This window comes from Lemur catta, chromosome 18 (genome assembly GCF_020740605.2).
Source record: "Lemur catta isolate mLemCat1 chromosome 18, mLemCat1.pri, whole genome shotgun sequence".
Classification (NCBI taxonomy): domain Eukaryota; kingdom Metazoa; phylum Chordata; class Mammalia; order Primates; family Lemuridae; genus Lemur; species Lemur catta.
Genome location: NC_059145.1, coordinates 9650661 through 9721184, shown reverse-complemented (window position 1 = coordinate 9721184; position 70524 = coordinate 9650661). Strand labels below are relative to the sequence as shown.

The 70524-nt window shown below is 52.4% G+C and overlaps 2 protein-coding genes across 2 annotated transcripts; one reads left to right on the top strand and one right to left on the bottom strand.

Annotated features, from left to right (window-relative positions):
• The first annotated feature begins 35467 nt into the window (after positions 1-35467).
• On the top strand, positions 35468-47015 carry CAV3 (caveolin 3). Its single transcript, XM_045530681.1, has 2 exons — positions 35468-35769; positions 46292-47015. The coding sequence occupies exons 1-2, from the start codon at positions 35656-35658 to the stop codon at positions 46631-46633; spliced, it is 456 nt and encodes a 151-aa protein (XP_045386637.1). The 5' UTR covers positions 35468-35655; the 3' UTR covers positions 46634-47015.
• Positions 47016-53219: 6204 nt separating this feature from the next.
• Positions 53220-70090, bottom strand: OXTR (oxytocin receptor). Its single transcript, XM_045530679.1, has 2 exons — positions 69035-70090; positions 53220-53875 (listed from the first exon to the last, which is right to left on the bottom strand). The coding sequence occupies exons 1-2, from the start codon at positions 69951-69953 to the stop codon at positions 53628-53630; spliced, it is 1167 nt and encodes a 388-aa protein (XP_045386635.1). The 5' UTR covers positions 69954-70090; the 3' UTR covers positions 53220-53627.
• Positions 70091-70524: the final 434 nt, after the last annotated feature.

Here is a 70524-nt window from a genome sequence, read left to right as displayed (position 1 = left end):
ACCCAGCCAGAGCACGGGACCCAGGCCAGGCTGCCAGGGTAATGAGCAGGGTGGGAAGGATCAAGGGGGACTCTGAAGGGGCAGAGGAAGTGGTCCAGCCCAGCCGGCCATCTATCCCTGGCTCCCATGCTCTTGGACTCATCGCTGTCCCCTGAATCTACCCTTGGCCTTCACACCTCTGTGCCTTTGCTCATTCTGTTCCCTCCGCTTGGAACTACCTTGCCCAGCTTCCTAGTCCATCAAAGTCCTATCCCTCTTGCAAGCCACACCCAAAGAGTACCTTTTCCTTGTCTATTCTGGAAGTCTTCATCTTTTTAGCCTGTAGGTCATTCTCTCATGTATCTTTTTCCATCCACTCCCAATAGTCTTTGGGCAATTTAGGAGTGGGAGCTATGGCTGATTCATCCTTAAAACCCTGAACTTCTGTCTCCTATAAGTCCTGAGCCTGGAATCTGTCAGGAACTGTGAAGGGCTGAGGTATCAGCCTACTTGCAAGGTAACATGTCAGCTTGCCCATCTCACGGTGCTGGCAGAAGAAGCAAGACTCCTGGATCAGAGACAAAGGACGTTATTACTCAACGCAATGGCAGTAGCCAATCAGCGTTTGTGCACCACTGCCCTGAGCCCCAGTCCCCACAGCACCACATGCAGAGGGCCAGGTAATACCTGCATAAGCAGTGGTTGCATTATAGGAGAGCAACGCTGAGCTTAGGGAACCTGAGTATTTTATCACTGGAAGTCTGCATGCCTGCCCTTTGTTCCAGTGGGAGACACCATCTCTACCTCCCAGAGACGTCTGCTATACAACGACAGCACAGCACAAAGAGCCGGCAGCGCCTTGCTTGCAAGACATGCAGAAATGTGAGAGGCCCACGGGGAACTGTCCCCTAACTGAATGTGTTGGGTGCCCCCTGAATGTGAAATGCATGTCTTTGTTCTCACTCTGCCCTCCGGATACCAAACATCAGCATTGAGTATCCGGTCACAGCCCTGACCTGGCCCCTTCTGGAGTCTCCCTTCCAGTGGGTGACAGGACCCAGAGTGGCACTACTGTCCCCGTCTGTGGAAGGGGAAGAACAACAGTAACTAGCCCACAGGGCTGCTGGGAAGTACTACAACAGGCGTACACTAAAAGCTGTAGCGGGAGGGGGAGAAGGGCAGACAGACAGATGGAGAGGAAGGCTGAGCACACGGACCGGAACAGCCAGGCCCTGCTCAGCAAGAGAGAGCAGAATTACAGCTGCAGAAAGTCAGAGAACATCATGACCCGCCCAGCCCTGCTTGCCCCAGGCTCTCACTGGGCCACTTGGGCAGATGTGATTTCCTACACCACTGACCCTGCCCGCCACCCCCGATCTGCATCCGCAGTCAGGGACGTGATGGCTCCAGTGGCACTGACTTGGGACAAATTATCACCCACTAAAAATCTCGGATGAATGAATCACTTTGGAATTTTTCCAAATGCAAAGTAAGTACCAGGGCATCATCCATGTGACTATTCCTACTATCATTTAGAAGTTGATTTGCTCTCTTTAGCAGCCACCTCATGAATCAAATCGTTGGAAGATCAGAGTGGCATTAATAAAAACAGCCACTGCCACAGACTGAGCAGGATGGTTAACACGCCAGGCCTCGAGCTGAGCTTTGCACACAGGTTCCCATTTGATCCTCACCCGACCCCAGAGACGGCTGTTACCGTTACTATCCCCATTTTACAGACCAGAAAGTTAACGTTCATGGCGGCGGAGACAAGTTGCCTCAAGTTCTAAGCCCAGATGTAAACGCAGGCCTGCCCGACCCCGAAGCCCACACTTCGCCACGCTGCGTTACTCTGCCACGATGAGCCCGGAAATCGCCCTCACGTGGGATCTGCGGAGAGCAGCCCCGCCGGTGCCGAGTGCGAGGAAGTGCCCGGGCCTAACGCTCCTCCCTCCGCATTCAGACCTGTCCTCGTCCCCTGTCCTGATTCTTCCTTCACCAGGACGTCGTGAGAAACAAACGCAGAACGACATGAAAACACAAAGAAGAGTAAGAAGCTGTGGTTGGGAGTGAGGGTCGGGTGGGCACCACGGCAGCGGGGGGAGGACGGTGCTGTCTGGCTGGGAAAGTTGTTTCCAGCTCAGCCAAGGCCAAGAACTCCGTGGGCCACGAGAGCAGCGGTGTCCACCAGGGGGTGCTAGGAATTCGGTTCCCGATCAAGCCTCAGGCCAAAGCCATCACGATGCCCCGGCCGAAGATGCCTTTACCTGAGCGAGGGTGTACCAGTCAGTGGTCCCCAAGGCTGCCACGAGGGAAACACAAAGTAACTGTAGAAGGCACACGGATAAACTTATTTTAAAATGTTTAATAATTATGCATGTTCTAAGAAAATTTTGTTTTCTTCTAGCTGCACTTGACAAAAAGGGGATTTGCTTTCTGACTGGAGTATAAATATGTTCCTTGGTTAGAAAGGGAGGAATTCTTTGGCTTTCTTTTTTTTTTTTGAGACAGAGTCTCGCTCTGTTGCCCGGGCTAGAGTGAGTGCCGTGCCATCAGCCTAGCTCACAGCAACCTCAAAATCCTGGGCTCAAGCGATCCTCCTGCCTCAGCCTCCCGAGTAGCTGGGACTACAGGCATGCGCCACCATGCCCGGCTAATTTTTTCTATATATATTTTTTAGTTGACCAGATAATTTCTTTCTATTTTTAGTAGAGACGGGGGTCTCGCTCAGGCTGGTCTCGAACTCCTGACCTGGAGTGATCCGCCCGCCTTGGCCTCCCAGAGGGCTAGGACTACAGGCGTGAGCCACCGCGCCCGGCCTGGCTTTTTAATTTACAAAATACAGCTTGTAAGGGAAGGGCTGGAAGACCCAGTTACGTCTCCCGGCCCCTGTCAACACAAGACATCCGCTGTGCAGGCGCTGCCCGGCTCCTGGCAGGTCCGGACGCCGGGGCTGCTGCAGACCCGGAAGCCCGCATAGACCTGTGCCTCCGCGGGGAGAGGGCACGCGGAGCCTAAGAGGATTGTTCCGAAGCTCCTAGAAAAGGCAACTAGATTGAGGGGTATAAGGGGTGTCACATCTTTCAGGAGCCTCATGTTCTTCTTGGCTTGTCCACCGGGAGCAGGCTGCCATGTCACACAGCTCCAGGGGACAGGATTCCCATCCCAGCCTGCGTGAACGTGTCCCCTTGCCCTTGGAGCTGGGTGTAGCACAGCCTGCACGGCGCACTTGGGGCCCTGACTGGGGCATTCATTCATCCATTCATTTAGCAAAATTCTGAGCAAGGGATTTTTGCTAGATCTTATGCTTTAAAAAAAAAAAATTATCCAAAATTGCAGGGGAGAAAAGAAGCCTACTTTGAACCAGGAAAGTGTATCCCATTTTGAGAAGCCCACTGTCTCGTTTCACAGTTAAGGAAACAGACCTTCAGAAGCTATGGACACGCTGAAGATGGTAAACCTGGAAAACAGCAGAGTGGGGTCTAAGGCCCAGATCTGGCCCCTGGCGCGGTGCCCTGGCCTCACCCCGCTGCTTTCCCACGGGCCCCTGACACTCACAGTATCTCTAAACCTGTAGAAAGGAGCCACGATCCTCGCTCCCATTTCACAGAAAAGCAACTTAAGGCATCTAGAAGACAATCTAGCCAGGTTATTGAGATCATCAACTCAACTGGAACATTTCTCAAGAAAGGCATCTTCCGATTCCTGTAAGTCATTTCTGGGTGTGAATCACCGTGCCAGGCACAGAGCTGTGACTCTCTGTGGTGTCGGTGCCTACAGATCCCGCCCAGACAAACGCTTTCTTAAGAAGAACCGTCACACAAGAGTGGTCCCTGCCCTCGACGTCCACTCCTTTTCCGTCGGATTTTCTGCGTCACATTTAATTGCCGCAGTCCTTTATTGTCAAAAAGGTAAGACGTTGACTGCTATTATTATGGGATGGGTGCATTTCAGCCGCCAAGACAGAAAGAGGAAAAAGAGAGGGGGAAGAAAGAAAGGAAAATGGATGAGAAAAATGAATTGGAAGAGTGGGAGGAGAAAGATGGAAAGGGGATGAAGGAAGAGGGAGGAGAGAGGAGCACAAGCAAGGGGCAAACAGGGAGGACGTCGGGCTGAAGGGGACCCTGGGTCATCTGTCCATGTTCCCAGATCAGCCACAGACAGCCGTGTTACTCAGCACTCTCTGCAGTCTCTGTCCCTCAGTGTCTGGGCCTGAAACCGAAGTTTAGTGCAACTTCCTCAACCTCCCCTAACTTGGGGAAAGGCCAGTCTGACTCACACTCAAGTCTTCACTAAGAAAAAAAATAAATAAATCTCAGCAAAGAACGTCAGAGCAGGGAAAGACCACAAGGATCACAGAGGGAGCCCTCGAAACCTTCTGGAACCCACGGCCCTGTCCTTTAACCCAGAAGCCAAACAAACAAAAAACACCCACTTCCTTTCATGTCATTTGAAATCTCTGAACAAATTAAATATCATTACTCAGAACAAAGCAAAGCGGTGGCAATTTTAAATATTTTCCCTGTGAGAGAAATAGAATATTCTACTCACTTGATCTCACTCAGCTCATCTGCCCCGGTTCCTCTCCATTGGTCCAAAGTGGCCGATAAAACATAACCAAGATCATTTTCAATATCAAGGCTGTTGCCTGCTTTTGTGTGTGTGTGTTGACAAAAGTGGGAAATGACGTACAATGCCTGCTTACTTGGGTTCAGGAGGTCAAGGAGATCATTTACCTGAAAAAAAATCTTTAAAGCCAACCTCACTACGTTGTCCTGGCCGTGGAGTCAAGCTTGAGTTTCCCAAAACACCTCTGGGAGGTCTGGCATGGACTGAACACTGGAGAGAAAGGGTTTCCTTACAAGGTCCCTATGTGCTTTTCAGCCACAATATCAGGGAAAAAATGTATCTTCCGAAACCTCCCTGCAGACACACTAGACAAAACAGTGTTCTTTTCCTTGAAAGCAAGATCACCAAATCTAAATGCCAAAAAGAAATGTTTAACACCAATATAATGTATCTATAAACAAATGTGGGCTCTGACTTCATGGCATGTGCAGGGTTGAGAAATGAGATGGATGTTTATTTCTCAAAGTTTCATGATCAATATATTCAAAACTTTAGACACACCTGCCAGCGCATCGCGCATCTCAGGCCAGGCTCCCCAGAAGCAGCCGCAGGGGAAGATGGAGCTGCGGGGGCTTATGCAGGAGACACCTGCAAGGAGCAAGGGGAGGGAGAAGAGCCAATCAAGGGACCACTTCCAGAAGGTGCGTCACACCTGAGAATCCCTCACCACCCTCCCAAGGAGGGAGCTGGGCTTTCATATGCAGCCCCCACTCATTGGCTGAGACCACCCCAGGGGATATCTACCTGGCCCCCAGGAGGTTCTCTCTGCCCCTGTGGGTAAGGGCCCCAGCGGCCCAAGGGCGGTCCTGGAAAAACCCAGCAGGGGAGAGCCCTGGAAGCAAAGCACACCAACGCTGCTGGTGAAAACATGCAGGGCTGCACTCCAGCTTGGGCAACATCTTTTAAGAGATGCCCATTTCTCAAAAACAAAAATTCTTTTTTAAATTTTTTAAATAAATAAAAAGACCTAGGGGCTCCAGGCAAAGCACTGAAAGTATCTGCTACACCCAGCTATGTGAAAAGTGAACATTTTTGCAAATTTGAAAAGGCCTTTCCTTGGATATTCCAAAAATAGAGCAACGGTGGTCTTCATTCATTCCAGCCAGGCTGATTTCCCTGCGACAATAAAGGAACCCGGGTGTTCTGGGATCTGCATTCGAATCTTCACGCACAAAAAGGCCAACAGGCTGATGTTGTAACACATTCCCAGCGAATTTTTCACTCTAATTCTTGGCTGTGATAAGACATCCTAAAAAGATTAATCTTTTCTTGGATTATTGTTTGAAATGTTGATTGTGAACCTACCATTGGTGAAATAGCATCAGTAGAAACCCAGTGTTTCTTTTTTGCTCATTAAGCTCATTGCTTCAAAGAATTTTGACTGTGCTTCAAAGATATCATCAACTTAAGGGGTGGTCTCTGGGGCTTAGGAACACAGTTTCTTTTCCAGTGCAGCATGTAGAAACAAGCAGTGAGCAGTTTTCCTTTATTGGGGATGAATTAACCTTGAAATTTAATTTCTCAGCTAAGTCATCAGCCTTTGACTATAAAATCAGACAAAACAATACTCTGGAAATTATTTGTAATTTTCTCCCCAAGTGAAGTTTTGGCAACACTCAGGTTCAGGGATTTCATGAATCTCTTCAACAAGAAGTTCTGGTTATTTTTTGTGATTTAGAAAAAAAAAACCCAACCATTTCAGACATTTTCATAACCCAGGTAGATCCCTGATTCTATATTCCAGTACTATTCAGCATCACATGCTAAAGAAAATTGTGCTTTAGAGAGAGAGAGAGGGAGGGAGAAAGAGGGCAGAGAGGAAAGAAGGAAGGAAGGAAATCTTGTAAAGGTTTGTTTGTGTAACCCAAATAAATCTGAGCTGCTTCATGGCTGGTCTCAGCATCCTCTCCTGTTCAACCAAAACACCATGAAACAACAAAATATTAATAAAAAGCAATGAACATCAATATTAATTATTTGTACTCTGTTGCATTTTTTAAACTATAAGAGTAATACATCATGTCAAAAAGATACAGGAGCCAACCTGAAAGAGCTCCTTGTGGCCAAAGCTGGAACAATCAGAGCAATGAAATAAGTAAAAATAATATTTGATTATAACCCAAAGAATAAAATAAATAACCATGAGCCTATACCGATACTTTAAAACTGATTGAGTAAATAACAAGTGAGGGAGAATAGAAGAATCCCATTTAACAAATGGAGAAGGAATGAGGAAACAGAAAACCCAAACAATATTAAAATTAGTAGGTGAAAGTGTAAAGATATAGGATATTAAGAAGAAATAGGATGAAAAGAAAGAATTTCCCCCCAAATGTTTATTACTCAGAAAAGGGAAAGTATCAGATTTAGAGTGGGGAAACCTTGACTGCATGATGAAGGTCAACAACCCCGGTAAGAGACGCCCGGGGACGGCGTGCCGCAGTACTGCGTGCAGAGAGGGCACGTCGCATCTGTGCATTCGTCCCCAAATCCACAACCTCACTCCACCGGATCACGAGAAAACCTCAGACAAGCCCCAGTGAAGGGACGTTCTACAGAATACCTGACCCATGCTCTTCAGAACTGCCAAAGTCGTAAAAGACAAGTAAAGACTGTCACAGATGGGAGGAGAACGAGAAGACAGAGGACCCAATGTCACGTGGGATCCTGGAACAGAATAAGGACATGAGCGGGAAAAACTGGTGAAATCTGAACAAAGTCTGCAGTTTACTTAGTAGCGTTGCCCTGGCGCTGATTGCTCGGTTTTGGCAAGTCTGTCCTCTCAGCATCCGGGGAAGCTGAGCGCAGGGTGTATGAGAAGTCTCTCTTTGCAACTCTCCTGGAAGCCTACAATTACTTCAAATTTTAGAAAGTGACACGCTTATTGCAACAAGTCAAACCAAATAGGAGGCATCAAGAAAAACTCCACCCTCCCTTCCCCATCCCAGGCCCACCCTTTGAAGGGACCAGTTGTTGTTAACTGTAGGGTTTTCTTTGCTCATAAAACACACAACATACACACACACACATTCTTTGAGTTTTTCTCTTTGTTGTTTTTATTTGATTGCTTTTTTAAATGGGTCATTGTGAAAAGCAAGGTAAATATTTACTGATTAAGTTCTTTCAAAAGCTTCTACTATTATAGGATTCTATGTTACAGGATGCCCATCAAAACATACTGGGACCCCTCTTCACCCCGATTTCTGAGACTTCTGCAGTCCTTATTTAAGAACCTCTCCTCTCCCTCCACTGTATTTCTCACCTCAGAGATGGTAGCCCACAGTGACTTCCTTCCTTGTTTATTCATCTATGCCCGCCCCACCCCAGCCCTCTAAGTACTCCGCTGGTTCCCTTCCTCTGGGTCCACAGTGGAAGCGAACTTGACCTTCCCGGCTCCTGCAGATGCCCCAGCACGCAGCAGCAGGAGCTGCACAACCAAGGTCAAAGGAGGTAACGAAGGACCTTCCGAGCTGGCGGGTGCGAATATATTGGTATCTTTGCTCTTGCCACACTGCATTTGACTCAAATTCCTTTCAAGTCAGGAGCACTGTGTGGTGGCGTTGCTCGGCATTTTCAGACATAACTCATTTGGGAGAAATTACTTCCCATTCTTTGCAATAAATATGGATCCATACTTGGTATGAGCCTTGGAAATTTAAGAGAAGGAGGTATTTGCTGCCATGGTCAGCAAACAGCATCCCAAGACAAGAAGGGAGGGACGTGGCAATGAGGAGGGGCGGGCTGCACTGTCAGGGTGATGAACATGGCCTGGGGTGGAGGACAGTGGTCCCTGGGATCCAGTCACCCTTGGGACCAACCAATCAACTCTTGCTCATCTCCCCAGACACAGACAGTGGCGGCTTATGGTCCAGTGCCTCCCCCTGCTTCAGGGGGCCTAGGGGCAGACCTGTCTGTGCTTATTTGATGTCTTTTGGCAAAGGCAGGAGGGAGTCTAACTCAAGAGAGGGCTCAAATAGAAAATTTCATCAAAATAATTGCTTTTGACACCTCATCACAGTAGCCGCAAAAAAATAAAAATAAAAAACTATTTTGCACAAGTCAGTCCCTGTCTGACATGGTTGATGTAAAAGTTAAAGAGATAATGGATTCAATGTGCCTAAGTTAGAGCCTGGGGTTTTAAAAACGCTCCATCCTACAAGAATAAATTACACAGACCATTTATCAAAATATATACATATGTGTGTGTATATATACATATATGTACATATTTGGAATTTAAAATGTTTTGATTATCTGATAAGGTCGTTTATATGGAAGTACTTACCCATCCAATTTCGCTGGAAAACCGAGTTGACACCGCCTCGAAACAGAACCTCTGGAAGGTTCTGCAGGTGCTGGGCAGTTGCTGCGGGAAGGGATGGTGGGGCCGGGTTGTTCTCAGAGTGCACCTGGAGCGATTTTCCAAAGCCAGAATCTGAGTTGGATTTTACTTTCCATTTGTAAGGCATCTCAGTGGGTGGAATAAACTTCCTTTCTTTAAGAAGCTAAGAAAGGGAAAAAATTACATATCTTGAATAAGTAATCCATTGCGCTCACACACAGCAGGTGTTTGCTTTCCTTGAATTAGTGGGAATAGGTGAAATTAATAGGTTTTACCAAAGACGAGCCGGGCCCAGAACTGAAAGGCAAGTGCTGTTTATTGAGTTCCGTCATCAGCATGGTATTTGTATTATCTGAGTTAATCCTCACAAGAGCACTTTGAACTAAATTCCTGTATTGTGACTGTCTGAGAAATTCAGCTCAGAAAGGAATGGTGCATGCAGAGTGCTCCCCAGAGTGGGCGCACAGTGAGTGTGCAGCGCCTTGCAGTTATAGTTAGGGCTGCATACTGGGGTGTCACAGCCCGTGAGGGGCACAGCCAGGTTGTCTGAACACACACATTTGACTCTCAAGCCATGTGCTTTCCAGCGCTCCACCAACACTCACCGACTTTCCTCCTTCCTCCATCCCTTTATTCACACGATAAATGCATTTTGAGCACCCACTTCATTCATTCCCAATGACACCTAATTATTTGCAAAGTTTTCTCAAGTTAGCCATCCCCTTTGCTTCTCAGTCTTGCATGGTAAGCAGAGTAGAAATTGCTCTCCTTGTTTTACATATAGGGAAACTGAGGCTCCAGAAGTTTCTGGAGGTAGCTCAGAATTCTTAGACACCTTTCCCTCAACACTCGCGTGCCACCATCTCACACACACACACACACACACGCACACACACACACACACACGCACACACGCACGCACGCACACACAAACATGTCCCAATCCCCTGAGGTTAGGGTCCTTCATTTTTTTTTCTTTAATTATAGAAATTCCATGTATTAGTTGTATAAAACTGAAAAATTATTAAAGCTGTAATAAAGAATTAGATTTTCCAGGCCAGGTGTGGTGGCTCACACCTGTAATCCTAGCACTCTGGGAGGCTGAGATGGGTGGATCGCTCAAGGTCAGGAGTTCAAGACAGCCTGAGCAAGAGTGAGACCCTGTCTCTACTAAAAATAGAAAGAAATTAGCTGGACAACTAAAAATATATAGAAAAAATTAGCCAGGCATGGTGGCACATGCCTATAGTCCCAGCTACATGAGAGGCTGAGGCAGAAGGATTCCTTGAGCCCAGGAGTTTGAGGTTGCTGTGAGCTAGTCTGACACCATGGCACTCTAGCCCCGGCAACAGAGCAGGACTCTGTCTCAAAAAAAAAAAAGTTAAATTTTCTGGGAAGCACACTCCTCAGAGACACAGCCATCAACAAGTCAGTGTATTTGAAAGGTGGTAGATTGGTGGACCAAAGGCCAAAGCTAAACCACCAAAATTTTTATTTGGCCAATATGATGCTTTGAAAAGTATTAACTAGTTACCAACATGTAGGGGATTTCACGTAAATACCACAGTTTCCAACTCCCATTAAAAAAAAAATCTGAAGAGCTAGCAACATACGGCAGTAGTTGGCTAGGAGCCCCCTTTCCAGAAGGCATGTTCTCTCCAATTGCCCCAGTCCCCAGCACCCCCTATTGCCCTATAGCTGGTCTGAGTCACTGGCTCCTGTAGTCATCAGTCATAATTACTGAGTATATATTTCCTGTCCTTTGTCTATGCAAATAGTTTTTCACATTTGAGATCATCCTATATTAACAATTTTTCGGTTGCATTTTTCACTTGATTTTATATCATCCAGCAGTTTCCCACAATGTTAGAAATCCTTTTAAATATTATAATTGTTTTATAGCATTCCATTTCAGATACATGTGTACCTCAATTTCTGACTTTTTACCATTATAAATAACTGTGATGATCTTTTTTAGATTTGGATTTTTTTTAATGTATGTGAGCCTTGAATGATTAGACCTCCCTTTCAAAGTCCCCAGTCCTAAGATTAATCACACTGATCCCCTTTCAATTCCATCCATGACCTGTGACCTTGGCTACAGTGGCTATTGCTTAGTAACCGACCACTAAGTGACCAAGTGCCAGCTGTCTAAGTCCAGGGCCTGAAGTGGTATCCATGGACTCAGGGCACTTACCTGTCTGTGGATGTGAAAGAGGAATCACCTGGGCCCGGTGCTGCGTGGGAGGGGTCAGGACGGGCCTTCAGGGCTGCGCTTCCCCCACCAGCACACTCCCCTGGCACAGGCGTCCTGCCAGGACCCATCCCGTCTGCCATTCCTTCCACCCTCAGAGCTACTCATCTACGCTTATCCACCATGGCCAAATTCACTTAATCTGGGAATTTCATCCTTCAGAACATGATTCAGAATGTAGAAAAAAGCCAAAAGAGCTGACAGAGTCAAAGTTATTGTCATCACCAAGTGCAAGCACCAAAGCCTTCGTTCATAGCCATGACTCATATTTGAGACAGAACTTAACAAGATTATTTATCTAATATTCTAGATCATAGCAAATTAGGAATAATGAATTAGGAGGGGGTAGAAATTTGGGAGGTGGTTGATAGTAACAAGATAGGTGTGGCAGCTGATAGCGAGAGAAGAAATGGGAAAGCTATACACAGCAGCTAAAAGACACAAAAGCTACAGCAACCCGGGGCCAGTTCTAACAGAGACATCATCCCTAAGAGGAGAGGGCAGAAAAAAATGCCAAAAAGGGTGAGGGCCGTGAGTGATCCAGGGCACAACTTCATCACTGTGCCAGACCTCGACTGCCCATAGCTCTGAGGAGTAAAATGACCTGCCTGAGACCCACAGCAAAGTAGCACAGGGGCAGGATGAGGAGGGCATCTCTAAGTTCCCAGCCACTTTCCCCACTTCTTTGCGTCCTGAGTTCAGAGGTGCAAATGGCCTGGGGCAGCCCAGAGGGAGCACATGTGAGCTGGAGCTGACCGATCAAATGGCCCCATGGCCTGGGCTCTGGGAGCTGTGCAGGGATAGGATGTCACCAGGCAGCGGTGAGCCAGCCAGGACCTCTGGCCCCTCGGCCAGGCTTGCGCTCCACCTGCAGCCTGATTTGGATGAGTTTCTTCACCCCTAAACCCCAGCCTACTCAGCTATCAAGTGAGGATTATAGAGCCTGTCCTCCCTGCCTGTGGGCAGTCTCAAAGATTACATTTTTTCAGTGTGAGAGATCTTCAGAAACTGACTGCCGTGTGGGCAGCAAGCACAGCAGAGGGGAAAGACTGGGCTGGCTGGCTCTCAAAGACAAGATCCAGCCCCACATCGCACTTCATCATCCAGCCCGCCCGCGGGATTAGCCGGAAAGTTGGCTAGCTGGCAAATCGATGCTTTGTTCTAAAGCAGAGCAAAAAGAAAACTTGGCTGCAAAATAGACACTAGCAGGTTTACTCCATCAAAATTGGAAGCCTGGAGTTATATTTTTTGCCAGGCAATTTTTGCAATATGGTATATTATTTTTATACTTTTGGATTTTTCCCCCAAGAGTTTAGTCCTCATAAACACTGGGTGTGATTTTCACTTACTTTATGTTAAATTCCACGTGACCTGCTGGGATGACTCTTGCTGTGATCCCGACGGAGGTCACTGAGGAACGCCACCCCCTCTCTGTTACGAAGGGGCAACTGAAAACCGACTGGATGAGAAAACTGAGATCCCAAAGGGCTGTGGGACTGGCCACCCGAGGCAAGTGAGTGGCAAAGATGAGCTTCAGACCAAACCCTCTTTACTGCAAAGGCTTGGTCACACGATGGTGGCTCCAGGGAAGAAAAGACAGCTCAGAGCAGGGAGGCGGGACAGGGGAGACTCGGGCGTTTTAATTGAAGTTGTTCACCCAGAGTGGGGTGAATATCTCATCCTCGTAATGAGGAGCCTTTCTTTATTTGATGAGACGTTGGGGAGTGAGGACATAAGAGTAAAGGACAGGGACACGGAAACTGCTATTCATTGGAGTTGTCCAAGAATGTGGGGAAGAAGGAAGGAAGGAAAGACAGAATGGAGATGAGATGGCCCAGAATGGGGGCTCTTGAAGTGCTACGTATAATCCCTGGAGGGTGGGAGGGAGGGTCACACAGAGATGTCCCCTGCCCAACTCACAGTCGTCATGTGGTGATCCAACCTTTCCTCTTGCTCCTTCCAGATCTTCACAAGGGAGCACCTACCACATTCTGCCGAAAGCACAAAGGATTTTGACCGTGAGAGGAATTCAGGTTTTACATCTGGATGCATCAAGTGCAAACCAGAGAAACCAGGATGACCTGTAAGTTAAAGAAGCAGGAGCTCAGAGTCAGAAGCCGCCAGGGGAAAGGAATCCCTCCTAGGAACTCCCTGAGATTTAGGGAGGGGCTTAGATTTCCTAGGGAATGGAGATGGGGCTCCCAGCTAATATCGTCTCCATGACAAGGGACAGGGGACTCCACCTCACATCTGGGCACAAGGCATTCTGCAAAGAATATGATAGTCAAATCCCTACACGATTTTAGCATGCGGTGGATGAAGCAAACATGTAAACGACCAAGTCAGATGATCTTTCTGAGCCTCCTTAACTCACACCAGCCTCCCCCATCAACCTGGCTCCTCTTCAGTAATGCAGACATTGTCTAGCGAGGAGTTCTCCACTCTTGATTCTACCACAGAACTTGAGATGGATAAAGGAGCCTAATTTAAGGCTAATTCTATATAAATGTGACATCTGCAGGAAAAACAGATTTCAGTGGTGGCTCTGAAAGTTGAGCATTATCTGCTGGGTCATTTGGGGAGTGACAGGATGGATGGTCTCCCCAAGGAGGTTAGATAGGAGCAGGGCCTCTGAAAGCAGAGAGGAGGCAGTGACTTAGGGGAATCAGCATGCCCTTGCGGAAGGTCCTCCGGCCAGGTAGCAGCGACCTGGGCTCCCGTTCCACTTCTGCCTCACCCTTGCTGAGCGATCTTGGGGAAATCACTTTGAGCCTCAGTTTTCTCTTCTTTGAAATAGGTGCAATGACATCTGTCTTCCCTTCCCTATTTCAAAGTAAATTCAAAAGTGAAGTCAGGATGTAGAATGGTGGCATTTTAAGTAGTATCAAGCAGCAGACTTGAAAAGTGTGCCTGGCCTGCTTACCTCCAACTTGGCAGCTAGAACGGAGGAAAGAGTTGGGGAAAGTTCTGGGCCTTTGTTCTAAGCATCCCCCACGGTGCATGATGCATAACAACTGGAGGCAAGGCTAATAGCGGGACCTTTAAAGGAATAACAGTGATGGTGGTGGGGATGGTGGTGATAAGAGCGAGCGAATATTTACACGTGCCACTCACTGTTAAAAGCATGTCACAAGTATTATCTCATGTGAGCTTCCCAACGATCCTAAGAGGTTGGCACTATGATTATTATTCCCATTTTGCTGACGAGGAAACTGAGGAACTTACTCAAAGTTATGCAGCTAGCAAGTATCAGAGCCAAGACCAGAACCCAGAAGTCTGGTTCCAAAGTTCATGTTTTTTTAGTTATTATGCTATAATTATTATTATTACAAGTAATAATGTTGCTATCAGGGTTAACTAGAATTGTATGATCGTGATAAAACAATAAGTATTATTATCACCCATTACACTTGATTTTTTTCACAGCCCATTGAGGAAGGCAATGCATCCCTGTTTATTGATGGGAAAATTGAGGCTCAAGGAATCACTCTGAGTCAAAGCGGAAAAGTCAAGATGTGGCCTCCTAAACAGACACACTTCAGGAGGTGTGGCCAGAAGACACAAGCTCATGAAAGATTTAAAAATAATAATAATAAAAGTTATTTATCAACCTTGAGATACCACACAGCTGCGAGTGGACCACCCTCAGTTGAGACATGTCATGCAGACTTGAAATCCAAACATGGAAAGGCAGGTTACTCCTATTTTTCATGGCATGACATTTCTTAGTGACAGGAAGCACAAAGTAGGATTCCCCGGCTCCCAGTGGAGATGAAAGGGTGGACATGAAATTTACAAAGGACAAGTGACTGGTGAGAATAAACAGGTTTTAGTCCAGTGGGAAAAAGTTAATAAGATTTGAATGGTGAGAAGGGAAGAATAAAGAATATCTTCAGTTGTAAACACTGGTTTTAGTTTGCTTTAAAGTAGAAAAGATGCTAGCCAATTGTTTTCTGCAGGTACCCAGAGAGGTGGACAGACGGAAAAAATTTTGGCTGGGAGAGAGGAAGTTCTGCACGTGAGCTGATAAACTAGTGCAGAAGCAACCGACACTGACACAGACTTAAGCCGAGAAATGATAGGGGAAAGGTTATTTGGAAGCTCACAGAATCTCTAGTAGGGTCATCAGATTTGCCCAGCCAGGACCAGTGTTTAAAATCATGTCACAGCTAATGAAGGTGCCACTGGGCACAGGCACTCCTGCTGCACCCCAAATTTCCCACACAGGATGGGGGACACTACCCCGAGAATCACTGCCACTAGAAACTGGATGTGGCCACCACTGCTGCCCGCCCCTCTCCTCTAATCAGCAGCCTCTGAATCAAAGGTGTGGCTGTGCCTGATTGGGGGATTCCAGGTCACGTGCCCACCTATAGCTGATTGGAGGATTCCAGGTCATGTGTCCACCTTTAGCTGATTGGAGGATTCCAGGTTATGTGCCCATGCTTAGCCACAGGGGAGGCTGGGAAATAAGTGGCTGACATTTTTAGCATGGGCTGAGCAACTCGTCCTGATGTGCTTGGGATAGTCTCAGTTTTAAAACTGCATGTCCCACATTCTGGAAACTCCCTCAGTCCCAGCCATGCTGGGACAATTGGTCACCTTATGAGTGGGAGATGGAGGTAGGGGATGATGCCCCAAACACAGGAAGCAAGTTCAGATTCTGAGTGGCTGAGAAAGAATTACAAATGCCCACTACATTCACCAAAAGAAGCCAGAAAGATTCCAGTCCTGAACAAATTTCTAGGAGAAAAGAGAACTGCACAAAGGCGGGGAACTAGGCTAAGTGAGCGCTTGAATGTTCTCTCAGCTACAGAGTTTAGAATTCCAGAGCACCAGGATTTTTTAATGCTGAAAGGCCACTGGGATTCTTTCCAGTGATCTATCAATTTCTGCAAGCACTTGAAGTATTATACAGAGTTTTTATTAATATGCATGAGCTCCCCCACTGCTAGGGGGTGAACCAAAATGAATGTAATAAAAACGAAAAATCCAATACCATTTTTCATTTCATTGAGATAAATGGGATGAATCACGAGAATAAAAATCCCTTCCCCCAAAGTAAGCCTCCCCTGGCAAGTCCTCCTGGAATCTACCGTTGCCACTCCAAGACAGCACCAGCACCTGCACAAGGGGTGGACTATGGGTATGTTACTTGGTCTCTCCAACACGCTTCCCTCTTGCTCTGCTAAGAGAGTCCTACCCCACGCCCAGTCCCATGGCAAGGAGTAAGCATGTGAGCCTAATCTGGCCAATCACAGACCCCACTGCCAAGACCCAACTCTGGTGACCAAAGCCAGGCCAATCAGGCCCTCCCTTGGGATTCTGCCCAGTTTGGAGCTGGGACAGAAGGAGCCTCCGCTTGGTGCCAGAAGAACTTGAAGCTAAGGCCTGAGTTGTCATCTTCTCTGCTCCATGGACAAAGCCGAGGGCAGAAGGAGTGGAGCCCTTTGGGGGTTAGCAGAGACCTGAGAGAGATGGGCAGTGAGACAAAGGGAACATCCTGGTGGCATCAAACCCCTGCTCCAGTCTCTGAGACCCTGGCTCCTGCAAGTACTCCCTGTCCCTTCTCAGCCATGTGAGCCCACAAAGTCCCCTTGCTTCTGATTGAAGTCCTTGACTAACATGCAAACTAAAGTATAGGCATTACAAGGTTGCCAGTAATCAATGACTGGAACGGTTGTGCTCTAGGAATTGTTCTGGGGATATTGACGGAAATGTTCAGCCAGTTTACACTAACACTCCCATTCAGGTAGCTTTCCTTAACCTCGCTGAGGCTGAGTCACCTCACTGTGAATGGGGATATTAATTAGAACCAGTTTTTGAGTGTTGTGTGACTTCAGTGGGATGGTGCATGGGAAATCCTTTCAGCTCAAACATCTCTTCGGGAGGTAGCTGAGGGCCAGAGAAGTCAGTGGCCCTCTGAGCTTACACAGCTAGAAAGGACAGGCAGAACTTGCACCTAGGCCAATGGACTCGAAGTCCAGTGCTCCTTCTACTCTAGCACAACCTCAAAGAAGGAACAAGGTGCCCAGGCAATCTTTGGCACCACTGGAAGAGGAAATAGATGAACTGACAAAAGGTGAAAATTAGTGAGTGGTTAATTTGAAAGCCACATGCTAAGAGTAGTGGTTCCTTGGCCAAACAGGCAGTGGTGAGTAGACAGAGCCTGACTTACCTGGGGCCTGGGGACCCCTGAGGAATCCCTTGGGGATGCAGAGGTGGGGGGGGGCGCGTACCACAGGTTGTGAAGGGATCAGATCCCAAAGGTCTTTCTTTTGCAGGGACTGATGGTGGCCACAGAGCTCGCTGAAGGATGCCTGGTTCATCTTCAGCTAAAGCCGTTAGAAGAGTGGGGAAGAGAAGGGGAGATGAGAGCAAGGGAGGGGAGAGTGGCAAACTGCTCGGTTGGCACTAGACTGGACACATCGCGCACTCAGAAATCCATCCCTGCCTGGACTGCAGACTGACTCTGAAGCCAGTTCATTTCACTGCAAGTGAAACTTCCAATATTTCAAGTGTTCAGCCTCTGGCAATGCCATGAATTTATCAAGCATCATAAGTTAGAAGTACACGAGGTTATATGATTACAGCTCTCAGTTTACAAGCCAGGTTCATCTGGGGGAATAATATTACCATAAGTAAGCAACAAACCTATCGGATATCCATATATCCATATAAAGAGTTTATACAAATAACAATAACGTTAGGACAATGTGCAAAAGACAGGAGGAGAAAATTCCTCCAGGAGGGAATAAAAATAACAAAACAGAAAAAATGTTTGGCATCAGCAATTACCAAATGTTGTGCCACAGGATAGCTACTAAACTGGCAAAAATAATAACAATAATTCCTAACGCTGACAAGGGTTCAGGGAACTGGTAAGTTCAAATGTTGCTCATGGCACAGTATTTCAGAAAGTAATTTGGAAAGTAAGTTTCTTGAGCCATAAAGTGGTTGATATGCTAATGACCCAACAATGATCACACACTCTGCAGAATTTTCTCTAAAGGAATCCAGAAGCCAAATTTCCAAAGATGTTGGCACTGCCATGTAATTTAATGGCACCTCTAAAAAGTTTAGAAACAATTTCAATATCCACAGTATGGAAAACAGTTCAACAAATTATATTATGTCCGCCTAATGAAATATTTAGAAGCCATTTAAAACGATTATTTTGAAGATTATGTAATAACTTAGAAAATTTTTAATAAACATAGTGCAAAAAAAAGATAAATGTATAGAGGTTGGGATTAAAATTATGGAAAATTTATATTTGCAGGAGTATCAACAATATAAGGAGCCCAGGATGATGAAAAGTGCTGTAACTTGGTAGCACAGCAGAGAATGGGTGGCTTCCAGCCTCAGCTTCCTCACGAAGGAATCATCTGGGGCAGTGTGGTCTCTCGCTCCCCCGCCCCCAACACTGCCCCACCGTCCTGCTCTCGTGCACGTGCTGTATCTCTCTCTCTCTCTGTGTAACCGGGGCTATGAATGAGACGATACATGGGCAGAGTCCTGCACAGTGTTGGCTCAGCCCATGTTCTTCTCTTCTCCCTTTGGCTCAGGGTTCTAGGAGGTGTGACCTGCAGGGCAGCTCGAGTTGGGGGTGACAAATGACTCATCCAAGGTCAGATGTGGGGGGTGCCCTCTGCCCAGCCCTGCCCATGCCAGCCTGCTTCTGCCTTCAAACCCAGTGTCCCAGCAGGCTGCGTCCCCACGGGCTGCCCCCTTCCTGGTCAACAGGAGACCCAGGCTTTCAGCACCCAGAGATTTTAGAGACCACAGGAGCCCCCACCTGGGAGGATGCCCGAGAGTCACAAGGCAAGCCCACACTCCCCCGTTCACAGTTTGTGAAGGGCCCCCATGTCTTCGATCTCCTCTGAGACTCACAGGAATTCTGGGAGAAGGCAGAACGGACAAAACCATTTGAGGAAGAAGCGGAGGCTCAGAGAGGTGAATACCCTCCCCAGGGCTGCACAGCCTGCACAGGAAGCGGCGAGACCAGAACCCAGGCCCGCCGACTCCAGAGTTTACGTTCTGTTGACTAAACAGGAAGAAGCCGAGCTGCCTGCGCGAAAGCCCAGCTCTCCTGAAACCTTCCTAACAGACAGAAGACGCTGTGATTCTCCAGAAGTCTCCCCAGGGAAAGAGCGCTGGTCCTCTAGCCCAAAGCTTCGCAACTCCCCTGGAGGGCGTTAAAACAGACGCCAGAGCTCCCAGGACTGAGGCGAGGCCCCAGAATCTGCTCGTGTGACCGGCGCCAGGGGGTGCTCGCGCCGCTGGCCTGGGGACCCCGCTTTGAGACGCGCTGGCTGGAAAGTCTGCTGAGGGCCTGGAGTTAAATATGTACTAGGGGCACAGGGAAGAGAGAGATGGCTGTGCGTGAAAACCAAGGAGAAAGGTGCGTCCTTTTGCTCCCCAAAGGGGAGTGATTCGAGGAAAGAGGATGCGCAGGTGGAGGAAGGACCGGCTGGGAGAAGGACCCGCGCCTGCACCGCCACCGCCACCCTGCGCAAGCGACTCGCAGGACGAGCGCTCGGTGTCAGCAGGCTGGAGGGTGTGGGAGCTGAGGGAGTGAGTGTCACGTGGGAATGGAGGGGACGCACGGCCAGCAATGGCCAGATGGGCAGGCGGGCCATCTGGATTTCAGCCGCCCGGAAATTAGTGGACGGGCTTGGGATGCGTTGCCTGTGGCGCCAGGGAACGGAGGATGTGCCACGCGATGCGCCTCCCGTGGGCAGGGAGGCCTGAGCCCGAGGAAGGAGGGCCTTCCGCAGAAGCTGTCGGGCCCAGCCCGGTGCTCAGCGCTCTGACTTACTGCCCCATCCAAGGGCTGCCTCACCCCGCAAGGTGGGAGAGGTGCCTGGGTGCGGGGCACCGCGTGGGGTGAATTCCTCCGGGGAAGGCTGTAGCATCTTCCAGAATCCTCTGCTCAAATGTCTGTGGGAAGCCCATTTGCCCAATGCCTCCACAAATATTTACAGAGCATCTGCCAGGAGCGATGTACCCCCTTTAGACAGCAGGAGCTGCTGCTTTAGTGGGTTGAAATTGGCAATCAGCCCGTTTCATTTTAATCTGAAATGATCAACAGAGTAAAGAAGCCGGGGCTGAATCACCAATCTGGTGAAGTGGGATTCTGACGCCAGTTGTTAGCAGCTGGTGTTACTACCAGTGGGGTGATTGTCACAGAGGACAGCGTGGGCCAGAGTTGTCCAAGGGGTCCCTGTGCCGAGGGCCACGTCTGAGGACAGAAGGGTGTGGGTGCCGGGGCTGCAGGGGGCAGGCAGTCGGGGCCCAGGAGGGAGGGGGACTCAGGTGGGCTGGGTGCTCCAGGCTTCTGAACACGCCCCCTCTGGCAAGAGCTCCAGAGTAGGGCACATAGGACAGATCCCGGCTTGTCCTTGTTCTAGGACAGGGTGGAGAGTCGGGTGGTCCCTCTGGAAGCCTGCCCAGGGAATTCACTTCAGATACCCGAGATCTCCATCCTGAGGACAGCATGTTTACAGTCCGTTTGAGGGCAGTTCTGTTCTCTAACTCTGCTTAAAAGTTTTCCGAAGTCCCAGCGGGTGGGGGAGGGTTGGGGCAGGGAACGTAGGTGAGGACATGAGCTCTCTGGCAACAGCCCACGCCACGACCCGGGGGAAGGGCACCAGACTCGGTGTCTTGAGCCCCGAGTTAGACCCGGGCTCTGCCACTTAGGGGCTATGTGGACGCAGCAAAGTCACTCCCCTCTGGAGCCTGGTTTTCCTCTCTCATGACGAGGCGCTGACACCTGCAGCCCCGCCCGTGAGAGGCTGCAGAGGGGAGTGGCCGGAGCCCTGACCGAGCCTTCTGCTGGCACTCAAGTCCTAGCTCTGCCACGTACAAGCTGTGTCACTTTCAGCAAGCTACCTAACTTCTCTGAGCCTTGGTTTCCTCATCTGTAAAACACTAATAATCATGGCTATCTGACAGTACTTTGGGAATTAGGTAAATATATGTAAAGCATCCAGAACGACTGCTGGCATTTAGCAAGTGCTAGTTATATATGTGTTTAAAGGATGGTCAAATAGGATACTGAACTGTCAAACTCATCAGCCACCACTACCTATGTAAGGGAAGGCTGGAAAATTTGGGGAGGGGGATTTGCTGCAGTAGCAGGTACTGAGGCATTTCCCTATGGGAGAGAGAAGAGGGGTCCTTCCTCTGCCTCCCAGGCCAAGTGAGGGGAACCAGGAGAGCCACCGGGAGGCCGGGGAGGGCTTGCAGGATGAGGACATAGGCATCCTCTCCCTGCCTGCGTTTCTGCTGAGCCGCAGAACCTCAAAGCCCAGCTGAGTGTGAGCGGAGTTCGTGCAGTTCTTGGTAGTACCTAGCAGGAGTGCCCAGGGCTGTGGGGGTGCAAGGCCTGCCGGAGGCTGGTGGCTGGCAGGGGCTGCCTGCCACAGTGGGGGGGGAGAGCAGCCTGCTTGGACAGTGGGCTAGTGCTGTGGACTGAAGTGTGTCCCCCCTAAATTCTTACGCTGAAGCCCTAACGCCCAGTGTGACCAGATGTGGACTAAGGAAATCACTAAGGAACCTGATCCAATAGAATGAGTGTCCTCGTAAGAGGCTCGCTCACTCTCCGCCGTGTGAGGACACAGCGAGAAGGGGGCTGTTTGCAAGCCAGGAAGAGAGCCCTCCCCTGAAAACAGCACCCTGATTTCCGACTTCTTGCCTCGAGAATGATGTGGAATAAATTCCTGATGTTTAAGGTACCCCGTCTAGGGCATTTTGTTGTAGCAGCCCAAGCAAAATAAGACACCCAGGCTCTGTGGGGGAGGACTCACCAGGCTCCAGGTGTGCACCCCAGGGCAGGGCCCCGGATCAGGCTGCAAATGTCTGGCGAGGGACAGAGGCCCCCGTGGAGTGTTCTCCAGAGGGAGCTAGGGTTGGTGTGTCAGCCATTCGTCCTCCCAGAAAGAACAGCCCCAGACAGCACCAGCTCTGTGAAAAGGCCCTTGAGCCTTTCTCCAACAGCCCACGTTCCTTCCTGGGATGGTGGTGGCAGCTCAGAGCAGAGCTGTGGCCTGAACGACCAGAAGTACCGCGGCCCTCCTCACTCTGGGCCCCAGCCCGGGGGTGGCCTTGCCTGAGGACAGGGGAGAAGCTTGGTGCTGAAAATGAAACTGAAGCTGTAACAGGTGGGCTTTCTTCCTTTCTAAAAAAAAAAATGAGGTGTGATACTTTGTCATCCAAAGTGTGGTCCTGATGGAGCATCCGTGTCCCTGGGAGCTTCTCAGAGATGCACAGTCTGCGTTTTAATGAGGACCCGGGGTGAGTCACGTGCCCGCAGAAGCTGGAGGCACGTGCACACTGGCACGAGGGATGCTCACGCAGCTCGAGGCACGGGCACACTGGGACACGCGCAAGCAGCTGGCACCGGGTACTGGTCATGCCCCCAGCTCCCAGCGGGCCCCTGGGGACCCGTCCTCGGTGATACCCTAGAGTGGGCTTTCTTAATTAAGCCTGAAGATGAATCTGTTCTAATTCCGCAAAGAGAACGGAAGGCTGGAGCCTCTGCCCAGGATGTCAACGGGGGCAGAGAGGATATGAAGGCAGTGGTGGGAGGGAAAGCAAAGCCAACCCCTGAGTGCCCATGGGGAGCCCAGCTCCTGCGGAAAACATTACCCTCCCCTGTGACTGTGCCCGCGTCCAGGTTGGCCTTCACGCCGCTTGAACTCCAGATTCATAAAAATGCAAATGGTGGAGCCCCTGCTGGGACCAAGCCTGCTACAGCTGCTGCAGCTCCGCCGCCAGCTGCCGTATTCCCATGACAGGCGGGAACGTGCTGCTTCCTTTGCAGAACTTGTCATCCCTCGAGTTGGCCACTCACACCCATGCCCTCAGGCACCCGAGACTTACCTGGCTCTGACGCTGCTTCTCTGAGGTTCCTTCCAGCTCATTCATGAACACCACGAAGGTGCTGGTACATTCTCAACAAGAAATAGGTCTCCTCTGTCCCCAGCTGTCTTGCCAGGTACCATCGGTGAGTCTCTAGGGCTGTTTCTGCTCTTAACCGTCTGTCCTGGGGCTTGGGACTCCCCCAGCCAAGAATCCTGCTGGGGTGACAGGACCCCACTGTCTAGAACAGTCTAGAACAGTTTCTGAACTTCAGCAGCCCCCGCTGTGTGGCTGGAGAGTGCTTTGCCGTGGGGCTGCCCGTGCAGTAGGGTGTTCAGCAGCATCCTGGCCTCTGTCTAGCAGATGTCAGGAGCACGCCCACCACAATCAAGTGTCTCCAGACTTTGCCAAATGTCCCCAAATTGCTCCTGGTGGAAAGCCACTCTTCTAAATGAACAGCTGGTGTCCTGTGTGCTGGGCTGCCCGAGAGAACTGGAATGGCCTGGTGGCAAAGGTGCCCGGGAAGAAATAATCCAAGCCCCCAGGTCGACAGTGAGGGAATGGTCCAACACCTACTGTCACAAAGAAGGGACAAAAGTGCCAACAGGGCATTTAAAGGTAAATTGGTGGCCAGGTCCTGGAATAGAAAGGTTCTCAGTTTGGGTGCCCCAGGGGAAGACTCTGAGACAAGGATTCCAGAACAAGTAGCTCATGTGGGAGGTGCAAGGAAGACTGAAGGGGGTAGGAAATTGGTCTAGGAAAAGGTAGTGCTGATAAAGGCCGATCAAACCAGCTGCCACTGAGGGCGACCCCCGCGTGATCCTACCAGGGCCTCTAGGAGGCAGTGTCGATACGGCTCAGAGTCCTCCCCATGGGCTCCCAGGGCCGTGGGACCTGGGTATGTACACACCAACTCCTGCCAGTCGGGGGCTGCTGGCTGCTGCTCCCACGCGGCAGTAATTCCCAAAGCATGCTCCGGGGCCAGGGAAAGCCCTCAGCAGGGAAACATGAGTACCAGCAGCAAGGGGTCAGACTGCTGGGGCACCCCAACATGGTAAGGGCGAGGGGAGGTGGGCAGGGCACCCACGGTATCTGCTATGTCAGAAATGTCCACTCACCGTGCCTATTGGATTCAGCCACTAGGGACCTTGTGCATCTCTGGCTCTCGCCTCCCAGGGACAATGTGTTTTGCTACCTTGGTCTTCAAACTGTTTGAAGTTGGAACCCTTTCTTCAAACACACTCTCAAAAGAAAGCGCAGTGTCTGATGCAGCAAAGGAAGGTTACTGTGGTTGACTGCCCGGCAGGGAGGCGGCAGGCAGCAGGGGTGAAGGGCCAGAGCCCCCAGGATGCTCCCTCAGCCCGGCCTCCTCCCCAGGCACTGTTACGGACTGCTCGGGCTCCCCAGGGGGCTCTCCCAACAGAAAGGCCAGGCCTCGAGAGGGAGCCTCGTCCACTCCCACCCTCAGGGAGGCAGAGCGGAAGGTGCAGACCCACAGCTCCCCCGCCCAGCGTCCAGTTCCCTGCCCCTGCTGAAGAGGCAGTCGGGCCACAACAGGGTAGAGCCTTTCAACCCTGCATCTGTTTACCCCCACTCCCTACCCTGCTGGGATCCACACATTAGTCTGAGCCTGCAGTCCTGCTGAATGGATTAACGACCAATTCAAAAGATGGAAAGAACACGGGGCTTGAATTGAATGAAGCAAGTTCTTCCACTTTCTACCAGCTCAACCTTGGGCAGGGTGCTTTAATTCTCAGGGCCTTTATTTCCTGATCTGTGAAATGGGACAATAATACCGACCATGTTTCTCTGGCATTGCCTGGTTTTGCTGGATGCCAGCCCTCCCTCCACCCTAACCTCCATCCCACATTTTCAGGACTCCCCAGAAGGGATCTCACCTGGGTTCAAAATATCTGGCGTCTGCGGGGTTTGGTTGTTGTTGTGATTGTTTAAAATTTGATTCCAGACAGTGGTGGCCCCCGCTACGGCTTCCACCACTGTACCCTTCTCCTGGCCCGAGTCTCGAGCACTGGAGCTTTTATGCAGTAGGCTGATGCAGCACGCACAGCTCAGACACAGCTCCCAGCCTCCCAGCCTCCCAGCCTCCCATGCTACTGTCCTCCTGGCCCTCTCCCTGGCGCCTTCCCTCCTGGCTGCAGCCTCAAGTTTCCCCCCACCCCCACCAAGAGGGACTGATGCATCAAGGTGACAGTCTGGAGACTGCTCCCATGATTAGACCAAGGATCCCAAATCTCACACTCCAGGGGAGGCCCCTGCAACCCAGATCCCCTGTGTAGCACCTCTGCACAGGCTCTCGTTCCCACTCCCCACCCAAAGGCTCTTCAGTTGCAAACCACAGGTCATCGCCATCCCTTTCAGAGCCACCCTGAGGCCCGGGGGAAAGATCTGGCATCTCTGAGATTGAGCCCCAGCACCCCTGGGCAGCTGTGTTGCCTCAGTAGCGCCCACCTCCTTCTGAGAGTCATGGGGGAGCTGCAGTGGGAGTGGACACACTGCGTGTAGCACAGCGCCTTGCATCTAGCCCTCAGAGCCCACCCATGGGCTTGAAACAAGCCTACAACTAACAAATGTTACCTCCCCCTCTGTTTAAAAATAAAACTAGTGCCACTGAGTAACCACAGCAATGACTAACAAATGGAGCACTCGCCACGTGCCCCACTGTTAAGTGCTCTGCACACGTCGACTCACGTGTTCACTCACTTAACCCTATGAAGTAGCAAACGTAATCGCCCCATTTTACAGACGAGGAACCTGAGACATGGTGACATTAAGAAATGTGCCTAAAGTCACACCGAGTACTTAGCAGAGCCCGGATGAACCCGAATTTATACAACCCAACTTATATCCAGTCTTTTCAAAAGCACAAATGTCAAGATTTTCTGCATTAAATTTAAAGAAAATGACCTTGACCATCAGTTCAAAAGCACTCAGAGGCCAGCTGAAAGCTGTTGGTGTTTCTTGACTCAGCTGTGACGTGGGTCATCACAGTGCACAGAAACAGCCCCCCCCCACGGCTTCCGAAGAGCCGGGGGCTGGCACACACAGAGCCCCGATTGCGGTTGGGGGCCCCTCATGGAGCGGACGTCCAGCTTGACTGCAGCGGCACCCGCACTCGCAACCCTTGCCTTCCCCCCGCGGGAAACTAGCGCAGAGATGCCGGGGCCACACCCGAACCGCTCGAATGAACACATACAACAAGACACAGCTTATTTTCAACATCCTTCATTCACAGAATTTTCTGGGTGACAATTTCTACTCTAACTTCTCAGCAATGACTCAATGTGACGTTATCTCTGCTTATTCCCTCAAGTATCCACAGAGTCCCCACTGGGTGCCGGGCACCGGTCTCCAAGAAGCTGAACTCACAGCAGCAACTTACTCCCAGTTCTTCATTTCCCACAAGTCAGTTTCTTCCAGAAGTTCCTTTTGATCTCCGAAGGGGCTGGGACAGTTAAGTCCTCAAAACATATGGTCAGAAATCTTGAAAATCCTATGTGCTCAATTATTCCCAGTTAACCTAACTTTATTAAAGGAAAGAGTGTCCTGTCCCAACCCTTCTGCTAAATCTGGGCCACTGCACCAAGCCTGCCCTGGAGCAGCTTATGCGGCCCCGTTCCCCCTCCCCCTCCACGCTTCTTCCAGGGTCTGGGCTCCACCCTCACTCCCTGGCTGCCACTGGCCTTCCTGCCCCAACACAAAGCCACTCTCTCGTCCAAGCCTCTCCCAAGTGAGAGGCCTAAACCCCTGCTCCTTTCCCCAGTTCCACCACCTCCTTCCCCACCCTCCTTGGCTCCAGGGAGCCAACCAGATGGACCACTCTTTGCTTGGTCCACTAAATAAAGATAAAATGACATCACATTGCCCCTCATACAATAAATGCCCCCTACGCTAGCACTCGCACATCAATAGTGGAGGCAAACACGCCTGTCGGCAAAATTTAAAACTTCTCCTTACAGCCTCGCACCAGTTCTACAGCAGGTTGAAATGAAATATTACAGTCGTGTTCTCTGACCAAAACAAAGACCATTAGCAAACCACCAAAGATCTATTTGAATAAGAGTGATTTTTATTTACCTGGCAGAGGTGCCAAGTTCATCAGATAAATGCAACCTAATGAACAATTTTCCTTCACTGCCTCGGTTTAATGATCCTATTCAACATCTCAGTGTTTTTTCTCATGATGATGGAGGTTACATTTGTTTAAATTTTCTGTTAAACTTCCGACAGTCACCTCCTACACATCCTATGATCTTTGTCTTCTTTGAGGCAAGGTTATATTTTAACCTAGAGTTTACCAAGCTGGAGGTGGGCTGGGTCATGTTATTTCCTCTTGCGTCCGGGGCAGCAGACCCTGACATCTAATCCCAACACCAGCTGGTTACTCTGTAACTCCCAAAGACCCTGTCTTCCTGACTTCCCATCCATCGGGATTTCTTCTGAGCGTAAATATATACTTTGTAAATTTTCCTGCCTGAGTTCCCGTAAGTGTCGTGCTGTTCCCCATTAAAGACCAACCACAGCTAAGCCATGTCACAAGGATACCGGACTTTTCCTCCCCGGTAAATCAGCCGCTCTTCTTATTCAGGTAGCTGTTCCAACCCCGTGTCACTTGATGCTAAACTCAGCCCCTCCCCCACCCCATGACAACAGGCACATTGGACTTGTGAAGCTTCGGGAAGAGGGCATGGGTCACAGAGGGGTCGCAATCCCCAGCACCGCCGCCTTCTCTCCTCTCCGTTCCTTAGCCGCTGCCCGGCCTCACTACCAGGGGGCGCCAGGCCCCGACCACCTCCTCGCAGCCAGAGCTGGTTCTAAATCCGGGAACCACTGGGAGCTTTAAAGATCCCCATGCCTGGGTTCTAACTTGGAGATGTGGCCTGGGGACTGGGATTCTTCACATCACAGGAGGCCACAGCCCAGACTATGTGTCCTCTCCCAGCTGAGCCATTCAGCCCCAGCCCCGAGCTTGCACACCCCACTGCTCTCTGAGTCCGCTGGGCACACGATCTCTAATTTTCCACACTCCCCGCCTCGCCGTGCTGTCTCCCCGCGCTGGGGCTGAGTTTGCTCTCACCATTACAGTTGCCCTGTCGGTTTCCCTGCAGCTCAAAGGAAAGGGGGCGTTTCTTGCCCCAGGCCCCACCGAAGCCACCTGGCCGGCCTCACTCACTCGCCTGGAGGGCACTTCAGCTTTTGACCCGGGCATGGTCCTCACTTCATCTGATTATTATCATTCCTGTTTTACAGGTAAGAGAACTGAGGCTCGAGCTCATACACTTTGTGCCGAGTGTATTCTCTCAGGTCAGTTGACTCAGAAGCCCAAGTTCTTAAGTTCTTCCACAGACTGGATGGCTTAAAGCTGTGGTCCCCAACCCCGGGCAGCAGAGCAGTCCAGGGCTGCACAGCAGGAGGTGAGCGGCAGGGTGATCAAGGGACGCTTCATCTGTGTTTACAGCCGCTCCCCATGGCTCGCATCACCGCATAAGCTCCGCCTCCCGTCAGATCAGCGGTGGCATTAGATTCTCATAGGAGCAGGAACCCCACTGTAAACTGCGCACGTGAGGGACCTGGGTTGCACGCTCCTTATGAGAATCTAATGCCTGATGATCTGAGGTGGAGCTGAGGTGGTGACACTAGTGCTGACTAGCAGAGAGGTTTGACTCCACAATGAATGTAACGCACTTCAATCATCGTGAACCATCCCCCCTACGCTGGTCCGTGGAAAAATTGTCTTCCGTGAAACTGGTGCCTGGTACCAAAAAGCTTGGGGACTGCTGTCTTAAAAGACAGAAGTTTATTGTCCCGCAGTTCTGGAGGCTGGATGTCTGAGATCAACGTGTGGCAGAGTCACTCTCTCCAAAGGCCCTGGGGAGGTACCAGTCCCGGCCTTTCTCCCAGCTTCTGGTAGTTCCTTGGGTTGGGGAAGCAGAACTTCAGTCTTCACAGAGCGTTCTCCCTCTGTGCATGTCTGTGTCCAAATTTCCCCTTTTTACAAAATCATATTGGATTCAGGCCCATCTAAGTGACTTCCGAACTTGATCACATGCTGAACCCTATTTCTAAATAAGGTCACATTCCCAGGTCCTGGAGCTTAAGGCTTCCACATCTTTGGAGGGAACACAGTTCAACCCCTAACACACCATTACTACTCAAAGTCGCTCTCCTTTGCAAATCCCAGGGAGGGAGGACAATAATTCCTTCCCTGCAGCAAGTGCTCCTCTGACGTCGTCTCTGCTCTCTCCTGGCTCACTGCAATGGGCCCAAGAAGCCAATGCCCGACGCTCGGGGACAGTGTCCACCCAGCTGCTCAAGGGAACTTCCGCACTGCCTGCAGGGATCTGCAGGAGCCTGAGTGCCTCTGTCACTCCCCACGAGACGGGGAAGTCCTTCCAGCTCTGGCTGCCTGCCCAACATGCCCCCATTTGTCACTGGTTTTTCTTGGCTGCCTCCCCAGCAGAACTGTGCGACCTGCCAGGTTGGGGTCCAAGTCTTCGTCACTGTTTTATCCTGAGCACCTGCTACACGCCACATGCCCAGTGTTTGCTGAAATAATGCGTTATTCATCTTGGTTTCCCACCCACCCAGCCTAGCAAAACACCAGCAGGAAGTCAATGTGTGTTGGATGAAAATACGGCCCCAAGAAGGCTTCCCCTTGGCACAGAAGAGCTGAGCTCAACCTGTTTTATAGCAAGGCAGTGTGGCGTGTGAGGTGGGGTGGGCACCAGGTCACCGGGACTCCGTGCACAGCTTGTGTCTGCAGCTCAGGCTGAACGGATCTGGAGCCAGTTCTTTTAGCAGCAGAGACAGAGGTCTGGTGGGGGACTAGGTAGACAAAGACGAGGAGGAGTGGTGACTTCTCTCCCATCCTCCCCCCCGTGGATGCTGCAGAATGAGGTCTCAGACAGAAGCAGCTGCTCTTCAGGGCCCCCAGTCTCTGGAACGTCTGCTGGGTCTGGGTTGGCCGCCATGCCGCCCGAGGAAGATGCAGAAATCCCAGCCTGCAGAGCGTCCCACCAGACGGCAGGTCTCTGAATTCGTAAAGGTGTCCCCAGTGCCAAAGCGCCTGCTGTTCTCAGAGACCAAGGCCTGCCCTGGGCCTTGCTGAAAGAACAGGCTAGCTCTGTTCCCACCACACGCGTGCACACCCCTTCCCCGGAGCCCGCTCCGGCGTGGTTTCTGAGCAGGGTGTTCTCACTGTGGCTCCTTGAGGCTGGGACCGGTTCCATCTCTTTTCTCTCACCTGGGAGGCAGAGTGGGTCCCAGCTGAACAAGGCAAGGGCCAGTCTCCCCTGTCTTGGCATCTGCCCTTGGAGGGGATGTGGTGGCTTGGGGTTCCTGTGCTCATGCTCATTCTCTGACGGAAAGACGAGGTAAAGACTGAAGGAACCCAGTGAGGTGTGGTGCTCAAGGCAGAGCTGTTCTTCCCCCAGGAGAGCGAACCTGCTCTGGCTCAGACGTGCCCTGGCTGGCCAGACGTGGCTCAGGGCAGCGCCATCCGGAGGTGGCTCTGCTGACCAGGACTCTACACAGGGTCCGAGTACTACAGCCCATAGGCCAAAATCTTATTTTGGTGATCTGGCTGCCACTTATTTTTGTAAATAAAGTTTTATTGGAACACAGCCATGCCCCTTCCTTTATGTATTGTCTGTGGCTGCTTTTGTGCTGCAAGGAGAGAGGTGAGTGGTCATAACACAGGTGACACGGCCCTGAGAGCCTGAAACCAGGGCCAGCTTCAGGAACATGCAACCCATGGGGCCTGGGGCCTGGTTTCAGCATCTCGAAACTTTTAAGCATTTTTTAATAAGGGCCCTGCATTTTGTTTCACCCTGGACCCCTCAACTTACATAGCCAGGGCTGCCTAAAATATTTACAATATTTTTACATATATTTACTATACATGGCCCTACTGTTGGCCCATCCCTCTGCTTTGCCAGTCTCCTTGGCTCCCTCTCACTCCTCTGGCCCCAGGACACCTGCCCCTTTCTGGAGCAGCCTGTGACATCTCTGGAAAACTGCAAGGCGTTTCTTCCTGGTGCCCTTAACAGGAATCCTACCAGCTGTCATTATTGAGGGGGCTGACAGTGAACAAGGCCCTGGGCTGAGTCAAGCCAAAGTCTGCCACGTACTGACCAGCCCTTGGGATTACCCAGAATAAATCTCATCCCTTAAGCCTTCAGAGACTTGAGTAGAGTTCACGGTCCCTCCCCCTGAGTCTTCTCTTCTCCAACCCAAAATTCTCCTATTTCTCACAAGACATGTTTCAGGCTCCTGCACCATCTTACTCACTCTCCTTAGATACGCTCTAAGACCCTTCTTAAAGCATGGAGACTAAAGAAGGCTCTAAGTGTAGTCTAACCAGTGCACAGTTGGGTAGAACAGTCACCTCCATCATTCTAGATGGTATATCTCTATTAATGCATCCTGAGATCACATTGTCTTTTGGGGAACCCATTCCAAAAATCTCTGATGGTAGGAAACGATGGTGCTGTTATGCTCATTATGTAGGTGAGCAAACTTAAGTTTGGAGAGGAATGCCCTGCTCATGGGCACATGGCAGTTCTTCTGTCTCTAAATCCCGAGCTCTCCCTTCTACTATTTAATACTTTTTGGACCTTCCATTTCTTTATCTGTAAAATGGGAAAGCTGGGTCTTTTCCAGCTCTAACATGCTGTAATTTGTGTTCTAAATGCAGACCCCAAAAGCCAAGTCATGAAGAAAATAGGAGTCCTTGGCTTATATATAAAACTCTTAGGAAAAACAAAAAAGTGTCCTTTCCTGCTCATTGTTCTAGCCTTACTTGCCTTGGAAACGTCTGCACGCAGGATGAATCTCGCTGGTTAATGGCAGCCCTGGATGTGACAGCTCACTGAGTCTTCAGACCCTGGTGCTGCGCCTCCCTCCGCGTTACTTCCGCTTTTCACGCTCCCCAAATTTATGTCTTCCTGCACATCCCATTTTCAATTTTTTTTCTCTGTCTTTTCCCTTGCAAGCCAAACAACAACAGCAACAAATGCCTTTAAAATAAGGACACCAAGTCCTCCATAAACTCCGAGACACAAAATGGGCTTTGGAAAGTCACTCTCTCTCCTTAATTGTGTTCTCTTGTTAGACGCATCACCTGGGTTGATTGAAAGTTTCATCTTTCTGCAGGTTCTCTTCCTAACATTTTCTGGGGGTACACGGGCCCTCTGGTGCCCCTTAGCCTTTCCCACGCACATGGGGCGCAGACTCTCATGTGAGGGGCAGTGCAGGCTTTACCATCCACACGCGAGTAGCGGGAACGCAGAGGCTCAGAGACGTCACAAAGCTGGTTAGTGAAGGGTCCCTGGCTCAAGTGCGCCTTGCACTAGCATCGTCTTTGGAAGCAGGACTGTCTCCCATCCGAGTACTAACCAGGCCCGACCCGGCTCAGCTTCCATGATCAGACGAGACAGGCGTGTTCAGGGTGGTATGGCCATAGACCAGGGCTGTCGTGAGGAAGTGAGAGGTGACGTTTCCCCTGCCTCTGGCGTCTGGCCTTTTCCTCTCTGCCTCTCTGAATCCAATCATCCTTCTGGCCCAACAGAAGTGCACTTCCTTCCTCTGACATTCAAAATGTGTATTAGCTGTCCCACTCCTTTGGCACTCAGCACTGATCACCAGCTAGAGGCAGTGACCCTGTCACATGACGGATAGGCCAACTTATGCACACCCAGGGTGCCTTAGCACGGAACCAGGCCCACAGTGAGTCTCAACCAGCGGTGGTGGCTGTGGCCATTAGCACTCGTTTGTTCCAGTGACTATGACTGTGAAACAAGCTACCTGAAAATTCAGTGACATTAAAAAGAATTGTTATGTTCATGGATATTCAGACAGGGCACAGCGAGGACAGTGTCTCTGTTCCATGATGTCTGAGCTTCAGCAGGAAAACATGAAGGTTGGGGTGACCTGAGACTGGGGCCTGGAATTATCTGAAGCGTCATTGCTCTCGCCCCTGACAGGGACGTGTGCTGACAGCCGGGGCCTCAGTTCCTCCCCAGGAGGTCTCTCCACATGGGCTGGTTGGGCTTCCTCACAATATGGCGGCTGAGTTCCGAGGGCACGAGTCCTCAGAGGAGAGGGCCGGGAAGCTGGCTGGGGAAGGAATAGAGACCCTACCTCTTGGTAGAACGAGTTTCAATCCCGTTGTAAGAGCACAGATGCAGCCATCTTTGGAAAATACAACCTTCCGTAGTCATTGTTATCATCTTGTTACTATCAATTCCCCTTCGGGATGAGTTTCTTCCGGGGCTCTCCAGCCCTGTGACAGTACTGGCATGGGCGGGCCCACCTTTTTGCCAGATCCATCTGGCCCTGTAGTGGACAAAGCTCAATCTCAGGCTCAGATCCCTGCTGCATCCCGCATAAACACAAGCAGCAACGTTCTTCCTTTGTCCTAATCTCTTTGCAGGAGAAGATACATGTACCTAGGACTAGGGAGACCTGGAGACCCAGGCAGGGGAATGGGGGGGGAACCACAACAGCACAACAGTTAACTCCTGAAAGAGTTAGCAACAGAGTTTTCTAGTTGCTTACCATTTATCCCTAGTAACACTGTGGAGGCTGACAATGTGCTCACCTAAAAATCTACACTTCTATCCTCCTTTGCCAAGAGGGGTGGCCAATGAGCTATAAACAGAAGTTGTTGGGTGGGATCTCTGGGAAGGCTTTCTAATGCAGCTGCCTCAGCTGGCAGATGTCTTTTCCGGCCTCTGCCCCTTCCTCTTCCTTCTTGTGGAGACTCAGATATGATGGCTGGAGGAGCAGCAGCCATCATGTGCCTATGAGGTGGCTTCGAGACCAGCAGAATGGAAGGTTGGGGGGCTGGATGCCGGGTGATGCCATGGAGCCACTATTGTAGTTCTAAGCAACCTGTTTGTGTAAAGTGAGAGAGAAAAAAGTCACTACCTTGTTCAAGCCACTATTATTTTTGCATCCTTACGATTAGCCGCCAAACATAATTGCTGAGAGCGCCGCTGTTACCTTCAGCTTCCTGATCAGCCTTCCTGCCTCAAACTTCACCCTGCTCCAACCCTCCCTCTGCCTGGCCACCAGTGAGCTTCCTCACACACAAATCTGGTAACAACCCTCTCCTGTCTGCATCCTTTAATGGCTTTCTGGTACCTCTAGAGAAAATCCATACTCTTTAGTGTGACATTAGGGACAGTTCAGACCCAGGCCCAGGCTGAGCCGTGTCTCCTGCCTCAGCCTCAACCCCGGACACCCTGTTCTCCAGCCACTCCACGCTTCCCAGCATTCCAGCCTATACCACTCCTCCGTGTCTACAGTCCTGCAACCCGAAGTGTTCCGGGTGCTCAGCTCCTGCTCATCCTTCAATACCCAACTGCAGAGCCACCTCCTGCAGGAAGCCTACCCTGGTGCCCTCAGAGTAAGCCATTGCCCCGATGGACTTCTAAGGCAAGGCCTTTGTGAAATATTTCTGATCTGTAGCACCTGCCACGCTGCATTATAATCACTTATTGTTTTAATCGATGTTCCCCTAGCCTGGGAGCTCAAAGCAGGGGCAGAGCCTCCCTGGTCTGTTTGTGCCCAGCTGTTAGCAAATCCTGAATGAATGAGTAGACGGACAGATGAATGGATGCCCAGGCCCTGGCCCGGGAGGATCCAGGATGGCCATTTTCCACACTGCTGGGGCCTAAGTGCCGGCTGACGCAGAGGAGGGCACAGGGAAACTGGGCAGGTGTCTACCAGAGGTGTCCATAGGAAGCTGTCACCAGGGCAGGGCAGAGGCGGTGTAAGCACGCCCTTCTCGTGCCCTCCGCCAGCGAATCCCAGCACGGGCTCACGCATCAAGAAGGCAGAAGAGGGGCCACCCCATGTGGGGCCTCATCCCCAGCCCCGCCCACGCCGCAGGCCATCCTCTCCCCCTCGAGGGAAAGCCCAAGAAAGGAGGAAACCTCAGACCTGCGCCAGGCCGCCAAACACGGGGCCGGGTGCTCACGGTCCAAGCGGAACCCGGCCAGACAGCGTTTCCAGCCCGTCTCCTCCTCTCCACAAAGGTAAGAGCCCCAACCATTATCATGTCCCCCTTTTACAGATGGGGACATAGTGGCCCAGAGAGGTAAAGTGTGCCCAAGGTCACACAGCCGGCCAGAAGCAGAGCTGGAGCCAACCTCACCGCCCTCCTCGGACAGCTGCTCCACAGAGGAGCCCAAGTGCCGACAGCGGTGGGGCAGATTGCAGGGGCCCCACGGGACAGCCCAGCCACCTCGGTGACACCCAGGGGCCGCCAGGGCCTCTGCTCCCTCTCCTGAGGCCTGGCACCCCGCGCAGCCCCCTTTAAGGAGTGCTCAGCCTTCCAGAAGAGCTCCAGTCTTAATTTTAGCTTGGAGGCCTGCCACGGGAGGCTTTAGCCAGAGGCAGGCTGAAGTTATGTGGGACAGCTGTCAGCCGGCATGCTGGGTGGGGCCTATTTAGCTGCAGGGACACAAGTCTGGGGACACTGAACTGGCCTCTCTGCCCCAAGTACTCAGCCCCGGCCGGCCACACTGCTCGGATCTCCTGCTGCGGGTCCCCCAGCTCCGCGATGATGGCCGAAGAGCACACAGACCTGGAGGCCCAGATCGTCAAGGACATTCACTGCAAGGAGATCGACCTGGTGAACCGAGACCCCAAGAACATTAACGAGGACATAGTCAAGGTAGGCTCTGCGGGCCGGCTCGGCAGCCCGAGGGTGTCAGGCCTGGGCGCCCGGCAGGGGAGGGGTCCTGCTGCAGGCACGGGCGGCTTCCCGGAAAAGAGACCTGTCGCTGTCTTCTCCGAACCTCCCACAACCAAGAGCGAAAACTGAGCCACATATACGTGGCCCAGGCGTTGATCGGGGCAGGGAAGGCAGGTCACAGAGAGAATTCCTCCTTACTACTCTGGGGCCCTTGCCATCCACCCCTGGCGCTCGTCCTGGGAGGCATAGGAACAGGTGGCCAAGTTGGGCTCGTTTCCGTGGTCTCCACGGTGAGCGTGGGGTCAATTCCCAGCAGCCCCTGGAGGTGCGACCACTGCCCAGCATCTGTCCCCCGAGGCCGGGGGCTGTGCCCGGCCCTTCCCTCAGGTCCCCCCTCGCCCCGCGTCCTGCGGCCAGGCCAGGGCAGAGGCCATTCAGAGGGCACCGGGGCCCTGAAAGGGAGTGCTGAGAGTCGTCCAGCCTCCAGGGAGTCTCCCCTTGGCCACCGCCCGAAGTTGCGCCTCTCTCCGCGCCTGCGACCTCAGCAGCCCGGCTGCCCCCAGGCCCACGCTTCAATCCGGCCTCCCCGGGGCACCCAGAGGGATCTTTTCAAAGCCGAGCTCCTCAGACCAGGTCCCTGCCACCGGCGTCACAGTCACTGGAGGGGCCGTTGAGGGGCAGGTGCGGGGCCCTCCCGGGTCCTGCTGAACACGCCGGAACCAGCCCAGGGCCGTCCAATAGGGATACCGTCACCCCACGGAATTTTAAATTTTCTAGTAGCCGCATTTAAAAAAGTAAACAACAAACAGGTGAAATTAATTTTCCTGATATTTTTATTTAACCATACATATCTAAAATAGTATTATTTCAACATAGCGACATAAATCGATTATCCACGGACTATTGCACCGTTTTTCTTCATCTTCAAAACCCAATGTGTATCTTCCACTTGCGGTACCTCTCCGTTTGGACGCCACGTTTTCATCAGAAACGCTCGTTCTGTGCTGTATTGAGAATTCACACAGTTTACAGTTGAAAATCGATTCACATGCCCAAATTGTTCCAAACATTCCTAAAAGCTTTCCAATAACAGAATCGAGTACAAGTTTTTTATATTTTAATTAAAATTAAACAAACTTTAGAATTCTTCAGTTGCATTAGCCACATTTCAAATTCTCGACACTCAGAGCCACGGACGGGAGTGGACTGTGGCTGAGGACTGTTCTGTCCTGTGCTGCCGCCCCTCAGGGCACACCTCCCCAGCCGGATAAGCCCGAGCTCTCCTCCTGGCTTTCCAAACCTAACACAGTCTGGTCCCAACCTGCTGCTTCTGCCTGTCTGCTCCCACCTGCCGGCCCACCCACCAGAACACACCCCTGTGCTTTTGCCAGGAATGCCCACCTCCTGTTCAGCCTTCAGGGCCTAACAACTGGCACCTCCTCCAGGAAGCCTTCCCTGACTCCTCCAGGCAATCAGTTGCTCCCTCCTCTGCGCCCCCCTTTTACTCGGGGCATTCCTCCATAACAGCTCGTATTATGCTATATGTGCTATTTCTAGAACTCATTAGTGGTTGAGATAGGGTATGTATCACGGCACAGTGTGACAGCTGCAGTGGGGAATTAGGGGACAAGCCTTGCAAGCTGTAAAGCACTATAGAAATGTGAGATGTAATTAGTCAGGGTTTCTACGCTGTCATCTAGCAGGAATAGTCCCAGACTCGACTTTAACAGACCTGATTTGAAATCCAGGCTCTTTTGCCTAAAAATAATAATGCTGCACAAGGCACATAGGTTTTCTGAGCCTCAGTTTCCCCCTGTACAATGGGGATAATATCATTTGCCTCCACCAGGAAAATGAATCTCAGAGCAGAGTTATGCAACAGAAACACAATGTGAGGATTAAATGAGATGAGGGGTTGGAAAGTATCTCCCACAGTCCCCAGCAGGAGTGTGACAAACGTGAGCTGAAGAGGGGCTTGCAGTCTGGGGCACAAGAGAACTAAGCCAGGAGCCTGCGTTATGCCCAGCTGACCACCTGGTGGGCCCTGGCAGGCAGCAGGGGGATGGAGAAGGGGACCCCACAGCAGGTAAGGAGTGCAGAGGGGCTCTCGGGGGGCCCAGATCATGACGCAGAGGGAGAGGCATGGTGGTGACTCTATGCAGCCGCCCCTGGGGCCACGAGCTGTGCTCTCCTGGGGGCCTGAGCCCCAGAAAAATAGCACTCAGGGGGCCAAAGAGGACACAGATAATTCTGACCAGGGAAGACCGTTATTTGGTATTTTTTGGACATTCTTTGGTTTGGGGAGTTGACTTTTTGTTTCTTTTGTTTTCAATGAGTGAGAGATGAAAAGGTTTAGACCTACAGGGCAAGGATCATAAAATAGTCAGATAAAGACCACACACAGGTTCAAGTAGATGCCAGGCCCGTGTCACAGTCTGCTAAAGAATGAAGAAGAGGAAGAAAGGAGAGAGGCGACTGTGGCTGGGAGGGCCGGGGGGGGCCTGTCTGAACAGGGCAGCCCCCACATCACCTGGATTTTGTCATCGACTGGGGAAGAGGCGAGCGGGAGGGACAGGAAGGCAGAGGGAGTGAGGGAGGCTGGGAGGAAGACTCAGAAGGCCCCGGCAGTGTCCTGCGTGGCACCTGTTGGGTGGCCTCACGGGTGGCAGCAGGCTCCCCAGGGGCGAGGATGAATGACGTGGAAAGAATGCTGGGGTGGGACCCTGCCACAGAGACCCCGGTTCTGGTCTCGGCCTCGACACTAGCTTGCTGTGTAACTCTGGAAAAATCCCTTTCCCTCTCTGGGCCTGATATAGACAGAGGTTGAGAGGAGAAGAGGGAGACCCTGTCCCCTTCACCGCCGGCTGCTCAGGTTTCACACACAAAAAGCCAAGGATGGACAGCAGGAGACAGACCCCCTGCGTCTCTGGGTTTGACCCCGCAGAGGGGAGCACTCCCTTTTGGTGCTGCCCTGAAACCTGGGCTGGAAAATGAGTGCCACAGGCAGAGGGAGAGCCCTGTACGCCCCGCCCCGCCCACTGTGGTCTCCAAGGTCCAGTAGGTGGGCCCAGGGCCGTGTGGAAGGTCACGGAGGTCGGTGCTGAGGAAGTGGGGAGGGCACACCCCATTCCCTTTGCCGCCCACCCTCCTTGCTGACGTCGATTCCACAAATGAGGACTGAGCACCTGCCGTGTGCCAGGCACTGTGCTGTCCCCGAGGACACAGTGATGAGCAGGACAGACCCGCTGTGTGCAAGTCCCACCAGGCTGGGCGATGGGAATGTCTGCCAAAGGTCCCCGCGGCTGTCCACTCGCCAGCAGGTACACCTGAGGACGCCGCTCCCTCCAGACCCGAGTTGGGACGGCTGGAGCCCTGCCCCTGCCTGCCTCAGGACCCAGCTCTGCCCCAGAGTCCCCCCGAGTTATTTCTGAGGGCTCAGGGCTGACTCACCGGCAGCCCACTCTCTACCCCCAACCCACAGGGAGGCACCGGGCCCTGAGGCACTGTGGTTGAGCTGAGGGTCACACAGGTCCTCTGGCTTTTGGATTCAGCTCCTCTCGCTTCAGGTGCTCCAAGTCGGCAGACACACAGTATCCCAGCTTCTCCAACGTACCTGCGATGTATTGGTCCCACCTGCGCCCACAGCTGCCACTTTCAGAAAAACAAATGCCCTCCTGCCCATCTGCTCAGGCTAGCACACACCCAGAGGGGTCAGCAGCCCCCAGCTCTGCCAACTCCTGCTCCTAGTTTGGGCCCATCTGGGACACCCAGTTGCACAAAGATGAAACTGATATGGTACCTCTCCCTGGAACAAGAATCCAACGTAAAAGGGAAGACTAGAATAATGAAAATATACCGAATGCAGTGCTAAATACCATAAGTTAATGTCAGATGAGGTGTCATGGGAGGTTAGGGGAGGAGGAAATTACTTTCACCTGGGAAAACCAGGATCCAGTTTTATGAGGAGGTGCAAGGTGCATAATAAAAATGAGAAAAATTACAAAGTGAGACACAGGAACAAGGCTTTCCAAGAAGAAATAGCATAAGCAAAGGTGCGGAGGCTTTTCACAACACTGGGAAGGATACGGGGCAGAGCTGCAAATGCGAGGAGTGGATGCTGCCACTGCCCCTGCCTGTGTTCATGGCAGACATTACTAATGGATCGTGGTACTCTCCCAGGAAGCCATGCCCCATCAGCTAGTCAAACCTGGCACAATAGATGAAATCTCTTTCTACTCTGTCTGCAGCAGAATGAACTGTTGGGTGGGATTAGGACAGAGCATCTGAAACGGGATTTGTGGGAGAGAAGGCAGGAAAGACAGGTTAAGGCTGAATCATGGAGGGTCAGCAACCCACCAGTTATCATTCCACATTGTCAATTCCTTCCTTTTGGAAATGTCTTGCCCTCTGTCAATGACCTCTAAGAAGGGCCATGTCAGATTAACACACACGAGGTTATTATGACTTGGTGTCATGGGGACTTCTGAGTATCAGGTGGTCTAGACTTTCTCAAAATGTGGTCCACTTTCTTAGGGAACTTGTTAAAATGCAGATTCCTGGTCTCTGCCACCATAAGTTCTTATCTGGCTGAGCTGCTGAATATTTTGCACTTGCATGTTTGAGCAGAGAGTCCCACGTTCAAACATGTCAGACTGCCAGCAAACAAGTCCCTCTCAGCCTATAGCAGACAGACCTGGAGTCCAGAGTTATCACTTATTTTCCCTAAAGACACACTGTGTCTGTCAGTTATAAACTGCTGTGTAACAAATCATCCCAAAACTTGATGGCTTAAAGCAACAACCATTTTATGATCTCTCATAGCTCTGTGAGTTGACAGGGCTCAGCTGGGTGGTTCTGCTGGTCTCACTGGGGGCCTCTCATGCAGCTGCAGTCAGATGGCAGCTGGGGCTGCAATCACCTGGGGGCGCTACTGAGCTGGGACACCCAAGATGGCTCACTCACATGCCTGGGATATTGGCAGAGGTTGCTGGAAGGCAGGGCTCAGCTGGGACGCTGGGATGACTATCTGTGCATAGTTTCAGGCCTCCCCATTCACATGGCCTCTCCACGCGTCTCTAGAGCATGCACAGCAGTGGACTTCTAACTGCACTGGTCTCTAGAGCGGGGTGTAAAAGTGGACTTCACACATGGGGTCTCAGGGCCCCCAAAAGCAGAAGCTGCCAGGTCTGTTTACGTTTGGTTCTGGAACTGGCACAGCATCCTTTCCGCCACTTTCTGATGGTGAAAGCGAGTCACAGGGTAAGCCCAGACTCACAATGGGATGAGCCTACCCCAGGACATAGACGCTGAGACTAATGAAGGGCGTCTTTGGAGACCAGCTAACCTCCCACTGGAAGCTGGTGCACAGCCAGGCCTAGCGCTCACCCAGGGTATTTCTACCACGCCCGTTCGAACTGCACCAGCCTTCCTGAGGGCGGAGTCTGAGCGGCAGGAGAGAAGGTGGGGAGGGTGGGGCCGGAGGGCAAGGGGAGCTCACACATGCTGAGGGGCTCTTCTGGCAGGTCCTCTCTCTTTCCTCGCAGCCGTCTATTACCTGGGCCTCTTCCCAGCTCCTTCACGTGAACCCAGGTCCCTTTGTGTTCCAGCCCAGGTGCGCTAGGTCCCCTCTTTAGGATGCTCTCGACCCCAGACTCCAGATAACGCCCGGCCACCTCCTCCCCGCAGCAGATCCGGCCTGTGCTGTGCTCTGCGCCTGAGCTCCTGCTGCGGTGCGTGACCCCTGATGACCCTGCGTGAGGCGACTGCAGAGGGGATTCAGACACACGGTTTGACGTCAGGCTGACTTACTTGCCACATGAGATAACAGATGTAAGAAACACGGCCTGAAACTGACACCCACAAGGGCCAAATGCACTGTGGGTATTACTATGGCAATCCTCAATTGTATAGAATTCTATTATTGTAGAATTCAATTATTACAAAAGCAAAGCTTTGCCATTTTTAAGCTGTTTTTGCAGCTATCACCTCATTTTAGCTTCCTATTTTATAGGCCAATGCTTCTCACACTACCTGGGTAAAGGGCCAGTTTTATTATTATTATGCCAATCTGTTGTACACCAATACTATTACAAATACAATAAAAATTAATTACTAGAGAAATAAAATGAAAAACAGGCATGCAGATCTAAGCTCCAATTTTTATTATTGGATTCAATAGACATAAAATTACTGCATCAAATTTCTACGAATGTTTCTAAGTGCTCACCCTCAACGTCTGTAATTACCTTGTGGGGGTGGCGAAGGGGGCCGCTGACTGTGGACCACGCTGTAAGTAGCAAGGCAGCAGGCGGGGAAACTGGGACCCAGCAAAGCTAAGCCACTTGCTCGGGTCTTCCGACTCCAAAGCTAAGTCCATGTCGCTAGGAATCTTGGCCCAATCCTCTCTGTATAGAGTTGCGAGAGGAAAAAAAAAAACCAACCGGAAGCCCAGAGAAGGACAGCACCCAGCCCCAAATCACACAGTAATGCAGTGGCCAAGTGCAGACTGGGGCCGTCTGCCTACCCCCTGCCGGAGCTATTTCCCCGCCCACAGACATCCTATCTGAATTGTCCAGGGCCCTGGATGCCCAAGGACTGAGTCATGCTGGACTTGGGGACGTATTTCTGACAGGCGGTGGCTCCTGGCCCCCACGCATCCTCGGGCACCGCCCGGCCCTGCTGCCCGGCACCGTCCCCGCCTCTCAGACACTGCGGGGGCTGCGCTGGCTGGTTCCAGTTAATCAACTGGCTCTCTCACTGTTCCAAAAATAAATATGCCGGAGAAGGGGACACCAACGAATGAGCAGCCATCGTCCCCCCCTCCCCACCCTCCGGCCCCTTTCTCCAGCGGCACCGCGCCCTGGGGCTCAGCCAGTGGGAGCAGCCCCCTGCCCACCACCCTGCAAGGAAAAGCCACGTCCCCTCTACTTCTGGAAACGAATTAAGAAATGAAGTCACTGTGTGCTTCTGATACACTGGCACGGCTGCCTGGAGCTGCCTGAGCCGGGTCTTATAAATATCTCCCCAAAGCAGCACATGGCGACCAAAGCTCTCTCGATGCTCAAATCCGAGTTAGGGGAACAGCTGCCTCCTCCCGGCCCTGCCCAGCCCTCGGACCGCCCGGTTCCTACTCACAGAACAGAGCAGTCGGCCCGCACAGCGCCCGAAGGCAATCCCTGGAAATCACTCCAGTATCAGCACCAATGGCTTCCTCAAAAAAAAAATAATAATAATAATTAAAAGACACAACAGAGAGATGGTTGGGGCTGGGACTATTACGGTAAGCAGAAAAAGAGTGGAAGGAGGACTCCATCCATCTTATCAGCCTAGACGGACACCTGCACGCGCACATTTGTAACTAGGTGGGCTGGAGAGTGGGCTGGTGTCAACAGGATTTCTGAGACCGATTTTCATAGGAACTTCAGAGCATATGAACAAATGACGGCTGTCACTGAGCACCTACCACGTGCCACGTATCATGCTGAGCCCTGCCCAAGAGCTGGTGTGCCCAGCAGAAAGTGAGCGCCCGATAGGTATTTGTTTGGATGGGTGGATTTGATGGATGGATGGGTGATGGATGGATAGGTGGATTGATGCATCCATCAATGGTAGGGCATGGATGGATGAATAAATGGAAGAAAAACTAACCCTATTCCTCATAGCAACCCCATTTTACAGATGAGTAAAATGAACCTCAAAGAGGCTGAGTGATCTGCAAGTCACTCATCTGGTCAGCAACGGCACTGGCACATGCAGACCCCCCTCTGGGACTCCGGCTTCCTGCTGAGGCAGCACTCTGCAGAAACTACCAGCAACAGCTGGCAGGTGTTGGCCAGGTACTCTGAGCCAGTGTTCGGAATATTTCCGTCTTAATTTATTTAATCCTCAGGCAACCTGGGAGGATGAAATAAATTAAGGAGACAAAGCTAGGAAAATGAGGCACAGAAAAGCTAAGTTACTTGCTCAAGTTCAGCCCCGATAAGGAGCCACACTGGACTCAAACCTCAATGGTGTGACTTCGGAGCCAGGGCTGTCCTATAAATCTGCTGCCTCCAAGAGGACAGCCACAAATAATGGATGGAGGAATATTCTAGGATAAAGGGGCAAAGCAGTGGGGCTGGCACGGGGCTGGAGAAATCGCTGGCTCTTGGAGCCGGCTGGGTGGCCCTGCCCTGGGGCAGGTCTCCGGCTGACAAGGGCCAGACCTGGGAGGGGACCCCAGTTGGGGCAGCAGGAAGAGCACTGGATTAGACAGGACACCTAGATTCAGCCCGGACACTGTGAGGGGCCCGGCCAGGGCCTCCACCCGCCGGCGGGGTGAGCGGGCAGGACTGGGTGATCTGTGTGTGGGGAGGCCCCATCCTAAGGAACAGCCGCAAGAAAGAGGAGCACCAGGCCCTGAGCAGGAGAGGAAGGGAGAGGGTTGCTGGGACAAAGGCAGGGAGGCCACCCTCTGTCCAAACGCCTCCCCAAGCCGGAAACAGTTCCTGAGGCCACACAGTGTCTCCAGGAGCCAGGCTGCGAGGCAGCAGGGACAGGCTGGGCGTTGGCCCGACGGGGATGGGCAGGCCCCTTGACCCTCCAAAGGGAAAGAAAGGCACCAATGTGGTATCCTGAATATTAGAGAATTACAATCTGGAGACTTTTCTGTTTTCTTTTTTCTATTGATTTTCTGTGCTGTGGCTATGTTTTTTATAATGAAGAGTAATTTTAATAATAACTATGCACATAGAGGAGAGGACCCCCTCTCCACAACCAGAGTGGGAAAGGGACCCCAGGGAGATTGATGTTTGAGCTCTGGCCCGTGGCCCCCATGCCGGCCCCTCCTGTGGGTCTGATTTGTCCCTGCCACCATCCAACCACCTTTCACTGAAATGGCCCAGGAGCTCGGCTAGAAGGGAGCCGTCTCGGACGGTTTAGGCATTTATTTCTGCGCTTGCTGAGCACAGCCAAGAGCTCGGTGCCCTCCTGCGCCCAGCCCCTGCCAGGGATGACCATGGGGAGACCAGTCACTGCGCCCCGGTGTTTGTTCAGTGCTTTTCAGTTGTCCGGGTGATTTCCAAGCCTTCGTCCTTCCACCCGCACAACCTCCCTGGAGGTGTCACTGTGTCCATTTCACGGACGAGACAGTACAGGCTGAGGGACGCCAAGTGGCGCTGCCTGTGAGCAGGCAGCCATGGCGACCTTGCTGCACAGCAGGGGCTCCAGAAAGGTTAGGTATGTGACGTGGCCAAAAGTAACCTTTTTTTAAAAGTCCATTGATTATTTTTTCCCACTTCCCAAATGGGGCTTCAGTCGCTGCATCCGTGGGATGCGGGAACCAGAGTATGAACTGGGAACCCACCTTCCTCCCAGCGGCAAAGGAGGGACGGGCCGGGCGGGCGGGGAGGGGAGAGGGCGGCCTGAGGTCACTGCGGGACTCGGGTGTAACAAAGTCGGCCTCCTCCACCAGCTCCTCCAGGCCGGCTCAGCCACCCTCAGACGCCAGGTACCCTTACTGGCCGGGGAGGTCCACCCTGGGGACCGCATGGCCCTCTTTGCCACGTGCCAGAATAGCTCCCAGACCCGTGCGCCTCCCCCCGTCTCACCACCACCACCCTGGACCAGGTGCCGTCCACAGCGGCTCCCAGCTGGTCCCCCACACCCGTCCTCCCTCCCAGCCCCGCCACCAGCCCAACTGCAACAGCCGGAACAAGCTGCTCGAAACCCAGATCTAGCTGAGCTACCACCAGGGCAAAAGCTTCCAAGGGCACGTTCCCTGGAGCCGGCCAGCCTCCCCTCTCCAGCCTCGCCCTGGCCACTCCGGGCTAGCACTCGGCCTTCCGGAAGCACCTGCGTGTCCCTGAGCCCACGCTGTCTCTCCCATCAGCTCTTGGCAGTCACTGCTTCTGCCCTGATCGCTTTCCCGGCCCACAGCCCGCTCCACCTGGCCGCCTGCAGGTAGCCCTGAGCCAGATGTCCCTTCTTCCCAGAAGTTTCTTTAACCCCGGGTCTCTTTGACCTCTGGGGGACAGGGGGGCACACAGGCCTCGTTCTCCCTTAACTGACACTTTCACTGTAGCAGGACTGCCCGCCATGAACTCTGTGAGGGTAGGAACTGTGCTGTCCACCGTCCTACTCACAGGTGCTCAGTAAGTCTTCGCAGGATGGGTGTGACTGTCCAGCACCCTTAGGATCAGAAAGAGGGTTTGAGAGCCGTGGCTCTAGCACCGCCTCTAACTTACTGCTGGCTTTAAGCACGTCGCTCGACTTCCCGGGGCTGTTTGTCCATCCATAAGGGGAGGGCTTGGACAGGGTCTCTGATGTGCTGTCCAGCGCGGCCCAGGGACCAGGCCATCACTGGGGAACCTGTTAGAAATGCAGAGCCTCGGGCCCCACCCAGACCTGCAGGGCCAGAGTCCCGGGGGTGGGACCCAGCTGCCAGGGTGTAACAAGCCGTCCAGGAGGTGCTGGGAAGTGGGTGGACGCTGTGAGTTGAGGATTCCCCATCCCGCCCCTGCAGGTGGATTTCGAAGACGTGATCGCGGAGCCCGTGGGCACCTACAGCTTCGACGGCGTGTGGAAGGTGAGCTACACCACCTTCACCGTGTCCAAGTACTGGTGCTACCGCCTGCTGTCCACGCTGCTGGGCGTCCCGCTGGCCCTGCTCTGGGGCTTTCTGTTCGCCTGCATCTCCTTCTGCCACATCTGGGCGGTGGTGCCCTGCATCAAGAGCTACCTGATCGAGATCCAGTGCATCAGCCACATCTACTCGCTCTGCATCCGCACCTTCTGCAACCCGCTCTTCGCCGCCCTGGGCCAGATGTGCAGCAGCATCAAGGTCATGCTGCGGAAGGAAGTCTAAAGCCAGGGGACGGTGGGGCGGCGGGGCAGGGACGTCGGGCCAGGCTGGCCCCCGCTGCTGCTCCACAGGGCCACCGGGGAGCTCAATCTCTTTAGGGACTGCTCAATTTTGCCCCCAAGACGGAGCACACGGGGTAGGAAAGCCAGAAAGCACACACAGCCCAGCCAGAGGCCCGGCCCCCCCACGGCGTCCCCAGGCGGCGGGAGGGAAGATCGTTCGCTCCGAGGCAGCTACTGCAAGTGTTTGCGTTCGCCTGTACTGTAACAGCGTCAGCCCGCACTCAGTGCCCACCCGGGCGACCGGTGCTCGCCCACCCAGGAGGCGGCCAGTGACTGTTGCCGTTAGACGGGTGGCCCCAATAAAGGGTTTCGGCTGCATTTGGGGAACGCTGTGTTTTGTTTGTGTCTGGAAGGTTGGTACGTGTCCTCACCAGCTCCAAAAACACGTTTCACTGTCCTGAGAAACAGAAACCCGGAAAGCTGGATGCCTCTTCACCTGGTCAAATCCGAGCACCAGGACACAGTTTGTTTTTCCTTGGGATTCAACTTGTTTTGGGAATCTGCCCCCCACGTTCCTTGGGAGATTACGTCCAAACGACTTCTGTTGGCTCCGAGCCAGCTAATGGGCCCCAACGGAGGAAAACGTCCCTTGTGCTGGCAGAGGCTGTGACCCTCCCCGGCTACCACGGAGGGCAGGGCCCGGGTGCAAACCTCCCTGAACCTCCCCTTTGGCTCACCAGACACCGAGCCCCTGCCGTGCCCAGCACTGCCACTTGGCACGTGTATACTTTCAGCCCTAAGGTCTAATGTGTGCACGTGTGGACTGGCTACGGAAATAAAAAGCACTAGAAAGGGGCTTGTGCCACCTCCTCCCTCCTCCGACAAACACACACACACACACACACACACACACACACACACACACAACAACTCAGCAAGAACTCATACATTGGGAAGGGCTGCCTTTCCCAAGTGTGCTATCCAGAATTTAGTCCTCAATAAAAAGAGGGGCAGGTTGGCATCTGTGGTCAAATTCATTTAGAAACACTGTATATTTCTCTCAGAGATTTTCAATAGACATTGGCACATTAAAGGCTCTGACAAGTCCTGCAGCAGAAAAACCTGTTTAGACCAGTGCTCCCAATCCTATCTGACCTTTTCTCTTGTCTTCTTTTCATGTAACACCCATTTAAGTCTCTTATAATTAAGGGTCCACAGCACTTTTCAGGTTTTCAGAAGCACCATCTCCATCAAGGCCACAGCGCAGTGGTCTTGGGGGGCAGTGTGGTGGACAGACCACACCTGCCTTGGCAGCAAGACACGAGCCGCCTTGGTCCTAGTCCTGCTTCTGCTCCTTCTCTGCCACAGTTTCTGCTCATCCATGAAACGACCTCTAATGTCCATTTCAGCTCTAAAATTTTACCTGTTTGGGTTTTTTCTAAAGTTTTATGTAAATTTCAAACACAGAGAAAGCTGAAAAGGTTTGCGGTGAACAACTATATTTACACCTGGGCTCTACGGTTCACATTTTCCCACTCCTGCCTTCTCCCATCTCCATCAGTCTATCCATCCCTCTGTCCACCAATCTCGTCTTTCTTTATTCATTTTAAATTTCATTGCAGGCATCAGCACATTTTACCCCTAAACACTTCATCACTCAGCCCTTGTTTTTGCAGATGAGAAAGTTACAGCCCAGAGAGGTCAGCAGACTCGACAAAGGGCACCCAGCAGGCCAGCGCTAGCCCTGTGGCCTCAGCCCACTGCCTGTGCTCTCCCCGGCTCTTCCACGTTCTCAAGTGGACTCTCGGGGCCCAGGCTCCTGCTGCAAAGGATCCAGGCTGGCGTTACTCACGTCCCCCTCGAAGGGGCTGCCTTTTCAAACATCTCTTGAAATCATTAGGCCGTTGTTTCAGACTTGGGATCTTGGGCTATATGGAGATGTTCACCCTCTTGGTATCTGCCACGGGTAGATTTGACTACCACTCCCGTTTTCCAAGCTCGCTCTTTCTCTCTTAGGGCAGAGCATGCAGGTGCTCAAGTACGCATGAAGTTCACAGAACTGGAGACAGCACACACATTGGAGATGCACGGATGTGCGAGGAGTTCTGCTCCCTCCAGGAGTCCCCTTGAGAAACAGCCTGCAGGGAGCACACTGGGGTGTGACGCGCATGGGCCCAGGGCAGGAGGGTGGAGCCCCGGTCCCTCTCACACGCTCCACAAGGGTCGCCAGGGACCCCCGGGGAAAAGGCAGGTTCTGGGGCTCCAGCTCCCAAGTCTGCCTCAATAGTGGGGCCCAGGAATCTGCATTTTAACACAAACCCAACTGTGATTCTGCAGGTGGCCCCCAAGTGTCCCTCCAAGGGGCGGTCTAGAATCCTATTATCAGCAGAATTGGACCACGGCACGTAGCGGGTTCCAGACTATCACACAAAAGTTTGTTCCTGGGTCTTAGAGCATCTTCCCACACGACTCGGACAAATGAGCGCACCTGTGACTACAGAGGGGGGGGACCAGGTCCCCCTCTTGCCCCTGCCATAGTTCATGTGCCTCCGTCACAACCAAGCAGACAGCTCTGAAGCCCTGTGGGGCAACAGGAGGACTCTACGAGCCACCAGATACAGTCGCTGTTGTTGGGAGGGACGAGGGCAGAGCAATGTGTGGGAAAAACGGCTCTTAGGTGCACCTGGTACCAGGCAGCTAAGGACGCGACACCTCATGACGCCACATCATTCGCCAACGGGCACAGTGCACAGGGGCACCGCAGTTGCCACTGTAGAACAAAATCAAGGCGTTCACATTTTGTGTTAAGCAGTGTTTCACGCAACTGAATAGAAAAAAGGTGAAGCGCTTTCAAACCAGGATCTTCATAAAAGACAGCCTGCGTTGCCCCTTGTGTTTCTGCAGCGGCAACACACGCTCACTCCAAAAGGAGACCAAAGTATGCGACAGAGCTATTTCCCAGGATGTAAGGAAACAAGGCTCAGAGTCTACAGTCACTTCTGATGATCACAACGAGACATTCCAGAAGAACATCTGCATGCTCCAATTACGGGCACCTCCAGCCATGTGTACAGTTTGAAGCCGGGTCTGGGACTGTAGGGAAGGACGGCTGGCGTGGGGTTGGGGAGGATGCCAGGAGCCACTGAGCTCTAGGTGGCGTTGTGGACCCTGCACTCATTCATTCTACTAGGCTGTGGTTGGGGAGAGTCTAAGGAACAGTGAACTATTCTCAAGGAGGGGCTGGAGAGGCGAGGGGCATGTATCCAGCAGTGCTGTTGAAATCACATGTCACGTATTTGCCATAGAACACAGACTCCTGTGCCATGATGGGACCCAAGGTACCAGCCAGAGCTTTCACCTGAAGAGAATGACAGAAGTGTCCCAGTCAGTTTTGATGGCCCAAGAACCCCACAACTCCAGGGTTCCCAGGAAGGCTGTGCCCTGGTCAGAAAACCTAATGTGAGTTGCTGTCCCCTTGATCCCTAGTGGCCTCTGTTGGCTGCTAGGACGGCAACTTCCCTGACAGCAGCAGAGACCTGGGCATCTCTGGCTCGTGAGCAGCTTGGCACAGATGCTAACACACCCCACCACTGCTGCACTTGCACCCAGAGGGCCCTAGTGGTCCAGTACATGGGCGTGGAGGCCCCAAACCAGCATCCTGTTAGCTTCCCAGAGAGCAAGGACCGGCTGGCGTTCGTGTTCTAAGTGCATGTCCCAGCAACACCGTGCAAAGCCCCGAGTCCGAAGATGATACGGGCTTCAGTCTCCAGTTAACACCGAAGACCTGCACTAAGTTCAGTGCACATCTCTCTCCTCCCGGAACATCTGGACCATGCTAGCTCATTCTAGTGTGTGTGCGTGTGTGTGTGTGTGTGTGTGTCTACTGTAGCGTAGAGGAAGAAGGTGTGCTCTAAAGAGAGAAAGTGGACCCGTGGCTTTTGAAAAGTGCGCCTGCTGTATCGCAAGAAGTCCAAAAATGTGTCTGGAAATTTAAAAGGTGCCCCAGAGTGTACTGAACTGGCCGGTCCCTGACAGAAAACCTCTGGTCAATAGTGTCCTGTATTTAACGACTGAAGGTATTTCTTAGACATAGCTGTGTCCTACCCTCAAGGCTGAGAGGACGTTTGGGAGCAGGTTTACCAGGTAAGAAAGACCTCCGAGACCCTTGGTGAATGCTATTCTAAACAAAACGTGACAGTCTGCCGCTGCGGGGGAGCACCTGTGCCTTTGCTAAAGCAGGACGGGACAGCATCACTGCTGTTACTGTTGCCCAAAATGGAAACGCCATCTCTTGCAGAAAGACTGAGCAAGAAAACCACAGGATCCCTCTGAAGTGGTGAGTCAAAGCGACACTAAAGCTCCGGGAGGTAAGAGATTCCAAGGAATTCATCCATCAAGCTAGTTTTCTCTGAATGCACCTGTTAGACATTTTTTTTATTTTTAATTTTTTAAGTGTACAATTCAGTGTTTCTTAGTATTCTCAAAATTGTGCACCATCACCACTGATTCCAGAACATTTTCATCACCCAAAAAAGAAACCCCATACCCTTAGTAGTCATTCCCCATTTCCAACAGCCCCCAGGCCCCGGCAAACACATAATCTATGTTCTGTCTCTAAAGATTCGTCTGTTCGGGACATTTCATATAAATTGGATCAGACAGTATGTGGCCTTTTGCAACCGGCTTTTTGCTGAGCATGTTTTCAAGGTTCATCCATGTTGTAGCACCTGTCAGTGCTTCATTTCTCCTTATAGCTGAATGACGTTCCACCGCATGGTTCTAACACATTTTGTTTCCCACTCATCAGTTGATCGACATCAGGGTTGTTTCTACCTTGGGGCCATTATACACAATAGTGCTATAGACATCAGCATACCTGTTTTTGTGTCTATGTATGTTTTCATTTATCCTGGGTAAATACTCAGGAGTGGCATTTCTGGGTCACATGGTAATTCTGTATTTAATGTTTTGAGGAACTGTCTAACTGTTTTCCGAAGGGCTGTACCAGTTACCTTCGCACCAGCACCGTGTGAGGTTTTCAGTTCCTCTGCATCCTCACCGATACCTGCTATTGCCCATCTGTTCTATTTCAGTCATCCTAGTGGGTGTGAAGTGCACTCTCCTCCTGATTTCAATTTGCATTTCCTAGAGAATTATGTTGAGCATCTCTGCATGTGCTTGTTGGCCATTTGTATATCATCTTTGGAAAAATGTCTATTTAAATCTTTTGCCCATTTTCAATTGGTTTATTTTTCTTTTTATCATTGTGTTGTAAGAGTTATTTATATATTCTGGAGACAAGTCTCTTATTAGACATATGATTTGCAAACATCTTTTCCCATTATGTGGGTTGTCTTTTCATTTTCCTGATAGTATCCTTTGAATCACAAAAGCTTTATATTTTGATTACATCTAATTGATCTATTTTTCCTTTGCTTGTTTGTGTCTTTGGTGTCATATCTAAGAAGCCATTGCCTAACCTAGGGTCACAAAGATTTATGCCTATGTTTCCCTCTCAGAGTTTTAGTTTTAGCTCTTACATTTAGGTCTTTGATGCATTTTGAGTTAATCCTTGCATATGGTGTGAGGGAAGTGAAGTTTAACGTCACTCTTTGGCGTGTGCATGTCCAGTTGTCCCAGCACCATCCGCTGAAAAGACTCCTCTTTCCCCAGTGAGTCGTCTTGGCGCCCTTGTCAAAACTCAACTGACCATAAATGTAAGTGTTCATATCTGACTCCTTATTCTATTCCACTGCTCTGGATCTCTATCCTTGAGCCAGTACCACACTGTTTTGATTATCATGGCCTTATAGTAAGTTTTGAAATCAGGAAGTATGAATCCACCAACCTTGTTCTTTTTCAAGGCTTATGGGATATTCTGGATCCCTTGCATTTCCTCACAAATTGTCGGATCAGCCTATCCATTTCTGCAAAGAAGCCAGCTAGGATTTTAACAAGGATTGCACTGAATCTGTATATCAATTTGGGTAGTATTGTCCTCCGAACAATATTAAGTCTCTGATCCATGGACACAGGATGCCTTTCTATTTATTTAAGTCTTCTTTCATTTCTTTCAACAATATGTTGTAGTTTTCAGGGTACAAGTCTTGTACTTTTTTTGTTATATTTTTTTCCTATTTATCCTTTCTGATGCTGTTTTAAATGGAATTATTTCTTAATTTCATTCTCATATTGTTCATTACTAGTGTAAAGAAATACAATTGATTTTCGTATATTGATCTTGCATCCTGCAACTTTGCTGAACTTGTTTATTAGTTCCAATACGGGAGGTGTGTGTGTGTGTGTGTGTGTGTGTGTGTGTGTGTGTGTGTGTGAATTCCTTAGGATTTTCCATATGTAAAACCATGTCATCTGCAAATAGTTTCACTTCTTCTTTTCCAATCTGGATGCTTTTCATGTCTCTTTTCCAAATGCTTCTTAAACAATCTGCGTTCTAATTGGCTCCCTGTGCCAGATGGTCTTACAGGATAATCCCCAGCTCCCAGGGCTACCCTCCGGCAAGCTGGCCCCCAAGGGCACTAAGAGTTGCCCACTCAAAGCAAAGGCGCCACCCTCCCCCGCAGAGATCCCATTCCCACTCCTTACCCCAAGCCCAGAATACTGGGATTCCTGACCCAGTTGGTCCCCAATCTTATTTTACCACCTTTCACAAGATCCCAGAATAAAGGAGTAAAAAGACAGTGAAGTGACATTACAGGTCCAGGGGGAAAAAATAACCCACCCATTGCCCAGGGTAGCAGGGGGGTCACAGGTAGACAGAAGTACGTGTGGGAGCCCAGGGGGCCCCGGGGGATTATGTGCTGGCTGAGTCACCTGTATCTTCCACCACGGAGACCACTTCCCACTCTACCTAAGCCACCCCCAGGTGCGGAGGGACACAAACGGATGGGCAACTTATATACATACAGCGCCACCAAGGGGCGGACCATCCAAGCCAGCACAACCTGCGCCTCAGGGGGCAGCCCTGGCACAGGTCACGCCATGGTTGGCTGGGAGCAGCTCCTCTGGCTGGAGCTGCGACGGCTCAGGACAAAGGAGGACGAGTTGCTCTTTTTGCTGAAGCTGGTCTCTCCCGGCCGGCTGCCCTTCAGGTGGCTGGAGGAGCAGCAGAGGAAGCGCTGCACGAGTTCGTGGAAGAGGTGGCCCGTGAAGAGCATGTAGATCCAGGGGTTGCAGCAGCTGTTGAGGCTGGCCAGCAGCATGGCGATGATGAAGGCCGACGCTGAGGGGGCAGGGTGGGGTGGGGAGAGACAGGCAACAGGGCGTCAGTACCGGACCAGCTCCCAGCCCTGTCTGACCCAGCCACGGTGTCCTGAGCAATAGCTTTGTCCAAGCACCACATCCTCGTCACAAGACGAGGTCCTCAACAGGCAGAGTGCACCTTCCTTCCACAGCCTGGGCACGCCCTCAGCCTGTCCCCCCAGCCCTTCCAGGCTCAGCCCAGCCCTGCACCTGCCCCCGCCTTTTTCTCATCAGAAGCCCACCTGTGGCTGCCCCCCTCGGCAGGAGCTGTACACGTCAGGGCCACCTGTTCACGCATCACTCACCCAGCAAGCGCTGGGCGCCTAGGACTTCAAGTTCTAGCAGCCGGGCATCTGGAAGCCACCACACCTAGCTTGCATTCCAGCCCCACCGGCAGCTACGCACTTTAAGTCCCAAGAAGCCTGGGTTTCCTAATCCTTAAATGGGGATGATGAGAGTGCCCAGCCCTCCCAGGAATGCCGCAAGGATTAAAGAGCGCCTGGTACATAGTAAGTGCCCAGTGAATGGTGGCTGTGAGAGGCACCAGGCTAGACACTGAGGACACAAGAATAAACACAGTGAGAAACACCACGATGCGGGGGCTGGGTGGGAACACACGGAGGTACCACTCTGGGAGAGATTCACGGCCAGCCCCAGGAAAGGGGCTCAGAGCTGGTTCCTGAGGACGCTGGTGGCGTCCTGGGCAGGGGAGGAGGAAGGATACTCCAGGCAGAAGGGATGGCCCAGGCAAAGGCACAATGGCATGAAAGTGGACAGTGTCTTCAGGGCTGAGCAAACTGAAAGTGCTTCTGTGAAGATGCTCCTAAGAGCAGCGCTTCAGTGTGACAGTAAGACTTACCCAGGAAAAAAAGTGACACGGAAATTAGCTGAGGCACTGGGTAAAAGCTACCATACTGAGGACTCATGGAGTTTCAGGCAAAATTAATGATCAGAAATCAACTTCAAGATATTGCTTGTCAAAAATTTAAGCTTCAAGGGGGGGAATAAAAAAGTCTCAATCTTAGGTATGTCTAAGCAGAGGGAAACAATCTGGGTTTCTTTCAGTGGCCTTAAATCTGCCCAACCAGATGTCTCCTTGGTCACAGATGAGGCCAGGCCACTTCCCCAGAGACCCACAAGGAAAACAACACAACCAAGAATTCTGTTCAGCCATATCCTTACGAGTGAAAGCCAGGCAAACCTGCCAGTCTTCTGTCTTCCCTGCAAAATTTTTCAAAAAATAACTCCAGAATTCAAGAGTTAAATCCAGGGAGGGACTCTTTACCAGGCATGCGAGAGAGCTGTGAGACCCAGAGCAGCCATCCGTGGAGAGAACAAAGATGTCTGTCAGCAAAGTCTCCAAGCACCAAGCGGAAAAGGGCAGCTGTTGGTAAATCTAAGGGAGCGGTTCTCAAGGTGGGGCCCCCAGAGCAGCGGTATCACTTGGAATTTGTAAATGCGAACTCTCAGGCCCCACCCCAGATCTGCGGAATCAGACCCTCTGGGCATGGGGTCAGTGATCTGTTGAAATCCTGAGATCTGTTGAAATCCTGACACACTCTCAAGTTTTTAAGAACCACGGGTCTAATTAATTGGTGCACCTGTTGGAACAAAAGCAAGTTACGGCCGACAAAAAACAAAATTCTTGCAAAAGAGAATTTTTAGAAAGCAAAGGAAGGGAATCTAATCTTAGAACTAAAATAATAAAGAAGGGAAAAGAGGAAAAGAAAAAGAAAAAAAAAGCCAATACTACTGAATCCCTTCCTTTTAATAAAAACGTTTCTTAAAAATTTTCTTTGATATTAATGGATAAGAAGATCAACTTAAGTTTAGAAATTGTTGAAATATTTCACCAACAAAATTAAAAATCACCCCCAAGACTAAAATACAATGTCTTCAAATTCATAAAAGAGGCAAAATGAACATATAAAAGTCAAAATTTGAAAAGGCATCAAGAAGTAAACAATGAGCCACAAGGGGGAGTGAGCAGGTATGCAGAGCTATGAAATGGGGCAGGAAGAAAGGCCAGGAATGAAGTTCACACCGGACAGAAAGGTACCAGGTCTGCTCTCCATGTAGATGTTATATGGTAAAATCTTTCTCTGTTCATTTAAGCTATTTGTCTCACCCTTTACATTTGGATCTTTTAACTTTTTTATCCTACTTTAAATAAAATTAAAAAAAAAAAAACCTACAGAAATGTCAACAACAAAAAAAGAAATAGCTAATGAATTCTTAAGTAGCCGCACAAGGCTTTCTGCCTCGGGAGGCCAGTCAGGTGGGGGGGGTCTGGCCAGCGCCTCTGCTCCCACCTGGCGGCCACAGCACGAATGACCAGCCTGGCCCGGCTCCGGGGGGAGCCCACAGCGCTAAGGGCACACTTAGCTTTTTTTTTGGCAACATCCTGGTCACCCAAAGACTAGGAATTTCAAGGCTTTCCCATCAACAGGGAGGAGAAATATTTGGGCATAAAAAGCAAGGACTATGGAGGACGTTTCAAAGGGCAGAAGCAGCAGGAACAAGGCCCATGGTGGAGAGTGTCTAAGATCACTCGGGGACTGCCAGGAGCACAAGAGGTGGGAAGGGGAGTTTCATGAGAGAAGAGACTGGAAAGATGGTGTAGAACCAGGCTGGGGAGAAGGAATCCAGGCTGAGTCTGCACTTCATGGGTGATAGGGAGCCACTGATGGTTTCTGAGCAGGTGAGTGACTGATTCCACTTCAACCTGCTTTCTGCACTGACCGTATCTTGTTTAGGCCACAACATTGCCGCTTTTGGTGACTACAAAGGCCTCACAGGATTATAGAGTAGCCAGAACAGAACAAAGCACGGGAAATATTGTTCTTGCATTTCACAATGCCATTTCTAAGGGAGCATGTGACAATGCCAGCATCGTTGACCATCGTAATCACCACGAAAGCCTGCCCAGAACAGTTTTCAAAGCAGCATTATCTTCATTTTATAGATGAGGAAAGTGAAGCTCAGAGAGGGAGAGTGACTTCCCGAGGGGCACACAGGAAGTCACTCCGTGTTCCTATCTAAAAGCAATGAAGTCTGATTCTTGTTAAAAATAGGTTAGCATTCTCACGTCAGGTTGGTTCCAAGTAGTGAGTCCTCTTAGCCCTAAAGCAAAAATACAGGCTAGCTGGGCAGTCGCCCTCACGGTATGATTTGAGAAACAGAGAGCCACCTTCTGTTCCCACAGCCAATGTGGTCCCCCACTGAGAGGAGGCACTGCCCACTCCCTGCTGGTGGTCCTCTGCACCCCAAGCACACCTGGGAGGGGAAACAATGCCTCTTATGAGGGTACCATCCCTCCTGGCACAAGTGTCTCCTGGCCTAGACCAGCGATCAGCAAACCACAGCCCACCAGCTAAACGTTGCCAGCTGCCTGTTTTTGTTAATAAAGTTTTATTGGGACACAGGCCTGCCCATTCATTCACATAAGGTCTGTGGCTGCTTTTGCACTGCAAGGGCAGAGTTGAGCAGTTGTTTCAGAGACCTTATGCTCTACAAGCCTAAAATATTACTGCCAGGTCCTTTTACAGAATAAGTTAGCCAATCCCTGATCTAGATGGCTGTAGGTGGCACAGACATTAAAAAGCAAGTGGCCTTCCCTCTGAAGCAGGCCGGGGTAAACAAGAAAATAAAGAAACTTATTTTAATGATATAAATAACAATAATTTAAAAAGCAAGTGGGAAAGGGCCCAGAAGGTGGAGGGCAGATCCCAGGGCCAGCTCAGATCGGGTCACCCCGACCACAGTCAGCAGAAGGGGTGGCGCCTTCGCTTCCGAGCCTCGCAGACCTGGACACAAACCCCGCCTCTGCCCCTTTGCAGCTGTGACTCTTGCACGAGTCACCTGGCCTCTCTTAACCTGTTTCTCCATCTGTGAAATGGGAATAATAAAAGAGCTTCTTCACAGAATTGTCGCGAAGCTTACTTACCTTCCCGGGACACCAAGTGCTGTCCACGACTCCTGGCACTCGGTAACAGCAAACACTTAACACAGTTCAGCCATCATCGTTACCACAATGATGTGTAAATGTGGAAAATTATTTTTCTAATCAATAAGACAGTGAGTACCACGCGTGTGGAACAAAGGGGAGGTGCCGCTCCCGGGCTGGGGTGCGTGGCAGAGCCTGGCGCAGCCCCGGGTGCGGCACACAACACAGGGCCCGCGGGCTGCACTTCCGCGAGCTTCACTGCCGTATGACAGCGTCTGTCTAGCATGGCTCCTGGGCCAGACTGCGGAGCCAAGAAGCCCAACTTACTTGTAGATTCTTGTGCTGGCTCCAACGGCCCCACTACCAGGGCAGCCTTCAGAGCAATCTGCCCTTCTCAGCCAGCTTACAATTTTCTGATGGGTTTAAACAGACTGAAAGTCGGGCCATCTTTGGGGAGGGCAGAGTGGGGGTGTCTGGGCTCCACAAAGTCAGTGGGGACCTGAGACAAATAATGGACTAGCCTTAGATAAGAACGCCCCTGTCTTTCTCTCTTACTTGGGGTCCTGGACACATCTGCTCTTACCCTGGAGATTTTAGGTACTGGGTCAGTGGCCAAGTGCTAGGATCTGTTTCAGCTCCCATGCCAGCCTGGACCCCCCGGCTGCCGCGGGCTCCCAGCACCTGTGCAGTCGTCCTCTCTCCTTCCTGCTCACCCGCATTCCAGCTTGAAGTTCTAGAGCCTGGCCACGTTGCGGGTGTTCTTCCACACTGAAAGCCTGGCCGTGTTGCTGTCTTCTTTCAAAACACACTTGCCTACCGGGCAGGCAGTCCTCCAGGGGCACAGATTGAAAAGGGCAAGTAGACACAGTCGCTGCCTTCGAGTTGAGTCCAGCAGGTTCATGGTGGGCGTGGTGGTGCCCCCAGCCCTGCAGGACCAGGCACTCATCCCCCAGCTGCCAGGGGGCTGGCTGCGGAGTGCTGCAGCAGAATTCCTCCCGGGGCATTCCTCTGGCCAGAGGGGGCTGCCACACCCAGTGGCCACTCGGGGGAAACACAAAGCCCAGGCCCCCGCCTTCACTCCAGCTTCCCTGAAGACTGGCCTCTCGTCAGCTTTTCCACGAAGTGGAGCCACAATGAAGTCAGTGCAAAGGAGAGGAAGACCCCAAAGCCAGTACGGACCTGGCCCAGAAAGGCTGAGTCTGCAGCCATACCTTCTCTGGGGTTAGGAGGGGAAGCTGTTCGCAGAGGGAGCCCCAGCCATGAGAATCACTGGCTCCAGGGTGGGAAGGAAGGGCCAGGAGTTCAAGACCAGCCTGGGCAATATAGCGAGACCCCATCTCTACAAAAAATTTAAAAACTTAGCTGGGTGTAGTGGCGTGTGCCTGTAGTCCCAGCTACTCAGAGGGAGGCTGAGGCAGGAGGATCACTTGAGCCCAAGAACGTGAGGCTGCAGTGAGCTATGATGACACCACTGCACTCTGGCCTGCACAACACAGCAGGACCTTGTATTTTATGTGTTTACGAAAAAATGAAATAAAATAAAAATCCAGAGTGCTGGGGTTGCATTACGTAACAAGAAAGGAATCCATCCAAAAGAAAGATAGTCCATTTTAGGAAAACTTATTCTGCCACTGACTTAAGAAATCCAAAAGAGAAGGCTGCTACTACAGACGGCAGGAGGAGGATTTTAGGGTCCTTCCTGGAAGAGCCAGTTCTAATCACATCTCTTCCACTTACCTGCCATAAAAATCACACTCCCTGTGACTGAACCTTGAGTGCTTCAAACCTGCTCCCTCCCTCCAATCCTTGCCAGGAAGGGAGGGGAAAGGGAGCCCTGCTGACAGCACTCCATGGAGGAGCAAGAGTCAGAGCTTCCTCCATCCTTTCCTTACACCTTCACCGAGTAGGTGCTGGGGACTTCCGTGGACCCATCAAGTCCCTGCCCTCGAGGGATTTCCAAACACTTGGTGAGAAAGAGAGACTAAGACTAGGGCACTGTTAACTGGGTGCAGTCTGTGGGGGAGGGGCTGTGGGCACGGACTGGGGACTGGGGGTGATCTTCCGGTAGGGGCTCTTACGTGCCAAGCAGTGGACACAAGTGGAAATGGCCACACACCAAAAGCAAACTCCTCTGGTGGTTCTGCCCCTGGGAGGCAGAGTGAACTCTGTATTTCCCCAGCATGATTCATGGCGGGGGGTGGCGAGGGCTGCAGGCACGAAGCCTTCACCCTTCCCAGCCTGGCCTTCCTCTAGCCCCAAGCTCTGGCACTCCCTCTGCCCAGCGCTGAAGGCCCAGATTAGCCACGTGGCTGGTCTCATCTGGGTCAAGTCAAGCCCGTCCACCTGGTGAGAGGCCCTCACTCAAAAAACCAATCTCCTGGTCCAAGGCCTCCCCGGGAGTACCAGGAACCCGGGTGTGACCCCCTCATTCCTACGGGACTGTGTGGGCATTTGGCAGGTATGGAAAGCCTTTTTTTAAAGAAAAAAAAATGACTTTTAATGCATACTTATAGAAAAACTGAGTCCCAACATACACTACAGGTGCCTTCTTTGAGGTGGGGTCACCCCGTGCACCGTGAGGTCAGGACGGAGAGGACATTTGTGGCTACAGAACCGGGAAGGGGCTTCTGCCGTGGCACCGCTCCCACCTGGTGGGCGTGCTGGACGCACCGGGCCGGGCCCGAGGAACAAACACGGTCTGCGAGAACACAGGCCAGGGCTTCCTGCGAACGCCCACCCTTCCCCATCCCTTCCCCACCCTTCAGGGAACAACAGAGCCCTTTAGCCAATTTGGGCCACGTGTAAAGGCAAAACAGCGGGGCTTGGTCAAAGAGGTAATATGTCAAAGCCTTACTACTCAGAGTGCAGGTAACAGCAGGCTGCACGGGCACCACCTGGGCATCTCCTGTACGTGTGTCAACAATGCAGGCTCCGTATGCCCCACTCCAGACCTGCTAGACCAGAATCTAAATCACAAACATTAAAGTTTAAGAAGCATCTTTCCAATAGGCTTAAATCATATAAATGGAGAATAAGGGGAAGATAATGAAGTAACTGGCCAATGATCTCAACATGGCAGCTTCTTTGCACAGCAAGCTCCTACTCATCCTTCAAAACCCTTTTTAAAGGTTACTTCCTCTCTGAAAACCTCCTGGATTTTTCCCAGGGAGGTAGACTCAACCAATGCCTCCTCACAGCACTCACAGCACTTGCAAATACCTCTGTGACAGCATTATCCCATCGTATTACCATTATTGTTTCTATACTCCTTGGCTGGGGACGGTGTCTCATCTGTAGCTCTGTCCCTGGCTGCCAGCAGAGAGACTAGAAAATAGGAAGAGTTCAATAAGGGTCTGGTTTGAACTGAAGCATGAAATTAGCAGACGGGAAGTCCTGATAAATCAGCCAGCATCCCCGACACGCTGGAAAGGCAGAAAGGCAATTTCCCCGCTTGGCGACAGGACACGGCCTCCTAACAGGTGACTGGACTCAAATGCAATTCCCCCTAGGAAAATTAAGTTCACGCTCAATGTCGAGGTCAGGTGGAGAGAAAGGGAGAGAAACAGGATGAGCAAGAGTGACCGTGAAGGCCTGAGCGTGGCCACGGAGGGCAGAGGCTCCCGGCCGAGGCAGCTGGCGAAAGGGCAGGAAGCGCCCGCGCCGGCCGCGCACAAAAGGGGGCGCTGGCAGAGGCTGCCCCTCAGCGGCCAGGAACTAGGAGCACAGCAATAAGGCATCAGGATGTTGAGGACCACGTGGCCACACCTCCTCACCCGCTCTCAAGCAAGGGCCCGATTCGGGGCACCTCCAAACCAGAGCTAGAACCTCGCCCCTCGCCTCCCACTGCCTCCGCCCCCTCGTCACGCTCTCGTTCCCAGCAGTCCTGGCCCCGCACCTGTCCAGCTGCACCTGCAGCCCCTTTGCTGCACGCTAGTCCTGCGCTCGCCGCAGCTCTGCCCACCCCCACCCGCACCGCCTCGCCCCAGGACCCTGATACGTACTGAAATTTCTCTTTTTTTAAAAGCAAACATCTCCCTGGGCTCTCACCGTGTGCCGGCACTGCAGCAGTGGCACATTCCACCCTCCCCCCCACACAACCCAAGCCCTATTCCGAACCCCAGAAAACTGAGCCGCACGCAGGGTCAGCCGCCTGCCCAGAGTCGGCGCTGCTGCTCCACCTGGACACACCTGGACACATAAGGCCCTGACACTGGCCCGGCAGAAACTGGGGATGTCTCTCCCAGATGTCTGTGGGTGTACCCAGCACTCTGTGAGCAACCTTGGCTGGGCCATCCTGTGTTGAATAATGCCAGCAGCTGGCCGCGGGAGCATGAGGGACCGGGGAGGGCTCCTTGCCAACGCTCCTCACTGGAGGATTGACAGAGCAAAGCAGAGGTTGTGTGGACAGGACCCCCTAGAGACACCCCATAGCTGTGCATAGAATGAATGCATGAGCATTCAGAGGAGGAAGGAGACCCCCAAACTGGGGAAATGGAGGGCTTCATGAAAGGGGTCCTGGATGAGGCTGCCATGTCCAGGTGTTTGGGCTGTGCACTGCACAGCTCCTAGGAGCACCATTCTCACAGACCATGAGATAAAAGGCATCCCCTGGAGTTGTGTCACAAAACAGCACAAGCACAGAACTTGGGCTCCAAAGGATGACTCTGCACAGAAGAGACTGGGGTGGGCATTCCTGAGGCAGGAACAGTATTAGCATAGGTGCAAAGGCAGCAAGGCCACAGGAACTTGTGGGAAGTGGCAAGTCGTCAGACCTGGCTGGGGGTACACTAGGCAGGTCGGCCAGAGCCCAGGGCAGAGGTAACAAGGGGGTACTCATATTTGGGGTATTAGTTCAGGCCAGGCCTATACAGTGGGTCCAAACCAGTGGTTCTCAACCAGGGGCGATTTTGCCCCTGGGAGGACATTTGGCAATGTCTGGGGACATTTTTGGTGGCCATAACTGGCAAGGAGCTGCTAGTGGCATGCAGTAGGTAGAGGCCAGGGATGCTGCTAAACATCCTATAATGCACAGAACAGTCCCACCCCCGACACACACACACACCAAAGATTATCTAGCCAAAAATGTCAATAGTGCCAAAGTTGAAAAATCGTGCTCTCAACAAAGGTGATAACGGAAAGAGAAGGCAAAGTGCCAACAGGAGGCGTGTGTTGCAGCTAAGATGGCAGAATCCGTGGTGGACATGGAGAGGAGTCCGAGGGACGTGGCACTAAACCCAGAGTGGACAGGGCGGTGGCATCAGCAGGCGTGTACCCGGACGTAGGCGTTGCGGGAAGAGCCCAAGCTGTCCTCGGGACACTGGGGCCAGAGAGGGGAGGGCTCTGATTCAGTGGGTCTGGGACAGCACCCAGGACACCAAGGGTGTGGACCACTCTTGGAAAATCGCTGGCCAGGGGAGGGAAGTGTAATGCTGTATGTCAGTCTCGGGCATGAGATGGCCTGGGTTCAAATCCCAGCTCTGCTACTTACTCAACATGGTTCTGAGCAGGTCATGCCTTTCTGAGCCTCAGTTTCCTCATCTGTAGCAAAGGTCTGCTGGTCCTTTACCTTGCTGCATTTGGGCAAGGATCAGAGGCGGCCGAGGCACAGGTCTGTCACAGTGGGCATTCATCCAAGTGCAGCTATTGCTCCTCTGACGCCCACAGAGGGTGTCCAGCTCCACCATGAGATGCAGCCCCATTGCTCAGATGGGATGGACTAAGGCCCAGCGACCAGCAAGAGACACGCCCCAAATCACACAGATGGCAACAAGACCAAGGCTCTGAGGGGGACTCTTGCTACTTCCCAATGCTGTCTCCGGGTCTGGGGCTCTGACAGGCGGGGCCCGATGGGTCGGATCTGGCAGAATATAGGTGAGCCCCAGCCCCGCCCCCTTCCCCATGCCAGCCCCTGGAAGTGAACCCTGTGGGGCTCCCTTTGCTTCCAGGAATTGCCAGGGCAAGGTGGTGGGGTCACCATGGGGACCGGCCCCTTGGGCCACACAAGGCATGCCCAACCCTGGCCACAGGCCTGACCCAGACTGCAGAGAGCAGGCTGCAGCAGGGCCACCAGCCCACCTGATCCGAGGCTTCCACAACCCCTTCCTCCCCTCCTGGCCCCTCCCCCGACCCACCCAGACAGCCATCAAACTGGAAAAATATGTAGCAAAACCTCACCAAACAGATTTTTTTTGTTTGCTGTCATTTATCAAACCTTTGGCGTGGAGGGGAAGTGAAGTCACCTTGGGGCAGAAACCCAACGGAAAAACATTAGGATTAGCCAAGAACATAAAAGAACTCACAATTGCTTAATCAGACAAGAGCGTGGCCATTAACTGCCTGTCTAATTACAATTTATACCAGAAGAGCCACGCTTGAGGGCTCTTCATGGTCCGGAGTGAATAACCTGCCAAGTTCCTCCTGTCCAGCCTCCCCCATGCTCTCCATGTCACTGGGTCACCGGAAGACCAAGCCCTCCAAGGTGCCTGGCCCCCCACACCTTGGGCACAGTGTCCATGGTCCCCCACAAGCTGGAGGGACCTCAGTTCCCTGGAAATAGGGAGGGGCTGGGAAGTTCATTCTACAGAGGGGGAAACACTTAAAACTAGGCCTTCTGTGCATTTCAACCCTCCTCCTGGTCCAATCCCCTGAGAGGTGTTTGGTTGCCTCCAGTAATGGGGTGCTCACTTCCTTGCCAGGCTGCTAGTGCTATTGTTGGAGGGTTACTTAGAAAGTGCTTATTCCTCCTGAGTCCAGCTCTTCACGCCCATCCCTGGCCTGTCTCGTGCACCTGCCTCCTCCCATCTTCCTAGAATTTGACAAGTATCAGCTGAGCTATGGACAGGTGCCCAGCCTGTGCCAGACACTGGGCACACACCAGCGAACTGGACAGGCAGTGGCCCTGCTGTGACAGGGCTCACAGTCCACCTCTCAAGCCTTAACAAGCTTCTCCCCCAGATCCCAACCTCCCTGGTCACACCACCTATTGTGCACTAGGCTCTGCTTCCACCCCACTCCCTCCACCCAGGCTCAAAAGACAAATCTCCATCTCCCCCATCAGGAATAACTGCTGAGATTCTCAGAACCAATCCCAAGAATTCAAGCGAAGCTTTTAAAAAGTAGAGTGGGGCAGGGAGAAACGAGTGCTATTGATCATGTAGCCCCTAGGTGCCCTGGCTCAGACCACGAGGTAGGCTGTGCCACCCTCGCCGTACAGAGGAGGTAGGTGAGGCTCAGAGAGGTGAAACGACTTGCTCAAGGACACACAGGAGAAAGTGGCAGAGCAGGCTCCAAACGCAGGCCAGCGTCGTGACTCCAGCGCCCCTGCATTTCCCCTGCATGTGTGACGTGGGAGTCTACGGTGTCCTGGCCAGCCGGCTAGACCCCTTGGTCCTCTAGCAGCCCCACGCAGTGGAGAGCCCACCCTGTTCTCTGTGGGCATTTGCTCATTCCAGTGAAACTGGCGAGTTTGAGAGAAAAGAACCCTGAAAGACGAAAACGGCTCAGCTATGAAGTGTGAGTTTGCTTGTTTTTTTCATCCAAAGGCTTCTCCTCTAGCTCCTGGGCATCTGAGGATGGGGAAGACACAGGAGCCAGTCACCCTCTCGTGTACACAGGCAGCGGGCCCCACCCTGGGCCAGCCTGTCCCCTCTCCTGTCCCGGCTCATCCTCTGGACTGGGCATTTTGCCAGAGATGCTGGAAGGGAAGACGAGGAACGCAGACTCCAAATCACGCTCCTTCTCCCAGCCTGCACCAGCCAAGCCTTGAAGAACAAGCACACCCCTCCCCACCTAACTCCTCCTTCGAAGGGTCCGCATCCCTGGGACCAGCTGCAGAGCAGACTCCACCGGTTCCCAGGGAAAGCCTGGTGCCACGTCTCTGGCTGGAAGAAGATGTGCAGGGTTTGTCGAACCTGCTTGGGGGGTCTCACCAGCCTCACCAGATCAGGGCTCAGCAGCACCCGGCTGCTTGGAGGAGTGGACTTCATCACATTACACAGACGTTCCTCTTGGTTTTTTCTTCTGAACAATGGAAATATTAAAATTGAAAGCTTTCCCCTTTGCCTTGGTGCCTATGAAGAGGAACCACACACGCAGCTCACCTATACACACACTTTATTAATATTAATAATATTATCGTGATCACTATTGTCCCAGCAAGTCTGTCCCCACCCACTCTGTCAGCCTTGGCTGGTGCCCATCGGCTAAGCCCCCGTCCTCCCCGAGGTTTCCATGCTGAAGTCATTGGCAGGAAGAGACCCCACCTGTCCCAGTGCTCTGTCCCCCGGGAGCCTGCTCTGCCCACAGCCCTGCCTGGGTGGCATCACGCCGTTAGCCGCCGGCTCCCTGCACTTCCAAGTTTTGGCTCCTGACGGATGAGCAGAGTAAGGGGCCCTGATCTAGATATTTTTGCATCTCTTGTACATTCCGTTCCTCTTGGAGAGGAAAGTGCAGGCTGTGCATTAATTCCACTTTTCTGATCAAAATTTCTCAAGTAGCTCAAGTGTGTTTCTCGTTTATTCCTTCCTTAACACTTGCTGATGGCCTCCAGATTGAGTGCCATCTCCAAAGTGACCGGAAACACCATCCTTGCTGATTGCTACTTGCACTTATCCGAATGAAGGCCAAGTGGGCACAGGGCGTGCGCTCCAGCTGAGCCCACGTCCACTCTGACCCTGCAGCCCTGAGGCTCTGGCACAATTTGGCCAGCCTGGTGGCCAAAGCCCAAATCCGCAGTTCCGTGCGGGATGAGACTCTCGCCTCTGGACTGGGCTCCTGCTCCCGGCCATATTCCTGGGGTGGGCGGGGTGGGGGGGGAGGGTACTGGCTGCAGCAGCGTCAAGAATTCCCACTGGTCTGCGTTTGGACTCTTCTCAGCACCCGGGACAGAATGCCGAGGAGGACCAAGAGAAGCCCTGGTTTTCACGTGACACCCACCCTTCCCTGTGAATTAGTAAAGCAGCAAAGGCACAAAGGGAACTAGGACCTGAGGTTCTTAAAGGTCTCGCCCGCAGGAAAGCCCTTAGAGGACCACACAGCCCTGAAAGGCCTCTGTACTCCCCTTCAGCTGGGATCTCTCTCTCTCTCTGTTTTGCTTTGCTTTTAAGACAGAAAAATGAACTGTTGATGTGATTTTAGAAAAGACCTGCACTTCACTCTGTGATCACATGTGTGTTGACCACACACCCTCGTTCTTTAGGGGGAGACAAAGGAGAAAGCAGAGTGCAGGTGAGGGGTCCACAGGAGGGGCGCGGCAGGAGAAGGAGGGAGGAAGGTCACCAGGGACTCAAGAAATGAAGGAGAGGGGCAAGGAGACCCCAAAGAGAGAGGAGGGAGAATGCCTGCTGAGAGAACTGAATGCTGAAACATCCTTTTTCCGAAAGCGAGACACTCAGGCTGAAGGGGTACAAGGGATCCCTCACCCAACATCCCCCAGGTGACAAAGGCTGGAGGGAGGACTAGACCCCACGTCTTCCCAGCACCTACTCTAAGGGGTGCTGGTCTTGCTTCCTCAACACTTGGCGTTTGAGCTCCTCAAGACCTGGGGCTGGTCTCTTCTCATCCCACCCAGGGAATAGACATGGCCTGATGCCTTATTTATAAACTTCCCCTGCTAGCTTTTGCCCAGCCAGCTTCCTAGCCATCTGCCCTTCACGGGAGCCTGGCACAGGAACCCCCAGCTCCAGGTGCTGCTCTGCCTGCGACTTGCTGAGTGACTTGGTGCACGTGCCTCCCCTCTGCAAGGAGTGACCAGCGGCTGCAGGGTGGGGTCAAACTGGCTCTGCTGAGTCCTCACGCTGTACCACCCAGGGGGCTGGCATATCGCAGGCGTCCAATAAATATTGAATGACAAGTATCCTGGCCACTATGGCAAACGTGGAGCTAACCGGGAGGGCTCGGCAAAGCCAGGAGTCTGTGGTTTCTGGAAAGGACCAAAGCAAAGTCAGGAAACCGAATGACGCCTGCACTGAGGTTTCAGCCCTCACATACGGGATGTGTGTATTGAGACTTGGGAGCAGCAGAGATCACATCCAGAACAGGACGCTTCAGTGTCTGGAGCACAGAAAGGGTGAAAGCAAATCCCTTGGTCTTTCCTTACAGGCATTCGAGGTCCCCAGCACCCCGGCATGTGTTATGTGCTTATCTACAAACAGAAAGGTGGACGCCATTCGCCACCAATGATCACCCCTCCTGCTCTTTCCAAATGAGCTACTGGAACTGGGGGAGTCAGGGGAGCTGCCTGGTGCTCCACGCCCTGGGGCAGCTGCCCAGCACCAGCCACTGCTCAGAGCCCCAGGGTGCCTCTGTTCCCCAAGCTCCCGCCCCTAAACCACCCCCTTCCCCCTCCTCCTGGGCTGCTGACACAGGCCAAGAATGGACAACAGCCCCACCCTCCGCCCTGTCCTCAGCAGTTCTGCACGGGGGAAGGCGTGTCCCCGATCTACAGAAATCACCCAGCCTCCGGGTCAAAACTGAATGGCATCTCAGCTCTCTTTTCTTTTCCTCAAAAGGAAGCAAAGTTTCAGACCTGGGCACCCCCAGCCTGAACCAGCCCTCAGTCCCCTGCAGTACTCACCTCTCCATCTCTAAGCTCGTGACCTCCACGGGAGGAGGGGCTCAGGGATTGGTCTCCACCTCCCCCTCAGCACCCAGCTGGGCACCTTCTGGGTGCTCGGTTAGACAAAACCACCCGTTTCCCCAAGGCTGCCCTTATCCAAACCAGACCTCTGGGCTTCAAGGTGAGTCTTGAACTTAAAGTGGAAGTTCAACTTAAAGTGAACTTAAAGTGGAAGGAGCTTGAGCCGGGGTTTGAAACTTACCCCCACCACTCACGGACCACTTGGGAAAAAGGGGTCACTTCAATCTGCTTCCTGGTCCATCATAGCCACCCCGCATGCAGCCCCGGGACTGTGCTAAGGACTTAACGAGCGTTTTCTCATTTCATTTCCCTACTGCCTGGTGAGAGTTGGTACTTTTATCATTATTGCCATTTTACAGAAGAGAAAGCCGAGGCTCAGGGAGGTTGCCTGCCCAAAGTGGCTTGGCCAAAGGATGATGGAGCAGTGACTCAAACCCAGCTCTGTGGGATTCCAAACCCACTTATCCCCCACCAAGCCCCCAGAACCCTGGACGTGCAGAGGCAGCGGGACGAGCCCTCCTGGCGCTTCCTGCACGCGGTTTCCCACCCCTCCGTACCTTCCTTGGGCGCGTCCGCATCCCAGACGCTCCACATCTGCACGAAGAAGAAAGGCGTCCAACACACGATGAAGGCCAGCACGATGATGAAGGTCATCTTGACCGTTCGGATCTTGGCCTTGGAGATGAGCTTGACGCTGCTGACACGCGCCAGGGCCACCCGACCCCCGCCAGCCGCCGCGCCCTCGGGAGCCTCAGCCGCCGCCGCTGCCGCCGTCTTGAGGCGCAGGTTCTGCCAAATCTTGAAGCTGATGAGGCCGTAGCAGGCGGCGAGCACGATGACCGGCACGATGTAGACGGCCAGCGTGATCCACGTGATGTAGGCCTTGGGTCCCCAGGGCTGGATGAAGACCGCCCAGCAGTCGAAGACGCCGTCGGCCACCTCGCGCAGCGAGAAGATGTGCACCTGCGGCGCGCTGGCCACCAGGCAGCCGAGCCACGTGGCGAGCACCGCCAGGCGGTCGGTGCGGCGGCGCAGCGTGCGCAGCGGCTGGCAGATGGCCAGGCAGCGGTCGAGCGACATGAGCAGCAGCAGGTAGGTGGAGGCGAACATGCCCACCACCTGCAGGTACTTGACCAGGCGGCACAGCAGGTCGGGCCCGTAGAAGCGGAAGGTGATGTCCCACAGCAGCTGGGGCAGCACCTGGAACACGGCCACCACCAGGTCGGCGATGCTCAGGTGCTTCATGAAGAAGAAGAGGCGCGAGTGCTTGTGGCGCGTGGTGCGCAGCGCCAGCAGCACGCACGCGTTGCCGCTCAGCGCCAGGAAGAGGATGAGACACAGCACCGCCACCTCCACGCGCGCCAGGGCCTCGTTGCGCCGCGGCGGCCCGGCGGTGCGGTTGCCTTCTGCCCCCGGCGGCGCCGCGCTCGCGTTGACCGCCCCGGCGCTCCAGTTGGCTGCGAGCGCGCCCTCCATGCCCGGCCGCGCGGCGCGCCCGGCTCCGAGTCCTTTAAGCCGCGGTGCCGCGGGGCGGGGCCCGACGCACGGGCAGGGCGGGCCTGGGGGGCGCCCCGGGCTCACTCCGGGGGACTCCGCGGACGGATCTGCTGGGTCCCAGCCTGAAACAAACCAGGGCGGCGGTGAGAAAACCGCCGTGTTTCTCTAACGACGCGCGGGGGGCGCACTTGTCTCCTTCCTGGGAACCCGGAGTCATCTGGGACTCGGGGCACAACCGCCGACCGCGGGTTGCTCGGTCGCCACCCCAGAAATCCCCATTTGAGTTACCTCCTCCTCCTCCGGCGGCTGCAAATGAGCGGGAATCGTCTACACCGGCGCCAGTTCCCTGAGATGTTCAGCAGCTTCCAATGGGGGAGGGGGAGCGTCAGAATTAGCCACTTTCCTCCAGGATTGGGGCTCCAAAACCCCCCACCTCCCCTGGGGATTCCCAAACTACCTACCCCTCCCAGCACCCTCAGCACGTCCATCTCCCGTGGGACCCCCAAGCCAGCCCCTCTCCTAATAAACCTTAGTCCATGTACTGGCTCAG

Bases quoted from the DNA above. Each gene is read 5' to 3' on its own strand.
- CAV3 (XM_045530681.1), top strand. From the start codon at position 35,656: ATGATGGCCGAAGAGCACACAGACCTGGAGGCCCAGATCGTCAAGGAC. The intron at 35,770-46,291 runs GTAGGCTCTGCG...CCGCCCCTGCAG, and splicing joins TTAACGAGGACATAGTCAAG to GTGGATTTCGAAGACGTGAT.
- OXTR (XM_045530679.1), bottom strand. From the start codon at position 69,953: ATGGAGGGCGCGCTCGCAGCCAACTGGAGCGCCGGGGCGGTCAACGCG. The intron at 53,876-69,034 runs GTACGGAGGGGT...CTGCCCCCTCAG, and splicing joins TGCGGACGCGCCCAAGGAAG to CGTCGGCCTTCATCATCGCC.